This window comes from Manacus vitellinus, unplaced genomic scaffold (assembly GCF_001715985.3).
Source record: "Manacus vitellinus isolate BGI_N305 unplaced genomic scaffold, ASM171598v3 scaffold_8_pilon, whole genome shotgun sequence".
Taxonomy (NCBI): domain Eukaryota; kingdom Metazoa; phylum Chordata; class Aves; order Passeriformes; family Pipridae; genus Manacus; species Manacus vitellinus.
Genome location: NW_021940864.1, coordinates 26,461,346 through 26,533,007, shown reverse-complemented (window position 1 = coordinate 26,533,007; position 71,662 = coordinate 26,461,346). Strand labels below are relative to the sequence as shown.

Genomic DNA, 71,662 nt, shown 5'->3' with positions numbered 1-71,662 from the left:
GCCCAGGTTCAGTGATATTTTTATTGCATCTCACATACACTGCATGACAATTGAAAATGAAGGAAGCAAATGGCAGTTCAATAGAATTAAAACTGCCTTGTCAGCAAAAATGTTTATAAAACCCAAAACAAACCCTGTGGAGGAAGCAGTTTTAACTCTTTAGTTGAAGTGAGGACTCTCTTTCACTAAGAAAAACACTAAAGCATGCAACTGCAAAAACTGTACACTTTTCAGGTAATTCATTGCAATATGCTGACATACATTTCCATGAAATTCTGTAAAAATGTGATTATTAATAGAAAAGTAGAATGTTCTCTACTAACCAACTAACCTGATCTGTGACTTTTCTTTCTTTCCTTTCACCTTCCCAAATGCATGACCTGTGATGGGATGCTAGGACGAGTCTCACAATCTCCAGTCTGATGAATTTAAAGCCTGCCTCATCAGTCTAGGACAGGTTGGAAATGACCTGCAGGTAGAGGAAACTGATTTAATTCTGTTTTCAAACAGACCAACATAATAGCCAAAGAGATTGTGTGTTTAAGCTCCAGTCTATTGGTCATAATGCTTTGAAAAGATCCTATATCTGGGAAGACAACTGGATTAGATGGACTGTCATCATCACTTGGGGCTGTATTTTTCTATGCGGTTAAATGCAGTTTGTTTCTTTTACTTGGCTTGAGATGTTTTATTTGGACCCTGCTAGATACCCAGGGGAGCTCCTCTGCTTCTTGCACTCAGACTTTTCCCAATTTTTCTTTCCTAGGACTCAATACAAGTTCTCTTATGCTTTATCCAGATTGAGGATGATACAATTCTCTCCAAACCACTGCATTATATCACAGCACAGAGGAAACAGTTACCTTCTTACTATCATGCCATTTAATGTTTACTCAGCTTTCAGTCCAGAATGTCAAAGATATGTTACTGCCCGGAAAATAAGCAACCTCATTTTATACAAGGACTTCAGCTGACCTACTTCTAAGTCTTGTAAATCTCATCCTTTAAGCCAGTATGCATATCTCTGCTGTAGTCCAGGTCTTGACAACCAGCAGTCAGAAAGAAAATCCCTGTACTTATTTCCCATATGTCAGCAAACAGCTCTCATAATGCACCTACCCTGGCCTTGGAGTGAATTACATGACTGTTTTTTACTATACTTATAGCCACTACAGATTCCATGCAGAACCTTTCAAAGACATTTCATATCAGGGAGGCAGCTTGAGCATCTCCTGAGTTTGACTAGTCTAGTAACAAACTTTTCTCCTTGCCCTTCTCTTTGTCTTCCATGGTTGTGTTCTCTGTATTCTTGTCCCATTCATCTCCTCCCTTGTCTCTCCCCTGACCTTTCCTGATGTTACTTTTTGTGGTGAAAATGTCTGTTTCCTGTGTGTAATATGTTAGTTACTTCTTCCTCCTCTAAAACTGATGATGATTCTGGTGACCTGATCGGGCAACATCAATGAATACTGTTCATGCACTGGATCCAATATGCCAATGGTCTAAACTCGTCATCTCTCTGGAAATTGCCTGGGATTCTTCAAACCTTCCCTTCTATATTCCTTACATTGTTTTGGTCAATAGAGGAAGAATGGATTGATGGACCATGATGATTTCAGAGCTTGCTTAATTTCAATGGGTTATGATTTGGTATGAGTTTTAAGAAACAATGTCAACTGATTCTGCTTATAGCTATAATATTAACCACAGCAACACTAAAGCTTATTTAAATAGACAGAATACTAATATAATTACACAAGAGATACTATTTTCTTGTTTCTTTGTTTTTTTCTCTAACTTCAAATGGTTAAAAGGGAAGTTAAAACTAGACTCTTGAAAACCATATTCTGTGGTCTAATGCATTGCTCTTTGAACTAAGGAAACTTTAAAAGTTGAAATTAGGAGTTACTAAATTATTTTTTTTAAAACTTATCCTTTTCTATCTGCATGATGAAGAATGAGCTTGTTACTGTTTAATTTTCATAAACTTGCTTTGGGAGTTGCATTTTCTTTGCTTCAATTACTTATTCTAAAAATTTCCTCCCAAATTCACCCAAACAAAATGATCATCCTTAGTTAAATTGACATGTATTTGGCACGAAATTTTCAGAATTGTTCCCTCTCTTAGTTCAGTGGGTCTGCAAGTACACTGCTTCTTGGGCTATTGTTTCACCTTCCTGTGTGGTACCTAAATTTACAATGGTTTTAGAATGAGGTGGAAAATGAAGTGTTAAGTTAAAACAAGTTAAACAGGCACTGAGGGAGGGTAGGAGGGAGAGAAACTGGAGACAGTTAATTGAAAGGTACATACTCGGTAGTTAGGACAAAGGATACATTTTTCAAAAGTACAGTCCTTTTTACAAAAGAGGGGTGGGTATTTAAGATCCCAGATTTCATCAACTCTGACGTTGATGTTCCTAAGTCAGGAAAATGCTTTAAAGGGTCAGTAACCAGCGGTTCCGACTGGTTCGTGAGAAGTTCAGGCTGCTGGAGATTGATATTACGGTGACCATTTTTTGTTTTGGATTCTGTGAAAGGGTGAAGCTGAGTTTGCCCGAATCATGTCTCTGGTTGACCCCAATGGGCAAGGAACCGTCACTTTCCAGTCCTTCATTGACTTCATGACCAGAGAAACGGCAGACACAGACACAGCTGAGCAAGTGATAGCTTCCTTCAGAATCCTGGCTTCAGATAAGGTCAGTCACCATGCTGCTGGCTGTAAGGATTCAACAGCTTTCCTCTTTAGCCCTTCTTATATAAGCCTTTTAGTAATAGTGAAGCTTTGTTTGCAGTTTTTAAAACTTCAGAGAAAGCACTTGCCTTTTTGTCTTGCTTGGAACCAAGATTCTTACCTGAAACAGGTGCAGAATACAAGGCTTGGTCCATGTATTCTCATATCCCAGAGAGCAAACACAAAATCAGACATCTTAGACAAGACTTGGACAGTTGGTGTGTATAATGGATATATTGTACATCAGGCTATTTCCACACAACATCCTTGATTAGAGGGGAACTCCTTCTGCCTTTTATACTGTTGTCTGGATGTTTCAATGCGAAGTTTGGGCGTCTGGAACATAGCCTGGGTCAGTTGCACAAGACTTTACCTAATTTTGAGCATGTTGTGACCAAACAGCTCATTCAACAGGGCAATGCAATGTGGTGTACCCCTATCCCAGGAGGAGCCAGAAGCAGGAGGCCCTAGTTACAGGGTTTGTGGGAGAAGCTCCTGAATTTGGCATACTTTCCTGCCCACTGCCAGATCCACTGGTGAGTGGTGTATGAAGAGGAAAGGGTGTATAATGGCAACACAAGAGCTTCTGGAGGAGTCAGGGCCATAAACAGTGCTGCCAGGAAACCAATCCTGTGCTGTGCAGAAAGGAGAGATCACAGCAGCACAGGTCTATTTGCCCAAGCTCGCTCTATTGATTTTCTCATTCTGCCTGTTTGTATTGATTTTGTGATCTCAGTTAATGTGGACCACATTTTGAATTCCAGACACGTGCTCAGTAGCAATTCATGTGGAAGATGGTCTCAGGAAAGGTCTCAGGAAAAAATGGTTTTCATTACATTGCTATTTTAAGCAACGTCAAGTCTGTTAACAGAGGGTATCCCTCATATCATAAATGCAAACCATTAAGAACAATAATGCATCTTTCACTACACATATATTAGAATCTTGAAACTAACAGGAACCATCTGTGTCTGTCCTGTCACTGCAGAAGGGGCAGTAGTGCACTTCTGAGATCCTGACTATGTTGGGATGAACTGTATCAATAGCAGCCTACCCGTGGCTGCACAGTGCTTGGTAGCTAATGTGCACAGTCACATACCCCGAGACTGCATTTTGACCTAATCAGTTTGTTGGTAGACTTGTCCACTTCAACTCATAATTAGGAATGGAATTTACCAGGGAAAATATCTGGTCTCAGAAAAATAGGCAGGATGTCCAAATTTATTAGTCACAGCTACAGAAAAAAAAAATATTGTGTCTTTGAAGAATACATACTGACTTTGTCAATGCTTTTCCCCCCTCCCAGCCTTATATCCTGGCAGATGAGTTGCGCCGAGAACTGCCTCCTGAGCAGGCTCAGTACTGCATCAAGAGAATGCCTCCGTACACCGGCCCAGGCTCTGTTCCTGGGGCTCTGGATTACACCTCTTTTTCATCAGCACTGTACGGAGAGAGCGACCTCTGATTCTGTAATTGGCCTCATTCATGGTAGACACTAAAAATACCCACCTTATTGCCCAGATTGCTTCTCAAAAGCTTTGACAAGCTGATTTAAAAACAAGTTTTACAAACACAGTAGGGTACCGTCAGTGTAAAGTGCTAGTAACTAACTGGTGTATACTGAAGTGTGCAGCACGCTAGATATCTGCCTTGTTGGTTTTAGGTTGTCTGTCCTATACGATGCTAGAAAATATATTAAAATATATTTAAAAAAATCTCAAGATAATAACTTTGAAAATATCCATTCAGAAAATAGAATGTAAAACATAAGAACATTGAAACTCACAAAATATTTATCCATTTTCAAAATGTTTCAATGCCATATGCGCTTCTTTTACAATGTTCCTACAAGTATGTTAGAAGTCACGCTTTTTTCTTTTGTAGAGCAATACTATTTTCCTCTCATGATTTCTGATTTTGTATGCTTCTACCGGTGGAATTTAATAAAATATTAAAATGCAGTTTTTCAGGGAAGAAATATAACAACCAAGTAAACTACTTAATTGCAAAAATAATCCAGAATGCTATGCTTTTGTCACAAAGGATTGTAATATAGGGGGGAAAAGCTGATTAAATTGCAGATTTAGAGTTCTGTAAGCAGTACTTTTCTTTTAGGCCTTTAACTTTTACAGCTGAGGGAGTACAACTTTTATAATCGGAAATAAGAAGGAAGCTAATTTCATGTGAACTGTTCTGTTTTGAAACCCTCATTCTTGTCTGTGTTGAACAGTATTTGTTTCTCAGTATAAGAATGCATTATTATATGTATTAGTGGGCAACATTCATCTCTATCCTGCATATTGCAAACTCCCATCTGAGCAAATGTAGTGTGGTTGTCTGGCAGCTTTAACTGTTCAGTGCAAAAAATTCAGTTTGTCTTCTACTGCATCACAGGCAGTTCTGTCTGCATTCTGCTCCTGTGTGCTAGTTGTTTACTGTTCTTTTTCCATCTTGAGAAATCATAGAGAAGTAAAAGCAGTAACTTTTTTACTTGAATCCTACTGACACTGAGGAAATGCAATGTAATCAAAAAAAACCGTTTACAAATGGTGAAGTGAGCTGTGCAGCCCAGTGCTATTAAAGCAATGATGTGCCTATTAAATAAAGTCTGCTTTTCAAAACCTTATGAGACTCTGTCATTGTCAATTATCCAGTGGTTCCCTCTAAGAACTGGAAACATTTCTGAACATCAAAGGAGTTTTCAGATGCTAAAAGTTCAAAAAAGTATGTTGTGCATTTCAATACATTGTGTTTCCATGAACAACAATTGCTATGTGCTGCAGGGGCAGGTATGGTTTCATGAAGAAAGATGGATCTCAGAATGAGTGGGAGAGTTTCCATTTAGGTCACCTGAGCACAAATGTCCATAGCTTGTTAGACTCCAAGCTTAGATTGATTTCCATGAGACTTAGGCACTAATGCTTTTGAAGATGTTGGCCTTAACTTTCCTGTATCTCTCTTTTTCCTCATGCAAAAAAGCAGATGTTAAGTATTCAATGGTGATTTCACTGGCCTTTGTTTGGAAATCTAAGGATGGCAAACATTAAAAATCTGTGTGTCATTTCAGTGCTAAAGTAGGCACCTGCAGGTAAGGTGCATGGAGTGAGAGCAATTTCAAAACAATCCCAGAGGAGACAGGCAATGATCAAATACCTCTTCCTCCTCCACCTTGTGTTCAAAGGCCAGCAGAGGACTTCCTAGGGCTAGGATCATATCTCCTACAGTGCATGTGCAGCCTTGCACACAGCCATAAGTTGCTACTGCCATGGCCGATACTGACATGATGCAGGGCCGTTTCTTTCTGTGATGACAGAGCCTGTACAAACTAAGTCAGGAAACTCTGCCTTAAAGCAATGCCATTTCCAGCTAAATGGCTGCTGAACAGACTGAATCCTAGTAAAAAATAACTCTATATATCTCTCATTGTCACAGTTTAATGCAACTGGAAGAATAAAACACTGAGCTTCCAAATGTGGCACAAAAGCAAAATCTCAGTGCTACAGGCAGGATTATGCTAAAAATTGACAGAGAGACAGTTTATATCTAACACTTCCAACATGTGTTGTTCATGTTCTCTACCTGCTAGTTTTTATATTGTGATATTGTTCCTATTTTTGATAGTATGGAAGGGACTTCTAAACTTCTTCTTTAGCTAAATGTTCTGTTGATCAAAGCATATGAGAGATAATGTTATCAGCAGCAAGAGAAAAAGACTTTTGCAAAGCAATTTTTTCAATCCTATATCAAGTTTCTAGTTTCTAGAGTCAAAAGAACCAGTATCAGAGAGCTGCAGGGATTAATTATCCATCCATACTTGTCTAAAAATGTTATACCATATTAATATGCCTTTCATGTAAAATGAAGAAGTGTCATAAAGTGATTTCCTCCATCAATATAAGTAAACTGTGCTATTTTACCCTACAAAGGGTAAACCTCAAGGTTCTTTAAAATATTCTGTGGTCACTTTCCGGGGCTATGGGTTTTAGAGAGAGATTTCCTTTTCCTCTAAGGCTCCATTTTCAGGAGATGGCATTTGTATATTTCTTCAGGATCACTCTTCACACTAGGAATCAATGCAATGGTGTTTTCTATTTACTCAATTCTGGCAGCAAACTAGTTTTACTACAGAAAAGTCCAGTAACTGAGTTCAGGGTAATGGGTATGCCAATCACAGGGGCCAAATCAAGGCTCAAAGGGTGAAGGTACATCATTATTTTGAGGATCATGTGAATGAAGGTTACAGAATAACTTACAATTCAAAAAGTCAGTAACATTTTAAGTTGCCTTAATGACTGTAATACAGATAATGTCTTCTGTGACTTTACATGGACAAAACAGTTCTTTGAAAACCTTCCTGCCAAGATAATCTTGATTTTATAGTTATAATTTTCAGATAGTGATTTTAGAAAGGTGCTGATGCATTTAGAAATCTGGTGTCAGCTCTATGTTTCCTTTATACTTCCTTTCTTTGTACATAGTTTCCAATGTTGCTTTTCTTACTCACTGACCACAAAAGGTTTGGAGCAGAACCGCTCCTAGCAGCTTGTATTTTCATCAGAGAACATCCTGTTGTTCAGTTTCCCAGTTCTTGAATAATTCTTTTATTCAGGTTATTCATGGATTTGGATGGTAAGCAGTTTTCTTTCTCAACTTAAATAGCTTGTGGTTGAGAGAATTCTGGAAGGAAGTAATTGTTCAATTATTGCTAGTGTAAGAACAGGCCATTAGGAGCATGTTTCCAGCACTGTAATGGCATCAATATTTTTTGGTGGGCTTCTACAAACAGTTCCAGTAATATTTAAATGAGAAAATAGTACCTGTTCATTGCCCGTGTCCCTCTTCCCCAAGTTTTATGGTTAACAACCTGTGCACTTATTTGCCTGTGCATCAGTCTATCTTCTGCTTATGTTCAGAGGGCATTTTATTTGAGGAGCCACCAGCAGTGTTAAGTCTGCATTATAGATAGTTGTTTGCTAGTACGTTCTGGTGAGATTTCTACTTGTTTCAGACCAAATATTTTTATCTAAGAAAACTGACTGTTCTAAGCTGGATTTTATTTCATATTAGTCTCTTTTTAAAATATGTAATTCCTTTCTAATTTTAAGCCAAGTTGTGGGCTGCCACCACAAAGGACAAGTCTATCTCCACTTTTTCCATGATCCTCTTTATTTATAAATAGAACAGTTCCCATGTCTAGTTACCATGCTGGCTGGGAATACATATCTAGGGTGCTTAGAATGGTAGATTATCCCCTTGAGCAGCAGCCTATATTTACATTACCTTAAAGTGATTGGGTAACTGTGGAATTAGGGGCCTAGCCACCCACTTTCACTGAAATGCCTTTATTATTCTCAACAAAAGAACATTTATGTGCAGACAACAAAGCTTGAGCCAGTATGTGGAGTGCTACTAATTTCCCTCATTAATCAAGTGTTATATTAAACAATAAGCCCAGTCTTTTCCATATATGAGCTTGACCAGGATTTCGTATACTAATCTTAAAAAGAAATTCCTCTGCCAATTTGCTAGGTTTTGGGAAATGTCATTAGCATTTATAATACTGCTTTGCACAAATTTGATTATCAGCATATTGCTTTAATTACTTGGAAATCAAATATATTGGATGAATGTCCTAAGAGGATAAAAGTCCTGAGGCTATTTTAACACCCCACTATCCCTCGATTACTTGCACCTGGCTGTTCTGTTTCAAAACCTGGCTGCTTTATTTGGCCTTAACTCATGGAAACTTTCTTCCTTTCAGGACACCTGTTAATACTCCAAGTGAAAAATGCCCTTGAGCGTTGTCCTTGGGAGGAGTGGTTATCTTATGTGCTCTCCTGAGCTGGAGCCTTCCAGCTGCATAATGGATACTTGTGTCAGAAGCCCAGGTATAGAAAGAGCTCTCTTGGCTCAAACACTGAAGGTCCCATTTCAGGTTTTAGCTAGCCTGCTGATAAGACTAAAAGAATATTTACATAAGTTGCCAGCAAGTTTGGCCTTGATTTGAATGGAACTGTCAAGACAGGCACACCAAATTAATCTAATTAAAAAGAAAATAAAAGCTCCACAGAAAAGCATAGAGTGGCTGTATCGAACACCTTGTTCAGACTTATATCCTGGCCCTGACCGTTATCAACAGGAGGAATAATGGAAAAATGGAAAAATGGAAAAGCGAGACAGCGTGTGGCCATGTGTGCCCAAAAAGTCTCTTAGCTGCCAGTAATTTGTGGATCATGAACTTGTGGAACACTGCACACTGATGCCAAAATTTAGTCTGTTTTTCTGAAAATATTTCCTCTGAGAGCTTTTTGTATTCCTCTCAGTGGGACCTACTGCATCTGTAAATTCTCCAGCAGGATATTGGATATGCTTGAAAAAAACATTTACTGGTCTTTCTGTTATCTTTTGCAAACTGCTCTTCAAAGTCTTTTTGATTTCCCTGATTATCTGTTTATACTTAACCTGCCAGAATTAATAATCTTATTTTCTTCATATGGACATGGTGCCAACTTTCTGAAGGATGCTTGCAAAATGCAGGCAATCCAAGAGAGAAGAAATCCTATGTCCCGTGAAATAAACCCCAGTCCCAGTTTTAACAAACTCTTTAGCAAAGCTATTTAAATGAAAATCAGACACCCAGTCATGTTTGTTGGGTGCCCAGATGAGTGTGATGAACATGTACAAGAGACACAACGCTGTCAGACACTACATCCCTGAGGTCCTATCTACTGCCACTGTCATTAAACCAAAGACACAGAATTTAATATTGTGTGGCATACTGAATAACAGTCTTGCTGTTATTTGTGCATTACCTAGGGACAACACTCCATGACAGCTCTAACTGTTGTTATTTGCTAATGGAAGGTGATAAGGCTTGATTTGCCACAGCAAGCTGGCAAGCACCCATATTGTCCAGCAAACACTTTTGCCACTTGGAAAGAATAACTGTCTCATTATCTGAAGTGACTTGTGGAAGAAGGGGCTGAAATGTAAGTATTTTGATCGTTAAATAAAAATGTACAAGTATCATTACATTCCTTAGCCACTGTATTATATTTAATTTTTTTCCCCATTTTTCACTTGACTATAGTTGCATATGCACTTGTAAGAAGCTGAAATTATGCTTGTGGCAAATAGACCAATGTAAACGTTATATATAAAAAAAGACAACATTTTTTTAACACTTTTCATTGTTTTTCTTAACAATCAAACTTTTCTATCAATCAAATAAAACATTTCTATCAGCCATCTAAACTTAAGAAGACTGCCCAACAGCACTCCAAATTATATATTTTGGTTATGGTTGTGCAAAACCCTTCCTTTCATAAAAACTGAATAACTGGCTTTTTCATATTATTTGAGCATGAAAAACTAAAAACATTCATTTATGATTGATCCCATCTGACTGCCCTAACACTCTGCCTCTTCTGAGCGCTTGGGAAGATTTTCTATAAGACTCATTGCTTCTTCAAGCCAGACCATGAACACAGGTGGCTCAAGTGGCTTTATTTGCAAAGAACAACTGGAATGACTATAGTGAAATAAATATTCTACTGAAGTCCTTTTGGAATAGCTCCTTATGGCAATACCCTGTTCAGGGTCCCTACTCCCTTTTATGGTGGTGGCCTTTGACCAAAGTGTTGCTCTGCAGACAGGATTGCCTTTAGCAGTGACCATTCCTTTGGCTTTTCTGAGGAGGCACCTCCCTTCCTGCCAGTGTTAGTGTCTCTTTGCAGATTCCTTTGCCTTCTAACTCAGTCACCAGCCCTTGTTTGCCACTGCCCTTTTCCTGCTTTTAACAACCGTCCTTTCAAGCTTAAATGTTTCTGACTGGAGTTGTTAACTTAAATCTAGTTTAATGACCTCAAGGCTGTCTTGAATCGGATTTTAATGGGAGACACTTTATTTCTGCTTGATCAGAATGCAGTTGATTTGTACTAAGGCAATAAATGAAGTACTATTCCATTTGTTTTTATTTAGTATCTTTCAGCTTTACCTGCTACTCCAGGAGTCCTTATTAGACCCTTCAATAGACAGGAATGATAGTATGCCTCTCCAGCCACCAGCTACATATTGAAAGACATTTGTATACCACATGAAAGTTTAAGATATAAACCACAGATTATTCCACCAGCACCTTCTGGCATCAAAATCCAGGAGCTTCCAGTGAGTTTAGCTCTACACAATAAAGAGGGGAGGGACAGGAGACTTCAGCCTGATTAACCTATTCACCAGCTTGTACCCTCTTCGTACCCTCCTGGTGGCTTTGTCAGCTCCCAATGTCCCTGCCCTGCCTGCATGTAGAAATGCAAATAGGAGAGAAGAGGAGGATACTACACAGTATTTTCATGCGCCAGAATATACAGGGAAACTCAGATCTACTTTCTCTTGCAACCCTCTAATGGTACCTACAAGCTTAAGTCACTGATATGAGGGGTTGTACAGCGTATAAAGACTGCTCCTGATCCAAGAAACAGTTGGGAAATGTACCTGGAAAATGCTAATGGGATGTAGCAATGCTAATAGAGGACTTATCAGCAGATCTTAAATTGCTTAACATATTTCAGGCTTTACAAGTGTAAAGGCCCAAAACTAAGTCTCTTGACTAGACAAAAAAAGGAGATGTCAAAAAAACCCAAAGGGAATAATTGTAGGCTACAGAAGAAACTTTTCACTTCCAAGTTGAAAAGCTGATCAAAAATAAGACCTGACTGGTATCAATAATGAACAGGGTGGAAATATTAGGCCTTTAGGATGAAAAAGTACACTCTGGGCATATTTTTTTTAATGTAAATATATGTTACTGATAACTAAGGCAGGACTCTGCCCTAAGGCAGTGTTCCCTCTCAGTGTCTCTTGCTCACGCTCTTGCTAGTGCTTGCAGATGTAAGAGGATGCTTCTTCCTCACAATTTAATTCCTGAAGCTTGGGCAAGATTTAAAACCAACATCATCTCTGAGTGTTTCTTCATTTCTTCATTCACATTCACACACAACACTTTCAGCATTAATTTTTTTTCTGACTGGTAAGTTTATATCATTATGCCACTTGCATATTTCTTTCATTTAGTATGTTGATTTGAATAGTCATTGTTAATATTTCCAGCAAAAACAGTTCTCTTGAAAGATTCATATTTCTGGAAGTGGTTCCTTAAACTTCTTTCCTAGCTCATGTCTGGGACTTAAATCCTTGCTGCTGTTTCCTTGCTCCTGGCCTCACCAGCTTACTTCTCTCCTCTATTTCTGCTCTTCTGCCTAGAATGAATTGTTTGCCTGGGTGGAGATAGCATTGCTCAAACCCCACTGAAGAACAGGGAGATGGTGATTGCCTGTAGAAAGGGTAGGGAAAATATCACTGCTGTGTCTGTGGTCATATGCAGTTTCCACAAAGTGTTGAAAGCTAGCAGGTTAGACTTTAAAACAAACTGAATGAATGGTGCAGTTTTGAAGTCCTTTGAAGGAAAGAGAATTGCCTATAAAACATGCTTTTCTAGCAGATTGTTGATGACATACAGGATTGTGTTTGTATGTGTAAATTAGAGAAAGCTAAGAGGATCTTCCAAGGTATTTTACACAGAAGGATTCTCAATGCTCTTGCAAAAGAGTCTTACAAGGTTTGCTGTTCAATGAAAGAAAGCGATATAACGGAGGCTGCTCGCTCCCTGGGATGGAGTCATGCCTGACAGCCGGAGGCACTGCTGGAAGCTCTCCAGGGCCACTCACACATCATATGACCTGCACATGTCCCTCTTCTCTGCCCTGTTGTGCTGTGTCTGTGCTACCAGGATGCAGATGGCTGCACTACTTGGCTATGTCTGTACTTTTCATTGTTCACCTTTCCAAGTTGGCTAAACCTTCTACAGTCCTTCTTATTAGACACATTTTCATAGATCTCAAGCTGTGTTGAACACAAACTGATGTCCTTGCCAGGAGGAGTGTAATCCCATTTATAGTTCACAGGCAGCAAGAGTATGCCTAGGGCTTGTGCTCTGACAGTCCCCCTCAGCTGCTTGTGTCTGTATCTCTGAGCTCATCTAGCTACTGGTACAGCCCTAAGAACACCATCAGGCTCCAATTGCCCTCAGCAGCTACATATCAGACCTCCACCCCTGCACCTCCCATCCATTAGCATTTAGCTCAGGCTCTTATCCTCACTCCTTGCTTGAGCTATGTTGTATGAACATATTGTCTAATCTATAATCTCCTGCTGATGGATTGTTTAGCGATCACTGGAATGTGGGCTGAACCTGGTAGCATCGACAGACCTGCTCTTCTGTTTTGGCTAAGGCAGGATTGCCTCATTGCTTGTGAGGTTACTGCTCCCACCTGCCTTGCCATGACCCTCACACCTACTCTGTCACCAAGGCTTTTCAGCTCTCCTTCACTGAGACCTGCAGCCCTGACTGGTTTTTTGAGGCACTGTCTGTTGGATGCAGAACTTCATGCCTGCATGAAATGGCCTGCTCTAGGCCCTCAGCTTGTACATGTCTGGCAACATAAGCAAGAAGCTCTACCAGCAAGAAATAGAACAGGAGGTACCTTCAGAAACCTGTTTCCATAACCACTCTGGACTCATCCAGGGCAGGTGTTGTCCTGCCCTGGGCAGGGGCAGTGCAGCTCAGCTGATCTAATGGGGAGAAAGAAACCAAGATTCTTATGCACATCTACGACAAAACATTTTCTTATTCTCTGAGCTCAATGTTGAGCAGCAGACACCAACAGCACAACAGTGCCAACAGCTTCCAGTGCTGTGATATATGATTTTGAGCAGAAGTGAACAACATGGACAGTGATTGGCTCTCCAGGGAACACTGCCCTGGCACCTCTGAGCCCCTCCAAACTCTCAAAGGGGGGCCAATTTCAGCCTATGACAGGAGATTAAATTTGTTGGCATTCCTCTGAGCTGTGCATCTTAATCAGGCTATTTTGGCATTTGGAGCGTGCTTAGAATTGATCTTGAAACACTCAGCTTTCTTTTGGTTTCTCGTAACATTTTGATTCTGGAAGAAAAATGTTAAGATCATAATTTGGCTTAAATGGAAGAGATAATTTGTATTTGGATCATAAAAAAATCACCCTCTACAAAATTATTAAAAAGAAATAGTAATTCTTAAGCTTAGAGGAAATTCTGAAAATAAAATAAAAAACACATACTGTAACTTAGTCAGCCAAAATAGGGCAAGAATCCAGCTGCAGCAAAACAGCACAAGTGGTAAGTGACCAGAGTGTCCAAGAGCTGTGCTCTGAAATCAGATTAATCTGTTTTCTTCTTCAGACTTTGGCATGGAGTTGTGAACGCTTTGCTTATATATAATTCTCTGAAATACGACTGTTCTTTAGTAACATGAATAATCCCCCTGTTCTTGTTAAAATAAGGATTACTTATGTGAATAACCCATGGGAACTGCATCCTTAGGAATAAAGGCAGATAATATGGGAATGAAAGGCATATTTTTGTAATTAATATTATGGAGATATTTAAAACACAACCCCAAAAGCTGAAAGAGTGGGCTAAACCCCTGTGTTTGATCTTACACATGCATAAGGTGAATATGCTATTTAACTACATGGGTGTGCAAGTAGAGTAACAGACTGGTGAAGCAGATCCTTGGCATGGAAAAAAAAATAAAATACGAAGATGGCTTTGTTTGCTTCAAACGTTACTGGTTTTAAAAGATCTGTGAGTTTCGCTGTGTGTGTGGTAGGAGTTGGGGAAAGCGGTGTTTTGAAAATACCTTCAAATATACTTGAAATACCAGGACTTGATCTCACGTAGAGACTTTTAATTTTTTTTGCTAAGGATATTAATTTGGATTTAATCTTGTTGTAAGTAAGAAGATGTTAGCTTTACTGAACCACCACTTATAACCACCTTCAGCAATCCAGACTCTCACCATGATGACAGATGTTTGCATGAGTGAAACCATGTCTGCATCTGATGTTTAAGTAGGACTAATTCCCAACAATGTTAAGGTCAGGTTTCTCACACATGGGAATGCTGGCACCTTTGTGTTATCCCTTGCTTTGCTCCATTACTCCGCAACTCTAAGGTGCTCCTGGTATTGCTTTAAATGTATTAAACATATTTTGACAGCCTAATTTAGCAAAATAAGAACAATGCTCTGTACGACAAAGAAAAAGCACTTTTCAAGCTTCAGGGCATGCTCACTGCAAATCCTTGAACGTTTCCTGCAAATGCACCATGTATTAGAGCTTCTCAAAGAAACAGCTCAAAAATTTTGGTAACTGCAGGTGTGTGTCAGCCTCAGGGTAGGGATATGCTCCAGGTTCCCTGCACTGTGCAATACTGTCAGCATTGAAACTAAATCAAGAAAAGGGACGTGAGATTCTCTAACAGTGCAAAACAGTTTCAGGCTGAAGTTCTGTGTTGATACTTCTTTGTTGGACCGTCTGGTTTGACGAACGCTACCTTTAACCACTCATTCCTCTTCTCTTCAGCCTCTCGAGTGTATCTTGCTTCTGTGTCAGCTCTGCAGACCATTCTGCTGCAGATGAACTGGATCAGAGACCTGTTTCCACTGAAAACTGACCTTTACAGAAGAACTGTGGTCAAGGTCTAGCACCCACACAAGCAAAAGGATGGAAATGAGGATGGCACAGGGTGGAATCTGGGACTGACTTTTCATAGCACTGCACAGTCAAACTGGTTCACTCTGGTTGTGAAACTGCAAAGGAAATGGGACATCTGAAATGAACCTTTTCAAAAGCACCTTCAAATTTTCAGTGGTTTTTTTTTTTTCCCCACTGACCTACTTTGCAGCAGTTACACAAACAACTGCATCAGCACACGCAAGGACGTGCTGAGCTGTGGTACAAAGATCTGTCACCACAAAGCAACTGTGGAGACAGTGAACTCTTTAACCTGAATTGCTGCCAGAGGAAATTTTCATAGTATTATGTGGCACAACAAAAAGGCTGGAAACTGTCCAAAAGTCAAGCAAGGAAATACACACCCTAAAATCTCACAATGAATGGTTCTCAAATCATTGTCCATCTCTGTAATATATGCAAATTATGTTTAAAAGGGATGAAATCAAGAACTCTCTAGGAGTACCTAACTTTTGCTTCTGTTTAGTGTATTCAACTTCTGTTGTTAGGCTTTTAAAGACTGCATTTCCAGACTACCATATCTTACACTGGAATTTTGGGACACATTTTTGCAGTGGGAGCTCAAGCTGATCACTGCAATGGTTTGCTGAGAGGCAAGGTCTGCTCTCCAACAATGTCTCCTGTCATTCAAAACCAGAGCGTGGCCTCTACAACTGAAGTTGGACTACCGTCTAGTTAATTTGTGGGCTGCCTGTATTTTTTTGGAAGATGAATTAGGCATATACATTATTTAAACAAATTTTCAATAATTTGTACACTTAAATCACCATTGACCAAAGTGACAGTTGATTATAAAAGTTCCTAGATCACATTGTACTCAAAGACTTTGTAACCACCATTTCTGTGTCTCAAAAGAAAATTCAAGAGTAAATATTTAGCCTCCAGGAATCATCTACACTAGCGGCTTTTAATTCATTTTCAGTCCCCTAAAGACTTTCTGGGGAAAATGCAGAAGCCATTATTAAGTAGCAACCCATACTCTGAGCTGACAGAAGGCTTTACTGTTGCCCCAGAGAGCTGATGCCCAGGTGCCTGAAAGAGGGAAGCAACCTCCGTTCATTCTTGTTAACACAGAACCAGCAGTCCCTGCATCTTCACCTGCATCATTTACTTTGCTTGCTTAAGTTATTGCAATGCAATAATATTGCAAGCAAAACAGGAAAGGCTGGTTGATAACCCATTTTACAGACTCCTTTCTTTTCCCATTTTGATCACTGAGCTCTTTTAAATGACAATGCTGTTCATGTTTATTACTGGCACTTGCATTACTAACATGAAATGAGAGCAATGGTTATCCCCTTGAGCTATTCCGACTCTTGGCAAGCACACATTCGCTACACAGTGTCGTGATTGCAAGGCCGCTCTGCAACTCTGGCAGGCAGGTATTTCTTTTAAAAGGTGAGTCCTCATATAAGAAGTTGAAAGGATGCATCACCAGAAGTGAAATTCCTGTGTCAAAATGAGTCACATTTAATTTGTTTTGTTCGACTGTCAAGCAAACTGTGCTTTAATTTGCTTAATTCCTTTAGTGCAAACTTGTTTCCAGGTTTACATGCCAGTAACACGCATCCATACACCGCTGCCAAGTCCGACTTCCAGTTTAATGTAAGGCATATTTACATGTTTCCTCTCAACACTACATTTGCCTATAATTGCAGCACGTTTGCGTTCGAAAGAATTAATCCCCTACAACGCATTCCCGCCCTACTTCTCCCCAAGATGAGGAACAACTCATTTTGTTGATCCCTGCCTGGGTCCAAAATCATCTCCCCGGGGCCATCTAAAGCTGTGTCGGTGAGTTAGTTCGCAGACCAGACTCCGGTCTGTGTCTGTGTGTCTGTCTGTGTCTGTGTGTCTGTGTGGGTGTGACAGGCGGATCACGCTCCCCTCGGGCCAAGAGCAGCGCGCGCTTCCTGCCCGCGCTCGGGGCGGAGCTCGCGCGTCACGGGCTGCGCGCGGGCCCCGCGGCCGCGGGCGGTGACGTCTCGGCAGCGATGTGCGCCCACGGGCCGCCCCGTAACGTGCGCGAGCGCCGGCGCCCGCGGGGGGGAAATGGCGGCGGCGCGGCGTCGGTGTGAGGGTTCGGCGGGCGCGCCCTCCCTCCGGCTTCTGGGGGTGCTAAAGCGGCCTCGGTGCAGGCGGGCGGCCTTACGCAGTCGCTTGTAAACCTTGCAGAAGCGCTTTGTGCGGGTCGGTGTGCAGTGAGTGAGTGCTCTTGTTGGCGGAGCCTCCGGCGCTGAGCCGGCCCCTTGGAGCAGCTGCGCCCTGCCTGGAACGGGTCGGGAGGTACCGCAGGGATACCCGCACCGCCCTGTCCGCCGACACAGTTATGTCGGGAAAATAAAAACCGGAGCTCGGTAGTAGGGACTGGGTGTGTACCAGCTGCTCCGAGGCTCTAAGCCAAAAGTGTCGTTTCGCGGGTTGAACAGAAGTCCCGTAAGGATAAGTAAGGGAGGAAAAGTAAAGTTGTAGCTGCTGATTATCGTTGTTGGTATTTTGAAATGGACAGCTCCGTCAGTGGCAGCTGCTGCCTGAAGAGATCCCAAGCACTTTCCTTTTTAATATTTCGGAGGGAGTGCCTGCTGCTGAGCCTGTACTTCGCTCAGGATTGCATCCCTTGGCTTGTCGAACAGGCCTGCACCGGCACCGACTCCATACTCAGCTTTTGTGGTCTGAGGCTTTTCCAGGTTCCTCTGGCAAAGATGCTGGTGCTGACCTGCCCTGCCGTTTCTCCCGTGTCATTTGGGGTCAGGCCATGACTGTCCTCCTGCTGCAGAACAGAATGAGTTTGGCTGAAATGGGAGAGATGGGAAGGTATTTCAGCAGCACCTGGAGAAGTGGTGGCAGTTGAAGAGAAGTTCTGTGTAGATGGAAGCAAAAATTGTGTGCTGGGGATGTTTGTGGAGCCCCACTGAGCAGGCACAAGGCAGTAGGTAATGGTGTGTCCATCTGGCAGTGATACAAAGGACCTGCATTCAGGAGTGGGCCATCGGGAAGCTGAGCACAGTGCTTCTCCCTAGCCTTTCAGGGGCAGTGCTGATCTGGAAGACGGTTTGTTTCCTGGTGATTCCTGCCTGTAATGAATATCTGTTGTGAACAGTTTAATGTCAGAAGATGGACAGTTGTGGTTATAACACAGGAGCTTTGTAAGCATGGGTTTTGCGTGTTTGGCTAGAGATAGTGGACACTACAGAACTGTTATACTAAGAATTCGGTGACTTTAGTGGTAGTTGTTTGCCTTTCAAGCTAACTTTGTAAATACATTGGCTATAGAGGTATCTTGTCTGTCTGTTACTTTAAGACCTGAATGGTTCTGAAGGCAAGTGCCAACATAGAAGATGTTAGCAAGGTGCACACAGGTGCCCAAGGTGAAGTGGTAAAATCCAATGCTTCTTTCTTTGGATAGACTGGGTAACAAATAACTTAGCAATGGGGTGCTGCTGCCCACTGTTGCAGAGGACCTGTGTGCCATCCTTTGCTACAGTTCATGAAACTCTTACTGTTGCCTGAGGGCACCCAGTGGAAGAAGACTTAATTAATTAAACAGCAAATAATGCTGAGGTTATCATGAGCTGCCTGTGGCAGACTGATAGCAAGAGCATCCTTTCTAGCCGTTGTGCAGTGATTTTTTTTTTTGAATGATGGGCAAACTTGTGCTTGGAGCTGGTATGGGGCAACACTGGTTTGTTGAATTAGAATGTGCAAATGTGGAATGGCCCTGTTGCCCTTTAAGACAGGAGCTGGTCAGCCTAGGAAATAGGGGGTACTAAGTGCCTATCCCTCCATGTGGTTCTTCAATTTGTGTTCTTGCACATTAACGTGATGAAAAGGCTTCAGCACTGTCACAGCTAGGCCAATCCTCTATAAAAGTTTTGGAAGAAACTTGTAGTCATTTATTCCCTTCCAAGTACTTGTATACCAGACTGTTTTATACTAAGAATAAATTTGTAATAGAAGTGCATAAATAATAAAAAAACAACACCTTTGACAATCATTTCAGGCATCTGAAGAATGTATTTTTGAGGAATTTGCAACCTTTGAAGTCCTGTTTCTTGTGGAGAACATGCATTTATCCCTTTAATTTTTCATATATGGCCTGTATGTCATTGGGTCAGGATAAGGAGATGAACAAACATCATCTACTGTGCTCCTGGACTGTTTAATTGCTACGTTTTGAAAAATGGAAGATTACATACAGTTGTGTGAAGTTTATAATTGTTAGTGAATGACTGTAGGGGTGAAAAGCTTTACCAAAGAGACACCTTATGCGCTATGCAAATTTACTTGGAAAGATCTACAAGGAGTAAAAGTTCTTGTAGCTCAGATAATTTTCTTTTGCAGATGAGTAATTCCCTTGTTCATGTGATCTCAAGCCAGAGCACTTACCTTGGGAAAGTGAAGCAGGGTTCTGTATCCCACTGACTTTCAGGCCAGTGCTGTTGGGACATTTTTGCTCATTTGGTATGGTCTGCTATTTGGTATGGTTCCAGCTCTAGAGCACTCTGTGTTATATTTTAAGTTTCAGAAGAGTGTAAAATCAAGGTAATTGGTCCTAGGTCTTGTTACTTTTAATAGTTTTTTGCCTGAGCAGAGGTAGAATCAGGGTTTGTAAACAAAAACAACAACAACAAAAAAGGCTGACCTGATTTTTCCCAATTTAGGAATTTCTCCAGACCTTTTTTTCATTTATTTTGTAACAAACTCTTGCACGTTGTTTGCTGGAGAGAGGAATTATGTGAGTTGAATGCTGAATTAAGGTGATGGTGCGCTTTTTTGCAGACCTGACTCCCAGCTTCCTCCCACCCTCCTCCCTGCCTCCTCCCTGCTTTTCTTCCAAGGGCAGAGTTCAGCACTTCCTAGCATGGCTTTATGAATCAATCTTCTTTGAATTCTGGGGTGTTTTTGGACCTGTCTGTAGACTTAGTTTCCGACTTTGAAAATTGTATCATAAGTGTGCCAGAGCACGACTCAAATAGTGCAAGCTCCTGATGGAAGAAGAGTCAAGTGTTATCTATAGCAAGGACAGGTAATTTGAATTTTGGTGGACTTGGAGCTATACCATCCATCTGTAAAACATAGGCTCTGCATATCTCTGGCGCTGATGGCCACCTTCATGATTCCTGCCCTATTTCTTCAGCTTTTTGAGATGCTGATGAAGAAGCACGGGTTTGGGTAACTTCAGAATAATGCTTTTGCAGCGATGAAGCAGAGATATGTGCTCCTGTGAGCAGAAAACCATGCACCAAAGCAGGATCTGTTCAGCAAGGCAAGCTGTAGAGAAAGCAAAATGGACTAGATGAGGTGCAGGATTACAACCAAAGGGTAGATCTTTCCTTCCCTGTGTCTACGAGAAGATAGTTAGGAAGCATGTAGGTAAAAGGAATAGAAGCCTCTAGAAAGCAGGACTTGCTCTGGGAAGGCTCTGATAGCCCATCTCAGCTGCAGCTCTTGAGGCCAAAGAGTTGACTTAGAAGGCTCATTAAAACAACAGCAAGCTCTAATGTATGTGTGTGTCTCATCGGGCTGTAGCTCTTGCAGAGCACGAGTTACGCGCCATGGGAGCCTGCATTGCAGACCTACTTTCAGATACGATTTTTTGTGTCTTGCTTCTAAAAGCCTTTAGCTCAAGGACCAATTTTATTTTCATGAATAATTTGATGGTTTAACGTGAGTAGGTTTAAGCTCTTGTGTAAGAACCTGCTGAGCCTGCCTGTGTGGTGTTAAAACTTTCAACTTGAAATGAGGGTGGCTTGCTTTTTGGTATTTTAATCTCCCTTCAAATGCTTCATACTTGTTAGAGAGCAAATTTTGTTTGGCTTCTCTTCATGCTGAGACTTTATCTGATTTAGAGCTGTTTTCCAGAGTATTGGTATAAATGTAACCTTGTAATGCTTTCCTCTTAGCCTCAGCTTCTCTTCATCACATTGTTTTTTAACCGTACTGTTGCCAAAACAGAAGTTGCATTGCAAGAATGCAAAAGGAAAAAAGTCAAATGAGTTAGCAGTTGCCAGTGATTTTTAAGTACTACTGTGTGTAGTAGTAAGTTGTACTTAAGTTGTAATGAGACATAAGGATATTTTTGTGACTCAGAAATCATTAGTTTTTTACAAGGGTTTTGATGATAGTTTATAACCAGAAAGCAATACAGGTCTTTACTTAGAGTAAGCCCAAGCTGAATGAAGGAGACAGATAAAGAATAGCACATCATTCATCTACATGTTTGTGAAAGGTAAGTGGGGTCCTACTCTTGTAGTTTGGGTTTTTGATAAAGAGGCTGTTTGATTATTTTGTGATATGTACAGCCTTATCAATGCCTGTAAGTATCTGAAGGGAAGGTGCCAAGAGGGTGGAGCCAGGTTATTCTGGATGGTGCTGAGCAGTAAGACAAAAGGCAACAGGCAGAAACTGATGAATGGGAAGTTCCATCTGAATATGAGGAAGAACTTCCATACTGTGTGAGTAAGTGTGCACTGGAACAGGTTGCCCAGAGAGGTTGTGGGAGCCTCCCTCACTGGCGATAGTCAAGAACTGTCTGGATGCAGTCCTGTGCCACGTGCTCTAGGATTACTTGTTTGAGCAAGGAGGTTGCACCAGATGACCCACTGTGGTCCCTTCCAACCTGACCCACTAAGTGATTCTGTATGTGTGTCTTTATTCTGAAATGATTCTGTGTACTAAAGAGGAAAAGTGGAATTACTTGGTCGTGGTCTTGGTTTTTTTTTTTTGTAGTTAGTTGGGTTTTTTTGTTTTATTGTTTGGTTTTGGTTGGTTGGTTGGGATTTTTTTATGCCTCTGATTATAGTTCTGACTTTTTCTCTAATGTTTGGAATGGTCTTTGTTTGGGATCTTGAAGCATTATAGTACTGTATCTTCATTCCTAATGATAGCGCTGAAATTCCTACAGTTTTCTGTTTCAGTCATGGTTAGATTTACCCTGTCAAGTATCTTGTAATTAGCATGTGATTTGCCTGCTTTGTTTCCTTCTGGCGTTTTTGTGGAGGAGAAAAATGTCTTGCTGTGTTTGTGCAAAAGAAAGTAAAGCCTGGCTGTTATCTGTTGGTGTATCTTGGCGTTTGCCATGTTGTTATTTGGGACTTGAGTAAATTTGGGACTCAGTTGAATTGTTTTTGCTTGTTCAGTTTATTTCTCTTTTTCTATCATTATGATATAGACAATTAAAGTAGGTGTGATTCTTTTTTAATGAAGTTTAGTAATTTCTGGTTTGCACTTGCATAGCACTTACAGTCTGGTGTCTGTACCAAAGGGCAGCTCTGTGTTGCTGCTCAAATGTTGCTCTGGTGGAAGTTTATATAGAGAGTTTGACATATGCCCTTGTGAGCTTTTGATAATAATTTTATCTGTGGTTGATTGTGTGCAGGTGACTATACTTAAGTAAAGGACCAGTTGGGTTTAATTCTATTTAGATAGATGCAGCTGTTACCTGACATCAGGTTATTGGAACTGTAGGTGAAGTAAACCAATTACTTCTGATTTCAGTGGAGGATTAGTTATTTTATTCCATTTCTCGAATGGGAAGAGCTCAGGTTGCACAAGTGTATAGATAGAGCATTTCAGAACTACTTAAATATTTGGTTAATTTTCTTACAACAGATCCCCAGAAAAGTGTGGAAGATGAAATTGAATCCATTCTGCAGGAGCGAATAATGGTTTTGGATGGAGGCATGGGGACCATGATTCAGCAACGTGCCCTGTCAGAAGAGGATTTCCGAGGGCATGAATTTAAAGATCATTCCAGGCCTTTAAAAGGCAATAATGACCTTCTTAGTATAACTCAACCTGATATAATCTGTGACATACACAAGGTAGGTGGTTCTGATTTCTGTCTCTTGACAAGAGAAGGAGGGAGAATTTGGCCTCTGCGCTCCCCTTTTCCATACCACAGGCTGCTGGCTCTCCTGCGTCTGTTGGGAATAGGGAAGAGAGTGCTAGGTAACCATGCGAAAAAGAATGAGCAGATTTGACTGTTCTGGTTGTGTGAGCATAGCATTCGTGTCTTGGTTCCTGATGTCACCCAGGCAGTGCTGTTTTTAAATCCCTTTTTGACTTATGTCCCTAATGTATTTCTATTAATTGTAGATTCTGTTTTATTTCATTTTTATTTCCTTTTCTTCTCCTCAGCCAGCACTAGAAATGCATCTAACTAGGACATATCGGAATTCTAGATGCATTTCTATAATTGCGTGCTAAAGAGCTGTTAAATGTGGCAGCCTGAAGGCCTCTCCATAGTTAATGAATGTATGGGCTTCCTAATGAGCATTCCTGCTTCCGTATTCTTGGGTTTTACCTAGAATACTAATGTGTGGCCCAGAGGATAAAACAGTCTAAACTGCTGATGATTAGGAGTTTGCAAACAGATTTCATTATTTTCCTGTCTTCAATTAGACTTTAAAAAGCAACTTCCTAAGTCTTGTATTTATTGAGCTGCAGGTATTTGTAGGTCTTACTGTAATAATTGAAATGCTCGAATGCATCTATTTATTATTCGGTTGAAGGTTCACATCTGTTCTGGGTTTTTCCAATTATTTATTAACAAGATCTGTAATTCACTGATGAGAGTCGCATTTGGCTTATGTTTGTTAAACTTAGTAGGTAATCTGTATGTTTTTGTTTACATCCTAACTGTCAGTCTTTGGATTTTAAGAATGATGAGCTGGAAAGAATCAGCCTTTGACCTATAAAAATTTCAGGAGGAAGTATTTGTAGACTGAGTTCTGTCCCTACACTACCAACTGAGCTGTAGTGGTCAGGAACCTTGGACTTTATATTAGTTTGTGGTTTTAATAGGATAAACTGCTTTAACAACTGAATTTTGCAGGTTTAGTGGAGTAGTAGTGATGTGACTTGAGAATATATGTATTCAGTCAAACCAGATAGCCTGCTGTTATCTCCCCGATGGCCAGTTACAGGTGCTTTAGGACGAGTGCCTGTAACAGCACTGCAGCAGCTATTGGGTCAGGTGCTTTCTGAGCAGTGGGTGATGGCTTCATATTTTACAGCTACCAGTGGTTATTTCTTCTGAGAACTGGACAGAAGGAGCTTGAAATAATAGATGAAAATATTTCTACAGAGTAGCTATGATTCTGCTATATGTATGGTGGGTGGATTTTTTTTTAAAATTTAATTAATGACTCAGTGAGTCAGATCTCAGAGGTATCAGTAACTTGAAAAGTAAGTGTTAGCTGTACCTTGTCTGGCAAAGACAGATTCAGAGGTAAGAGATGTGATATATTTTCAAAGGCAAAAATTATCTTCCTGATTTGAGCATATTTCCTTCTACGGTGGTAGACAGTAAAGTCAAAGAGCTTTTGCTAAAATGACAGATCTGAACTAAACAAAATCTAGTAAAAAGATGGACACATTTAACGTGTTTAGTTGTTTTTCAGAAACTTAATTACTTGATTATTAGTGGACATATAAGAGCTTGTATATTTTCATATAGTTATTTGTAGGTACTTTCGTACGTTTTCAGGAGGAGCTGTGAGAAAGCATATTTGTTTGCAGAAAAATATGTTTTAAAGCAAGTTTAATTATTTTCTGGTGTCAGTTGGATGAAGACTTTATTTGCAGTGTTGAACTCACTGAGTTCATCTTACTCTTATAGGAAAGTCTGAGTGGTTTATGTTTAATGGCTGCATCAGTATTTTTTACTTACTAGCACTTCAAGTGTTTTAATTTCCTTGAATATGCAAGGATCATGTAAGCATTCAAAGGGATCAGAAAGAGAAGTTAGGGAGGGGAGAGGGCAACTGATAGAGGTTATAAAAATGCAGGAAAGAATCTGCAAAAATATTTCAGTTTGCATTGATTTCAGTTTATTTCAGTGGGAATTAGACAATCAAAGTGGAGCAGAAGATTTAAATGTTTTGTGAATCTTGGCCATTAGTTAAACTTTAAATAAGATCTGCACAAAACTTAATTCTTCTAAGCTTGTATTCTGTTGTTGTTTAATTGGAATTCTGAGACTGCCCCCAGCAGCCCTTGATTGCTAGTGGGAATTGGACTGTGTGCAGAATTCTAGAATGTGCTCCAGGTGCTGCACTTCGTGGCAGAGGTGACTCTATAAATGTCACTTGTTAATAGAAAAGTGTGGCTGACACTGAAACTCTGAAAATTGTTTCCGTGGAACATTTCCATAGCTTTGACCCTGTGCTTTTGAATAAGGCCTTTAGAGTTTGATCTGCCTTGAATTAGGAGATGATTTGTGACTTTATCAACTGAATGGGACAAAGGAATTGGGCTACTTTCATTCTGTGTCTCATGTCTGGAGGTCTTGGAGCTTTTTTCTTTCATATCTTGCAGGAATACTTGCTGTCAGGCGCTGACATCATTGAAACTAACACTTTCAGCAGCACCCGAGTTGCACAGGCTGACTATGGCCTTGAGTATTTGGTAAGAATGCTGAACTATTTACATATTAAGATATTAAAAAAGTTTTTTTTCCTATCAGCAGCCAAGATTAGCATAGCCCCGGAGTTCATTGCTACTGTGTTTATTGGCTGCATGCTGCCTCTTGAGTCATGTGATGGGGTTGTAGCTCATTTCCACTGCTGTGGACAATTGTACTTGCTGTTTCACAGATATAGTGTGCTTCTCGTTGACAAAGGCAATAGTAATTAGTCCTAGATTTTGTTTGAGCATTCACAGAATCAGTTCTCTGAACAGGGATGTTTTGCTTCAGTCCTTCCGACATACCACGATGGAACTGCTTTTTTCTTGGAAGCACATCTTGTGCGTTGTTTGTGTTGGTGTGTGTAGAAGTCCTTTCTGGCTTACATTTGCCATACCTATTCTTTGTTGTTTTGAGAATTTGAAGAAATATGTGAAAGAAAATACTTGGAAATATGCTGCTTGAATAAAAAGTGAATTTAAAAGTAGGTTAATTTTATCATCAGAGTCCTGTTCTTCAGCTTCTGTTGACTTCAGCAGGATTTAATCAGTACCTTACAGATTGAAATTTTATGATTAACAGTTGTTGGTTGGGGCATGTGTGGGATGACACCTGCCATGTAACTGTGTTGCTGAGATGTATAGAGCTGTTCCTTTTGAAACACTGTAATAGTGCTTATATATATTTGTGTGACCTGGGGAACCATCAGATTGTACCATGAGCTACTGAATGAAGTGTTGTGTTTCTTTGAGAATGACTTAGGCTGTGCCCAACTAAATGTTGCTCAGTAATTTTCTGGAATTGTTCCAGGCATATCGGTTAAACAGAGTCTCTGCACAGGTAGCCAGAAAAGCAGCAGACACTGTAACTGCTCAGACAGGTAAGCAGTATTTATTTTAATTTCTTACTCATTTGTGGTTTTGACTGTTTCCCTTCAATCTTTGAAATGTTGCTAACAAGAGGATAGCTGGATGTTTTACATGATGGGACATAACATGAGACTCTGCAAGTTAGGCACAGTAGCTGCAATTTTATATCTCTATTCATATCACCCTAATTTCATCATGTTTGAAGGATCTGGTCCTTAATGGGTTGTGCAGGATAGCTGTCCTGTGCCTGTTTTAGACTGTGGGTGATACACATCTTCAGATGTGTTTTAGAGAAAATAAACTCAGCAGGAACCGTTAGAAGTTCCTTAGATTTGTATGGCACCAGTCTTTGTACTACAAAACTAGGATAGCTGATTGTAGATGAACATGGATTACCTGCTAATCCTAGTGTATGGCTGGTGGTTTAACTTTATTCAGCAGCTACTGGAACGATCTTAGTATGTGACTGTCATCTGTAAATGTTCAATCTTTTATCTTCCAGGCATTATGTGAGGGGGGTTTTAGCTCATTTATTGCTGTAGGCAATGCTGTCTTTCAAAGACTAGTAATTTCTGCTTGTATTCTACAATCAAACTGTATTTCAAGCTAACAGTGCTGCTGCTGTCCAGATAACACCTTACTGATGTGATTTATGGTATGCAATAAGAATGTAAGATTTGAAATATGCTTTCAGAAAGTAGGGGTTTTTATGGCACATGCTGGAATATTCAAATAAGGTTGTCTAGTGAAAAATACCAGGACAGTTCTGTGCTGTGCATTTAAAGTAATTCAATGTAGTTTCCTGTGTCAGAGACAGATGATTCTTAGAAGAAAAATTCATTGAGCCAATTGCCCTTTTCATAGATGTTCTTCTGTCTGAATGATATGCATGTCTTGGTGTCCTTGGAGATATTTTATATTAACTGTCATTGTAAAGCCAGAGGTAAATTGTTTAGTTTCCTTATTTTTCCTTTTTTCTTTTTTTTTTCCCTTTTTTCCTCCTCCCTTGTCTTTGTTTAGGAATTAGGAGATATGTTGCTGGAGCCATGGGTCCAACAAACAGGACACTCTCCGTGTCACCATCTGTGGAGAGACCAGATTACAGGAACATAAGTATTTATAACCATTGAATTATTGAACTTAGGCGGTGGTCTTGTAAGAGATACCTTCAGATGAAACTAACATCCTTCCTGTTTTACAGCTTTTGATGAACTGGTGGAAGCCTATAAGGAACAAGCCAAAGGACTTTTGGATGGAGGAGTTGATATCTTGTTAGTGGAAACCATATTTGATACCGCCAATGCTAAGGTGAGACTTCTGGAAAAAACCCACCTCAGTAATATAAGTAAGGAAATTTTTTAAGAGCTATCAGCTAGTGCTTACTAAATACATGAAAAGACTCTTCAGTTGATAGCAAATGGGTAGAATATGAGGAGATGGCTTTTAATCAGCCTTTTCCAGAATGCTTCCTTTGCCTTTTAATATGTGCCATTTGTATCGTTCTGGCTGTCCGTGCCAGCTGTCTGCTTATTCCCAGAAGCTCTGCTGTATTGCAGACCATCTCCAGTGGCATCTCATGTTTGTATTTTTCAATATAAGCTTGTCTGCCGAAAGGATGCTTGTGATGCACACTGGAGAGGGAATGTCCAGTGTATCTGGTTGCAGATGTGCAAAGGCTTGTAAGACAGTTCTATTAAAAGGTGTTTTTTGGGGGGAACTCTGACATCAGGTTTAAAAAAGAACAATTGGAATAGAGGCTTAGAAGGGAAGAGAAGGAAGAAAATGTTGAAATATGCCACATTTCATGTGATTTTGACACCTCCTTCTTTATCTAATAACTACTCAGTGCAGGTGGTGGAGTTAGAGTCCTTAAAACTGTCTTGCAATTTTACATGGAAAAGTCTGGCTGGATGTGCACATGGCATTTCTTTAGACTTTTGCCACAGGCTTATTAATGTATTCAGTGGCATGACTTATCGTTTGCAGATTTGGCCAGTCATGATGGAGGTTTGGCTAGGAACCTGTAGACTTAATGTTATGCTGAGCTCCTGTTCACATGTAGCTTTCTTATCCTAAGGAGGCAGGACATTTTCGGGACCTTCCGAGGAGTCGCTTACAGTCCTTACTGTAAAAATTTGTGGAGATTAGAACCCTTTGGAACTGGGTATCTGAACAGACTAAAGGGCAGTGAGTGTGTAATGAGGATAGTACATAGAACCATGTTTGGGGCGAGGGTTGTGCTGCAGATGTGAGGGAGAAGTACTTGCTGATATGATTTGGTTTCAGAATAGTCTTGGTCTTATTTGGTTACCCTGTGATACTTCCTTTCTACTTGGTACCAAGATGTGTTTTGGAACATCTAGAAAATGTTAGGGATAAGGGTAAAACTTCTTGAGTGTAGTAAGTTCTGGCAGGCCATATAAGGCAGCAAGTTGCATAAACAGCCATAAAAAGTAATAATTAAAGAAAAAGGCAGCAAACCCACAGAAACAAAAATCCTTCCAAACAACAAACTGAAGAATTCCCAAAGCAAAATTAATATTTTGCAACATTTTCTTCTGTAGGCAGCTCTTTTTGCACTCCAGATGTTGTTTGAAGAAGAATATGCTCCCCGACCCATATTTGTAAGTATATTTTAATATTTTACAAGTGCTTAAGCTTGATTTGTGAACAAGCTGAGATGGCAGTTGATTAAAGTGCTTTGAAATGAAGGAAATTAGTATATTGAAAATGTACTTTTTTCACATGATTGTGAAAATAAAACCTCTTACATGAAGAGCTTTGTGAAATCAGCCTTGGGTAGCTCTGTCCAGCTGATCAAGCTGAAGACGGAAGAATGACTTCAGTCCAGTTAATTCTTTGTATTTCTGCAGGAAAGGTCTGACGATGATTTTTTTTCAGGCTTTCTGTCTTAGGGACAATAAGAACCAGTGCTTGAAGGATGAAATGAAGCAAAGTCTGCCATATTTTCAAGTAGCATGAGGTTTCATTTTTCTGTTTGGGTTGTGTCTTATCCCTTTGAGTGGAGCACAGGTCCCTCTGCTTTGACTTATAGCAGTTCAGCCATTTAAGTTCTTCATTTTGTTGTGCATTTAATTCTCCTTTCTCTGTGTTCAATTGATATTTAGGTTTCTGGAACCATTGTGGATAAGAGTGGGCGTACCCTCTCAGGCCAGACAGGAGAGGCATTTGTCATTAGTGTTTCCCACAGTAAGCCACTTTGGTAAGGGAATGTATCATTTCTTCTTTTAGTAAGTTATCTGTAAATTGTGATTCTTTTCTATTTTAACGCCCTACTTGCAGCTAAATGGAAGCTATACAAACTCTGATCATATTTACTCATATGCATTGCTAACATGTTCTACTGTCATTCCCTCAGCAGAAATTGTTTCTAAAGTCAGCTGAATTTTTAATTAATTGCTTTAAATAATCTGGGGGTTTGTGTTTACAGTGAAATCAAAATTAAGTCAAAATCTGAAACTGTAGTTTGCTATCTCCTACTATTTTTGGGTTGTCCGAGGAGCCAATCCCTGGTACAGGCAGGGCTTACATCTCTTTCTTAGAGGGAAGCAGTGCCAACTGGGAATGTTTCTGGGTGTCTTGAATGAGAAAATTGTTAAGATATCATTACGGTGTTCTTTTTACTGAACTCGTACAAAAATGTGGTCTGAGTATTTTTCTCAAGGATGTGCATAGTTATTTTGAGAGCTCCTGATGCCTCCATTTACTTGCATTCTTTTCTGTTCAGACAGAAAAGTTGAAATAAGCATGAGATTAAGTTCTGTGCAAATGGATAATGTGGCAGATTTGGTTATTGTACAAGGTTTTGCATGCCCATTTGAATAGTGTTCCCTGTTTCCCTATTCTTTTGTGTTTCTATATCCTGTTCTACCGTCTTCTTGCCTCCTCTTCCCTCTTTACCATTTTTACTCTCAAGTTGGTTCTTCACACAAAAACTTACGCAGGAAATAGATTTTTTTCCTAAGATATTCTGTCTAGGATCACTAAGTCACTGTTAGTAGTGCACACCATGCACATTGTGATGAGCCATTGTTTGTTTTTACAACAAAATTCCAGCTAAACTGCGCAATCTGTCATCTCAGTGATACAAAAGCAGAAGACTGCATTCACAGCTTTCCTGACTGCCCTTGAGGCTCCACTTTCCCAGACCAGACGGTGTTCCAGAAGTAACATATGGAGGCTCTTGGAACAGTGTAGTAGTTGACTCCTCTCAGCATCACAGCCTGGTGATCCATATTTGGCATGAGTCTGTCTCAGATAATCTTTCTCTAACTCTTGCTTCTCAAGAGAAGGGCACTGGAGAAGAAATCAAGAATTTATTAAAGCATACTTCATAAAAACTATCTTATGGGACTGAATGCTTAGGGCCTGTTTCTCATTTATGTAAAGGCTGCTATACAACACTGTGGCAGAAGGGTTTCAGTGGGAACAGATTGCATTCAATGTTGCTTGTATGGCCAGATTGGTACAGAGTGGCTTTAGGGTTGTGAAAAAGCTGATTAATAGTAGTATCCTAGGAATCGTGTTATGTGTGTTCACATGTTTCTATTTAGGTTTTCTATGCCCTCTTTAGTGTTATTTGACATCCTTAAGTCAGTTTGTTTTGGAGTCCACCCTAAAAAGTGTGAGCATTATGTCTGGTTGATAGAGGTGGTAGCTGAGAAGCTCATGAACTGTGCTTACTAAGTGCTGAAAGATGTGTGGCAGGCGGCTTGCCATGAAAGATGCTCAGATGTGTTGAGATCCTATGGTTGTTTCTACTGTGGTAGTTTTAAGGAGACATAAACTGAGTTTCAGGCCCTAATGTGGGTTTTGTATTGGTCCCAAGGGCACTCTGCAGCCTTAGGAGTTGATGTGTGACTGCTGTGAAGAAATGAGCAAGGGAGGGAGGAGATGTTTGAGATGAATGTTTGATGGTTATTACACTAGGGTAGCAGTGATGGCATACCAGCAACCTGGCTCAGGGCTGCTGGCCCTTAAGGCATAGTTAATAGTTTGCTTTGCTCACATCTTCTTTCACGATGTTGTTGAGTGCTGTGGGGAGATGATACTGGCCACAGAAGCTACTTTTTGTTTCTGAATGAATTTGCATGTCTGTGCTACAGTTTTGAGACAGCTAATGCTTGGATTGTGTCATGGTCATGGACATACTTGTCAGCAACCTCTGTAATGTGTAATCATTCAGGCAGTTTGTAGTGTGGGAGAGTATGAGCTGAAAGCTTGTAAATTGAATGACTTAACAGTAAGAAATACATTGCATTTGTCTGCATTTGATAAGGATAGTCTTGCTAACCATTCTTACCTTACTTTGCTTTGAAAAGCTTGAGGGATGAGCTCCCACTTGGAATAAATTCCAGAGCCTCATTGCTGTAATGAATTGTGTATTCCTTGTTCATACTATTTGTATCCAGGGGATCTGTATGATGGATTCAAATATATGTAAACACCAAATTGGGAAATGAGAATAAAAGCATTATTGTCAAGTTTTTCTGGCCAATGTGAGATGTATTAGAGAAAGCACTTTGAAGGTAGGGCTGGCTGTTGAAAAGACGCAAACAAATATATATGTTTAAAAAAACAAACATATATAACAATTCCCCCAAAGAAAAACAACTCCCTCACTCCTAAGCTATTGGAAGAAGGGGTTTGTGTATTATTTGGTCTTGGTCTGTGACTCTGATATTCAAGGCCCTGGGTTTGGATGTTCCTGTGAGCCCCTCAGATCTTAAGGATTTGTCATTCTGTTCAACAGGTGAATCTGACTGCAAGCATTTATTGCTACAACTTGAGCACTTACCAAGGCCCTGCCTGCTCCTTGGAAATATGGGAAAAGTCAAAACTCATTTTGTGCTCCCAGTCCTGTTCAGAGCTTTATTGCTTTTGACCTCTGTGAAACTAAGTGGGTATACAGGCACTTAATTAACTTGGCCACCTCCACGGCAGCCTCCATGGCTCAGTTATTTGGCAGATGTGACTGTTAGCATTCCTGTTTTAGTGGGTTAGCTTGCATCCTGCCTGAGACTGTTATTCTGGGAAAGGAGAAAACTTTTCTATGTCTTCCAGCAGCACTATGGGCACTTTGGAGCATAAGGTGGTTTCTAGAATGGTATGGAAAGATCAGGAAACATATGTAAGAGATCTCTTACATAGTTTCTGAAAGAGAAATTTCTTTATTTAATACAAGTGGAGACATTTTGAGTGCAAGTCTCATTTATGTATGTGTCATTGAATGAAAGAAAATGTGGTTGTATCTCTTATACTGGTAAAATTGTTTAAGAAGCTTTTTCATTCAAAAATATTTCTGCCGTAGTGCTGTCCCGGTTACTAAGATACAGCAGATTCAGTTGCCCAGGCTTAGTGCTGCCATGAGGCATCTTGGGGGTGGCTCTTGGTCTCTTCCAAGGTTGACATAATTTATGTATAATTTCGAAAGAAAATGATGAGTTAGCAGCTGGAAGCAGGTCTTGCTTTTTCAACCTTTTTTCATACTTTTTCTTGTAGCACAAGACTTCTTTCCAATCTGTCGGTCTCATTCCACTTGTTCTCTCTCTCACCTAGAAAATACAGAGCCATCGTGTTGCTGCAGTTGCTGTCAAAATGCTGCCACTTTCCTCCTGGATTTTGAAATGAAATCTTGATTTACTGTTTCCAGTTCAATTCAGTCCAGCCCCTTTCCCTCTCATACTTTTCTTCCACCTGAGGCTTCTCCTTTTGCAGTCTTGCTGTATTGATGATGATGAATAAAGAAATTGGAGATCAGGTTGGTTTTGTTTTAGATGATTGTGGGAGTTAGCAGTTGCCAGCACTAACATTCATCTGTCTTGTGTGTAAAAGGTGTTTTTACTTCAACATAATTTTTTGAAAATTTATTTTCCAGTATTGGCTTAAATTGTGCTTTAGGGGCAGTTGAAATGCGTCCATTCATTGAAACAATTGGAAAATGTACCACAGCCTACATCATCTGTTACCCCAACGCAGGTGTGTTGGTGCACATGTTCCTATGCTTACAGGCACATGAAATGTAACTAACTTGTTCCATCTCATTAGCAATAATAGAGTTGAAGTAGCTTGAAAAGATGATTGTTTTTACTTTTAAAAAGAGAGTAAGAATATTTTAAACTGCTGAAAGTAACTTGTTAGTTCTATGACAGTGAACCCAGAATGCTTTCTTAAATAATTAATAACCTGTTGAGTAAGGATTGCAAGGGTGATGAGGCATTTTAGTCCTCCTATAATTGTAACTACTTTAAATGTACCTTTTATGGAATTTAATTCTGTTCTTGTGGGCTTTAAACAAATTGTAATACTAAAAAAATCATGTTTCAAGGTCTCCCCAATACTTTTGGTGGTTATGATGAAACTCCAGAAGTGACTGCCAAGCATATAAAGGTATGAAATACTTCTTGTGAGTTTGTCATATCTGACATACTAGTAGACAAGAACTTTTGCTTGTATTCTATGAATATTTGTTACAGTATTGTGGTTTGTTTTTTTTTCTTCAGGTGGCTATATATGTCAGTTGGATTTTTGTAGACAATTTGCTGATAGTGATTTGAGATATCACATTAGGACTAAACTACTTAGGAGACTGAAAACCCTACTTAATTTCATGTCGTACACTAAGCTTTCCTGCAGCTTGATCTGTAGGTGTTACTCATTGCACTCCTACGTTCTTGCTTTTACATTTGGGAATTGTTCAAAAAGCTGAGCGTTTTTTATGAACCTGCAGGATTTTACCAAGTTGTGTGTACAGGAACCACTGATATTGGTGGTATTCCAGTGCAGGGTGTCCTTCCACATGCCACTTGATCTGTGCAGACAGAACTGTGTGTCTGGAGCTGCAGTGTTTCAGTGAGAACACAGTATTTGCTGCATGTTAATGCCCTTTTATAATATAGTATGACTAGTTTTTGATACTCATCCAAGTTTTCATCTGGGGCTTCAGTATAAAATAGGCCAAATTCAAATGTAGTTTCTTAAAATTGGATGTTGAAATTGCTGGTTAGCCTTGGGATTCCACGTCTCAAAACAAATCCTAAAGAGAAGATATAGTGCTGATTGTTTTGTTTTTTTAATTTAGTGCTTTTCTTGTGATCTCCCTGAATTGCTTAACAGATGGAGAAAAATATTTAAATATATATATTAAAAGAGATACCTTTATTAACTTGGAACAAAATTCTCTTTCCTTCCCTTTTACAGACTTTTGCTTTGGATGGTTTGGTCAACATAGTTGGAGGTTGCTGTGGTACTACACCAGCACATATCAGGTACCTCATGTGCTACAGCTTATGGTGGACTGAGAAGTAAACTAAGTGCTGTTTCTGTGGAACAATATTCCATGGTTTGTCTTAGGGTTTCCTGAAAAGATGGATCACTTCAATGCCAATAGGAGCAATATATGGAGTGGGAACAACCTGGCTTTCATAGTTGTGTGTATCATGAAGAATGAGTAGAGGCATGGCTCAAACAAGGATTATACGTCTGTGGTTTTGTCATCTAAAATTGTGTTGGAATTACTTCTCCCTCTATACTGTTGGATAGAATAGACTTCCCATCTCTGCGTTCTTGTGCCATAGGTTCTTTCTCTTTCTGGCAATCTTAACCACAAGGTGAAGCTTAAGGTGCTAGAAGGAAGGAAGTTGTGTGGATGTGTTGTGGAAATGCCTGAACAGAAGATCTAGGAATACCATACAGCTGGTGTTAGTCCTGGCTAGTCAGAAGGAGCATTTCATATCTTTCTTATTGGAAATAAGTCAGTGGGAAAGCGTCCCTTTTTCACTTAAGATTGAAAAAGAAGGGGCCCTTGTGATTCATTTTTACCCTGATATAAACTGGGAAGAATTGGCATGTAAAGGTTTAGAGGACACTGTGTGGTCACTCTTGACTGGAGTGAAAAAAAAGTGAATGTGAGCAGCATGAGTCATTCTGGCATCTGAGAAACTTTTCTCAGTACAAAACAGTGTTTGTCCCTTGTTGAGTTGTTTTGCTGCTGTCATCAGCAATTGCTCAGCTCAGGAAATCATGAATATGGTAAAAGTTGATGTGGTTCTGATATCCTTCAAGTGGCCTGTTGTTATAGTATCTCTGTATTTGAAAAACCTTCAGCCTTGTACGTTCCCTGCAAGTAGCTATGATAGGATCTTCTGGGAGTATGTTTTTGCCTTTGGCCTCACAAAGTGAAAATAGCTAATTAGTCTTGTCTGCTACAGGACTAAATTGCAAATATAGGTATCTGTCTAGTATGTTCTGTTTGACTCTTGTCTGGAGCGATTTAATTTTAGTTGAAAACTTTTCTCTTTACTTTCTTCTTTCTGTAACTCAGGAAAATTGCTGAAGCTGTGAAATTCTGTAAGCCTCGTGTTCCACCTTCTCTCTCTCAAGGATACATGCTGCTGTCAGGTAAAACAGTGTAACAGTTTGAGTTTCATAACTAACACAAGTTTCCTTTATAAATTTATTAACCGTTTTCTGATGACCAGAACAACACTATGAATGTCCAGTTCTACCTGATTCCAGCAAACTTATGCTTGTGTAACCAGATCTAAATCTTACTGTTTTGACCAAAGGACTAATGGAACATTTTATTGAAATCTCGTATAACATAATCAAGCCAGCATATTTACTCTGCAAGTCTCAGTCACTTTGTAATGGTGAAGTATCTTTATCCTCACTTTGCAACATGGCAGGGTCAAGCACAGAGAGATCGGGTAATTTGACTGTAATTAATGGTAGAGCTGGGACAAGATGCTGGTACCCCTGCTGTGAGAGAGCTGCCCTGTGTTGCCTCAGATGTTGATTCAGTCATACTGGAACTGTGTTCCAGCAGTACATCTAGGTCTAGAACATCTTTTGTTTTAGCAAAGTCTAGATCTCTGTTTTCCATAGTCAGGGCCTTCTTTTAAGCCTTTGAGCCATGCACTGAAGTAAAACACTACCTTCATTTTGGTCTGTTATTTTAATCTCAAAGTCAAATCAGTTTAGTGCAAACAAAATAAATCATGGTTGGCCTGTTATGTCATGCATTAGCTTAGTTAGTTCTGCTGTAGTTTGTTTGCTTCTGCATTGCCTGCTACCCAAGGGTCCAACTTGCCTTGTTTCTCTGAACTTGGGTACATAGTTAAGAGCTGTCCTTGTTAGTCATTTCAATGGGCTGCTGCTTCTCTTATGGTGGTAGAGTCATGGTGTAACATAGTTGAAAGTTGAGAGGTGTGTATGTGCATACACACTGATGTCCAAAAATCATAGCTTCACATTTATATTGGACAAGTTGGCTGTTGTTTATTACGGGTCAGGTAAATTACTGACTGTTACTGAGGAAGGCATATATGTTGGAACTCATTTCTTTGCATTGCTTTGCTAGTTGCTCGTTAGAGCACTGACATGCTGAGAAATCACTATTCTTAAAAGAGACAGACCTCTATTTTACAGCTTAAAAAAGGGATTTTGTCTTTCTTACAGAGTTTTTTCTTTCCTGTTTTTAAAAATATGTTAAAAAATATCTTTTTAAGGTCTGGAGCCATTCAGGATTGGGCCATACACCAACTTTGTTAATATTGGCGAACGCTGCAATGTTGCAGGATCACGGAAGTTTGCTAAACTCATCATGGCAGGCAACTATGAAGTATACATTTTAACAATAATCTTTATAACTGATGCTCTTATTTTTCATTGCTCCATTGCACTGTGTTATTAGTTGTTTGTTTTACTGGCACAAAGTACTATTCTACACCAGTTACAAGATTAAGAAAACACAGAGAATTTGTTTTCTCACTGTTCTTTGTTTCTCTGCTTACCAGCTGCTTATAGAAGGGTTTTACAAGGACTTTTTTTTTTTGACAATTATTACAGGAAACATGACTTTCCATTTTTATTAAGTTATACAGCTGATGAGGTTTTAGAAAATGTCCTGGTCTGTACTGCATCTATGGTTTGATTTACAGAGAGGGGAATAAAGAAAGTGGGCGTAATCCCCTCTCAGCATATGAGGTACATTTTTTTTGGGACAGACTGCGGCGCTGTGCAGTCTTTGCTCTTTCCCTCCCTTCTCCAATCCTGGTCAGCATTGTGGTTGCATCTAATTGTTATATACTTTGCTGACTCCAGCATGCTACATGAGAGTTGATATAGAAAAAGATGCTTAGAAAATAATTGCTTTCTTGAAACCTCTGCAGGGCAGAAATGAAGAGACTGAATGGCTCATTCTTTACTGGTGTAAATTATTATTGTAATGCTGAAACAAATAGTAGAGTAACTTGGGAGCTGAGACTCTTCCTCAGAGTATGTTCTGATGTTACAGTTGATGCAATCAAACTGCCTTAGTTTGTTTTTTAGGGAGTCTGACTCTTAAGCTCATAGAAGTCATGGAGCAGGTTAGACCTGTTAAATAAAGAGAGCTTTAAACACAGGTTGTTAGGGACTCTGCTGAATGACAAAAAAGCTAAAGTGACCAGACATGAGTGTTCAGATAACTATGTAGGCTGGAGGAAAAGCTTTACTTTTCTTTCTTAGCAGTTGTGATTATTTTGCAGCTGGAAGAAATGTCACTCTCCAAAAGTTAAGTACCCTGCGTTATAAAAAAACAGAGCTTGTGATGCAAGACCCTTATTTCATACCATCACAGAGACTGTTTTCCTGTAATCTTGTGCTATCAGAAGTCCTTGTTACCATGCAAATCCTAAACCATTCAATTAAGCATATGACCAACAGTCTACAGGCAGTGAAACTACCAGCACTTTAGGTCTCTGGCGTCACGTTTTGTGAACAAACTAGTTATAAGTTGTCCCATATTAACAACTGTTGTGTATTGTTGTACATCAGAGGCCACTTCCTTATTTTTGTATGGGATGTCTTACAAACTTTTAAATTTTTGGCTGCATGCTTAGTTTGGGGAAGTGAAATCTTATCCTGAGAAAAAACTAGAATTTTCTGCTACTGACTTGTTTTGGTTTTTTACTTTGTTCTTTAGGAAGCCCTAGGTGTAGCCAAAATGCAAGTTGAGATGGGGGCCCAGATTCTTGACATCAATATGGATGATGGGATGCTGGATGGCCCTGCTGCAATGACCAGATTTTGTAACTTGATTTCTTCAGAACCTGATATTGCAAAGGTTGTAATTGAGTCACAATAAAGAACATTTTATTGAGTTGTAAATTGCCTCAGAAGATGTTAATACTGTTTTATTTAGTAACCAGTTTAGGTGCTTCATAAGTAAATGTAGTTGTTCCCCAAGAGGAAAAGGTGCTGTAATAGGGAAGGCCTTTGGGTGAAACAGAGGCTTTAATATTGTATGTTTTCAAATAAGTATATGCTAGTCCTTTTCACTGGTTAGAAAAGCTGAATGCAGGTTCATTTTGCAGCACTTATGAGCCATAATCTGTATATTTGCAGTGCATAACAGTATTGCTTTTCACAAAACTTAAAGATGCTATGAATATAGGATGGTTTTAAAAGGTAGTTCTGCAATGTGCATTCTCTAAAAATGAGTATCTCAATCAGAAACACAAGATAATACAGGGAGAAGTAGAGATCTCGATATGATATGTGATTGAGTTGCCATGGAAGCTCTTGGGTTAAACTTGCTCTGAGTTTTGCGTTTAAAGGAAAGTGAATCATGTGGAAACTTTTATTCATAAATGCCGATTAGTGTTATGGGATTTTTATGTCCAAATGGGCAAAGAGCACATGGAACTGTGTATGTATTGAATGTATTCTCCTGCCTTACTTCTCTGTTATTTACAGGTGCCGTTGTGCATTGACTCCTCGAATTTTTCAGTGATTGAAGCAGGTTTGAAGTGTTGCCAAGGGAAATGCATTGTAAATAGCATCAGCCTGAAGGAAGGTGAGGAAGACTTTTTGGAGAAAGCAAGGAAAATTAAATTATATGGAGCAGCTGTGGTTGTTATGGCTTTTGATGAAGTGGGGCAGGTGAGTGTTGCTTTAAAGGAGAGGTATTTTTTCAGGAGTGTGAGGCTTCCTTATTCTTGTACAAGACAAAGTTGTTTTGTTTCATTGACAAAGTTGATTCAAAAAGGTCTGTATAACCTTAGCAATACTTTTGAATCTGATTTCTAGCAATTTCTTATGATCTTCACATGTTTAAGGAATCCAGTAACTTTAAGTGTAGCTCTGCTAATACAAGAGCATGTCTCTTGCTATTCAGCCATGCTGAATTCTTCCTTCATAAAAGAGATTTTAAGTTCAGAAACTATGTTTTGCATGAAAGTGGAATCTGTGAATTAATTTAGATATGTCAAAACCCACGTATTAAGCTTTGCAGGATGACGAAACATTAAGCAGTGAGGTTGTTTTTTATGAGTTGAGTCAAAACTCCAGGCATAGGGGTGGTGATATTTTAATACAAAAGTCGTATATATAATCCTTTTCTAATGTTTGCAATGTTCAGATTCTAAGTCTTGAGTCACTGGAGCTGTAAATGGTTCCTGGAGAGTTTATTTTTTGTGTAGTCTGTAAGTTTCATGTCAGAATTCTTTTTCTTCACTAGGCAACAGAAACAGAAACCAAGATTGCAATCTGTTCCAGAGCTTATCATCTCCTTGTGGAAAAAGTGCACTTCAATCCAAATGATATAATATTTGATCCTAATATCTTGACCATAGGAACTGGAATGGAAGAACATAACCTTTATGCCATAAATTTCATCAATGCTACTAAAACCATAAAAGTGAGTTGTAAGCTTATTTTAAGTTGAAATTGGTTGCTAACATTACTTAAAAACCCAAACCCCCATAAAACAGAAAAACACCCACCTCTCAAAAACAACGGCAAAACACCGCTGCAAGATGTTGCACATTTTATCTTAGCAAGAATAAGCTTAGCTTATTCTTCTGAAGGGCAACCATTCCCAATACGGCTGTATTTCCAGCAGAACAACTTCAAGTAGTTCTGTATTTCAATCCACTTTCTCTTCTGTAAATATACTACCTTAATTAGTGAGGTAAGAATCACATTCATGTGCTAGCTAGAAGGACCTCTTTGAAGCTGCAGAAAGCTGCCTTTTTAAATAAAATTCCTGTTTCTGTGAAAGGGATTTTTGCAGTAACTTGACTTTTTATTTAGCTAAAATGTGTGGAAGAAAGTACAGCAGCGAAAAGCATCACCTAAATGGAGCCAGGGAAATGCACTATTGGGTTTCACAAGACACTTCGATAGGTCAGGAGATCCTCTGTCAGTAGCAGTCTGGGGCATGAGCAGGCTATTTTGTCACACTGGTCTCCTGGAAGGGGGGGCTGCTTAGCTGCTCAGCTGCAGTCTGCTTCTGAGACATGCAAGCAGGCAGGCTGGCTGCTACTGTTTCCAGAGGAGTGGGGAAAGGAAGAGCCAAAAGTAGGTCTGCATGGGGAAAATAGGGAAAGCTGCAGTGGGAGGACTGATGCGTTCAGAATAGCACCTATGTCTATGAAACCACGGTTGCTGCTTATGCGTAACTAGGCTGGATCTTTCCTTTACTTATATCTTTTTCTGCAGAGATTTGAATTGCTTTTTATGAATTCGAGTAACTGGAAGGATCTGGAACAGGGAAGACAAAGGGTGCATAGCCAATGCACTGAGCTCAGGAGCCAACTGTTTTATGAATTGAATGCTTTGCTTAGATTTCCTTTTTGGAAAGCACTTTTCTAAAAATCTGTGTGCACTTCCTATAGGAAACACTGCCAGGAGCCAGGATAAGTGGAGGTCTTTCCAATCTGTCTTTCTCCTTTCGTGGAATGGATGCCATTCGAGAAGCAATGCATGGAGTGTTCCTTTACCACGCAATTAAGGTATGATGTGCTTTTGGCTTCCATGTGTTTGCACTTGGCAGGTGTGCAGTTCCATGTCTGACAGCCCTTTCTGGGGGATTCTCTGTTTTTCTTCAGTATGGCATGGACATGGGAATTGTGAATGCTGGGAGTCTGCCGGTGTATGATGATATCCACAAGGAATTACTACAACTGTGTGAGAATCTAATCTGGAACAAAGATCCTGATGCAACAGAGAAACTTTTACACTATGCTCAGGTAACTTTCAGTTTTAAGCTTTGACTAGTAGTTAGTTTAGCACCTGGGCTTGAACACCTCCCTGCAGATGATAATATAAACTGCATATGTCAATATAACAGTGGGTGTTAGAATTTACTGACAATACTACAAGTGGTTCAGTTATTAATGTAGAATAAAAAGAAATGTGTGGTAGATTGAGACTCTCCAATTTCATAGGTGCCATGGAAGATCTGGTACAGAGTTCTTCATATGCTTCAGGAGACCAAGCTGCATAGGCATTCTTTAAAAAAAACCAAAACACACCAAAACCCAACAAAAAAATAAGAAGCAAAAAATCCCAAACGAACTTCCCCCAAACCAAGAAAGCCCTCACAAACCGACAGAAAAACCAAACCCAGAAGAGGCCAACCCCAACCAAGCTAGTCTTGGTGCTGGAACTTAATTGACAAGTGCACTGTGGGAGACAGAGTAAACCTTTCTCTCTGGTGGTAATAGTTTGTTTGGAGTAGAGGTAAAAGGTGAAGTAGTTACTTGTGGTTTGTAGCTGTGGCATAGATTTCCGGTTCATGTAATGTGTCAGGATGAGAATCAGCTATTTAGTGTTTTTGAGATGTTGTAATGACGGTGGTGATAAAAGACAAGATTATACAACTGAAGGTTTCAAGATTATCATTCGTAAGACAACTGGTGCAATCCTGTTCTGAATGGAAGATACAGCAAAAATCTCTCTCGGTTAGGTGGCTCTTAGGTTGAAGTGCACAAGAAAGTTTGCTTGTCTGTTTTGTAGCTCCTGGAGATATTATTTCTGTGCAGTTTTATTTGCTTTGTAGTTTGTCCTATGGTGGTGGTGCATGCTTTATAGTAACAGTGGCAGTGTTTTGCAAACCAGTACAGGGAGACACTCTCTGTCTGTTGTACTTAGGCTATTTTAGATGGTGCTCATAGTGTCTAAGCAATTCACCTGAGTGTGATCTTGTCTAAGTGGAGTGGCACCATTGGGGTATTCAAGGTTGCATAAAGAGGAAGAAAAAAAAGGAGAATTAGAAAGGGATTCCTTAAGCAGTGTTTCTGCAGAAGGCAGAATGTGAATTTAAATGGAGAAATGATTAATTTAAAAGTAGAAATGAAAGTGGATGATGACTTCCAGGTCTATAAGTTTGGGAAGCTGTTGTTGGAATCTCTGCTTTTATTTGTGGTGGTAGTTTTATTGTGAGAGTAAAATAGCGCAGTTGCAAAAAAGAGGAGCTTAATCCTTGCAGGTTTAGGGCATCAGTCTTCATTTGAAGATTGAAATAAAAAACATTTTCCTTAAAGTATACAGCTTCAGACATTCTCAAACTGAAACTTCGTTCCATTTATGACAATGAGAGTTGTGCTTCCAAAGGCAGGTTTTTTCATCCTCATTATTTGGTATGATCAACCTGTTTTTAAAGATTTGCATATAGTGCTTGTCACTGTGGTCCCTGCATGCTGACCCTACAGCTTCATGTTATTTTTAGGTTGGAATGGTTCCCTTGCTAAAGTGTCTGGCCAGAGGTTGAGGAGCACTTGGTACCGTTTCAATGAATCACAGAAGGGCTGAAGTGGAAAGGGACCTCTGGAGGTCATCTAGTACAACCCTCCTGCTCAAAGCAGGGCCAGCCACGGACATGTCCAGTCAAATTTTAATTTAACTTAGAATGAGGACTTTACAAGATCTCCAAGCAACATTTTCCTCCTTTCATTCCCTTTTTATAAACTAGATGTATGCGGGGAATAAAATCAGGCAACAGGAAGCTGTGAAGTTAGCTAACGTTCATATAAACATGAATGAAAACTTGTTCTGGTTTCTGTTCCCATGAGTGTGATATTGTTTCCATGGCTTTATCTTTAAAAACTTGCTGATGAGCACTCAAAAGTATATGAGGCTCGTAAGGCCTGAAAGATGTCAGATTATGTCCAGTAACTGAGCGAGGGAAAGCAATTACTTGCCTGAAGTGTGATGGCTGAATTAATGGATAAGGTGCTCTTCCATAAGCCTTTCTGAGGTGGGTGGTCATGAACTTTTTTGCACTGTGAAGCCCTTTTGGCCTCTGCATTCATAGCCAAGGGGAGCATGAGGGTGAGACAAAGAGAATATGTGGTGGTTTGGGACAGTCTGTGTGCATGACAAACAGTAGTTTTGTGGGCTGCCTGATTGAAAACATGTCTGTGATATGCAGTAACATAACCTATTCCAGCAGAAACTGAATTAGAGCCAAATTAATTAGAATTTTAAAATTAAGTGTAGTGTGCGGGCGAGGAATCAATTTAAATTATGTTCCCAGAAGTGAAACCCTTAGGATTAGTAATTTCATCATTTTTAGGAGCGTAAAAATTATCAAACTGCTCTCCTTTTCTTTTTAGTAACTTTTTATTTTACTTTATTTTGTTTACATTTTCACTGAGGTACGTACCCTTTGGGATGTAGTTCCCTCTAAGTGCCTATAGTACATCTCAGGTGTTTGCAGCGTGATTTGCATGTACATAAAAAACCTTTTGAATAGTCTAAAATTATTTTATGACTCAGTATTGAAATTACCTAAATTTTTCTAAAAGTAAAGTCCATAATTGTAGTTTTTGTGCTTACAAGCTCCTCTGGATGTCTCTCTTTTTCAGAATCACGCCCAAGGAGGAAAGAAAGTTGTACAGACTGATGAGTGGCGTAAAAGCTCTGTGGAGGAAAGGCTGGAATACGCTCTCATAAAGGTAAATCTGTGCAGAAAATCTGTCCTACCCATCAGCTCTGAGAGACATGATCTCAACTAAGACTTTAAGGGACATACTTGCCTTTAAAAGTTCTTCAGCTGCTGTTCTTTGACAAGCTATTAATTAATAATTAATAATATATTTAACTGCTCTGTTTAACTTCAATAACAGAAAAAACTATAGTGGTTTATCTTTAAACTTCACAAGTTAAAGTCTTTGATCTTTAGTATTTTATTCCACTGTGTTTGTAGAAACATACTGCTTTTACTTTGTGACATACTGCTTTTACTTCCTAGGGCTTTTTTTGGTCCTTTAGTGGTACTGCACTGAGTGGCATTTGTGCTGTGGAAGCAATCTTTGAGTGTTGTGTTCTTCTTATGGCATGGTTGAGAAAAATGAACAAATCTGTTAATAGTGGGAACTTGCTTTGAATAACTTTATATGCCTAAGAAGTGTAGTGTTTTGTTTCTTAAGAAAGCTTATTTCCAATACACATTTGAGGTATTCTTAAAGACTATCAGTATCTAAAGCATCTACTTGTACTTTCTGTGTGATTTCTTTTGTCTTTTTTTGGGAGAAGGCAACTAAATGGAAGTTGTACTTCTAGCAAGATAAAAGCTTCTCAATTTTTTTCCCAGGGCATTGAGAAGTATGTCACTGCAGACACAGAAGAAGCAAGATTAAATCAGGAAAAATATCCTAGACCTCTAAACGTAATTGAAGGACCTTTGATGAATGGCATGAAAATTGTTGGTGATCTTTTTGGTGCAGGGAAGATGTTTCTGCCTCAGGTAATGAGAAAATAATTTCATATATTTTACTGTTTTTCAAAAATTAGTATTGTAAAATGTAGCCAAAACATTCTATGCTGGCTGTTTTTTCAGATAAGAGGAATTGTAAAAATTCAGTTGCTGCTGAGAAACAGCGATTTTCATGTTTTATTTTGCAACCTGACTTCCTTTATGTAGGATTATGTGTTTGTTTCCTTTCTTCCTGAGTATTTTTGCTTTATTTGAAACACAGTTTTAAGTCTAAGCCCATGAAAAAGAGCAAGAGAGATAAAAGATCCAAATAAAAATTACTGCATTTAGCGCCTTCCAAGTCTGGACCTGTTTGTAGCTTTCAGTTCTGTTGCGAGTGGTCCAGGAGGCTCCACTGTGCAAGAAAGTGTCATGTAGATCCTTAGCCCAGCCTGCTGCCACAGAATAATCTGCAAAGCTGGAACCTGAGTCTGCAAATGAAGTTTCATTTATTGCTTGAATGGGTATAAGAGAAAGCTAGGGGGAAACTGAAGCTATTCCTATACCTTGTCTTTATTGTTTATTCTGCCCCCCCCTCCTTTATCTGTGCAGGTGATAAAGTCTGCTCGAGTTATGAAGAAAGCAGTTGGCCACCTTATTCCCTATATGGAAAAAGAAAGAGAGGAAAGGAGAGCCAAACGAGGCAGCATAGAGGAAGAGGCAAGATACAGTCTGTAACTCTGTCACAGCATGCTCTGACAAATATAGGAATTATTTATTACTAATTATTTTTACTGCCTGGAGAGTTGATGCAGTCTTATGCAAACTGACAATCTTGGCATAATTTGAAGTTGGTCTGAAATTCATGAAGTGCAGATCTTGTGTTATCACAAGTTTCCTGATCGGTGCCATAAGCCTTTGTAGGCCCTTTATACTGATGTAACTTAATTTCTTGTATTTTTGTAGGCATTTAGTTGTAGTGTTACTTATTCATGATACTTCTAACTTCATGGCAGATTTTGCCACTTGCTTCTACTACTTCTGCCCTTGCTGAACTCTGTAACTCCCTTTCCATGTTCAAAGCCTGTCACCTTGTTTCTCTTTATTCAGCCCTTCCCTACTTCATAGCCCTTATCATTCTTCCAGCTAAACAAACCAATTTCTTCCACCCTTTTTCTTCACAGATTGTGACTTCAAGAGATGTTGTTATGATAGAAGAGTATGCTCACTGCATGTGTAGCCATGACCAACTTGCAGGGGAAAAGTGTTATGAAAACAGGGTCTGACTATAGTTGTCTTCTCATGTGTGTTTTGCCACCAGTTTCTGAAAATTACTTTTTATCTAATATGTAAAATATATTTTAAAGTACCCAATGATTTTTGGATTGCTGTGGGCCTTTATTGCAGTTCCTGTTACGCAGCCGGTTGCTGATGCCTGAGAGTAGTTTTATCAACTACCTGTGAATATACTTGAAGTAACTGCTTCCAAGTTTGGTAAATGGAATATGTGATAGGAGCAACAGAAAAATGAAGATACAGGATGTACCTTGTTTGTCCATACTGACAAGACTGTATTCAGTAGAAAAGAGAGTTGAGATGAATTGGACAAAATCCCATTTATATTACTCGTGTCTGCTGTTTTTACTATATTTATAATGTGATAGGTGCTTATGGTTTTGGTTGTTAAATATTTTTCTTCTTCTCTTGTCTTTCTCTGACTATCAGATTTAGGTTTGATGTACATTTACATTTTCTTAGTCCTGTGGAACCTTACCTTGTCTTCATGAGTTCTCAGAGACAATAGCTTTAATCAGAACCTAGTTTTTAACACAGACAAAAAAGGAAGAACAGCAGAATTTTTTCTAAACTGTGATATTTGTCTATTTCCTTTGGGTTCCCTTTTATGGATTTTTGAATGGTTCCTAATTCTTCCCTTGAAATCTTCTTACATGACATCTTTCTACTTGCTGTGGATATGTTGTGTAATTGTCCAGCATAAATGTAACAAATACAGTAAATAATTTAGAAAGAAAAATGACCTGATAATCAAACCTGACTAATCTTAATGGAAGCAGGAGAATACCTGGTCTCTTTTCCCATGCTCTTTGTGGATGCCTTCTCTGCTGTATCTCAAGTGGATCTGTTCTTTGGCTGTCACGAGTTACCTTTCTATGTGTCATCTCTCTCCAGCTCATGCTGTTCCCTTTTATTTTAATTCAGATGGCAATGCTGGTATTTTGCACCTTCTGGTTTGTTCTGATGCTATCTAAAGTCATTGAAAATTGTTGCCCCATTGCTTCCCTGAACACTGGATTAGGATCTTCTCTGAATCATCTGGGACTTAATTCTCTGGTTATAAGAAGTGAAGTGGAATTTGGGAGGTTCTTAAAAAGATAGCAAACACTCTTGAAGAAAGTGTAGATGTTCTGGTGGCTGAGGAGAACAGGAGGGAAAAGACAGGACTTCTGTCCTCCTGCTTCTTCTACCTTCTGCTGGGAAAGGGATGTAATGCCTTCCTCTTACAAAAATATGTTGTCACTGTGTAGAGAATTGGGGAGTGAGATAAAAGCAGCTGCGTCTGTCTCCAAAGTTAGATGTTGACTTAAAGGAAAATGATTTGCAGACTCTGGTAACTGATCTGTCTGATGTTACCCAGGCTACTGTAACCTCCAGGACTGTTTTAGTCACAGACTGCCAGGAAGTGCAAAGCATTGATAGTTACATTTGAGGATAAATAGCTGTGGCTGCAGATCTCTATGAAGATTAAAAAAAAGAAACCCTTTGGATGTGTGCCCAGAACTTGAGGACCTCCTTGCTTAAGACAATTGAAATCACAGTGTGCCCTAAATAGGGTTTATTTAAAGTGGCATGTGCTCTGACCCATGCTGTTTGCTGCACAGCACAGATTTTTCTTCCTGTCATGTGCAAAGCCAATTTGTATTAAATTTTTTTTTATATCAATCACTAATTAAATCATCATTAGTTATTAGGTGTGATACAATGTGGGGCAGCACTTTTTGTTTTTTCTCCTGTCCTTGATTAATCTCTTTCCCCAAATTCCTCTTACATTCCAGCAGTATATTTTCAGCTGCAAAATTTTTGTTGATGTACTGAGATGGCTGACTTACAGACCTCCATCTTCCCTTCCCTGTTCCCAGTCTTCTGTAAAACAGAAGCACTGGGAAAATAATAGATTTTGGTAAACAGCAGCATTGGTGGGGATCCAGAGATTTTATTCAACAAATGTGTTAGGACCATGGGAAATACTAATATCATTCTTGGTAATATATAAAGATTTTTTTTAACCCATAATATTGCAACTACAGAAGGCAATGTAGGTTCATGAAAGAGAGAGCTACTCAGGATGTCCAGAAATATGACATGCTTCATAGAAGGATAATCATTCGGTTCTGCCATCTGCAAAGGAGATGAGATACTGTCTGGAAAAATATTTTGTAGTTCTGCATAGAATATGCTCTGTACAATTTAAGTAGTTGCTTACTGCCATCTGATTCTGCACCAACTCAGACGTACCAGTGTTATAGCCTGGAGCTGCTCCAAATGACAGCAGTGATTATACAATTAAAAATGTATTGCCGTGTCCTGTGTCCTGGTGGAGAACTGCTATGGGAAGTTTCACTGTTGCACTGTTGGTAGCACCCTTGGTCAGGCTGAGTGCCATCTAACCGAGGACCTTCTTGTGACAGAACAGCTTCCCTTCTTCAAGCAGATCCTTCTTCCAACCCGTTTGTTCAGCTTGGGTAATCTGAAGTAGTGTGATCACTGCACTGAAATGTCTCCCTTGCTATTTGTGTTGCATAAAAAATGGTCTCTTAGCTTTTGCTAATTCCTCTAATGTTGCTCTAATGCTAATTTCCTTCTAATGTTGCTGTTTCCTTGTTCTTCTCAACATTGCATTGAAAGATAGATCTTGATGCAGAGATAGGCATGTTATTATGAGTATTCATGCCCTTTTGTTCTAAATATTTAATCTATTTAATCTCTTTATTGGTGAGGTGTATATTTGGAGCAGAAGTACCTTAGGAGTTCAGTTATTGCACTGCACAAAACGCTATCCAGATCTGAAATAGTTTTATCAGCTATTTTGTTTTTTTAAACACAGATTTTTGAATAACATCCATGCAATTTGCAAGAATAATTCATGTGCAAGTTTCAATTACCTGGATCTTTTAAAATAATTTTTATAATTTACTGTATTATCTCCACTATGCTTTGCAATTACTACAAAAGGAATTTGGGACATGGATTGGGATTGCACTGTTGAAGAATCTGTACAAACATACTGAGGCTTCTGAGTAATTTAACTCTTGTGTTATTTCTTCAACTTGCAGGATCCTTATCAGGGTACAATAGTATTAGCAACTGTGAAAGGAGACGTACATGACATTGGCAAGAACATTGTGGGAGTTGTTCTGGGCTGCAACAACTTCAGGTAAAGAGACTAACTGTGAACACAACTGTATATGCATAGATAATTAATACCTTAGACTAGCTTTAGCTGTGGTGATAGCAGAGATGGGCATTTCTTGGGAATTGTCCTCTATTCCCCAAGTTGTGATTGGGAACACAGATCATGGCAGCTTTACTAATGAGTGGGGCAAGATGGAGTATTGCCTCCTCCTTTAATACTGTGTTTCCTAATAAATTGGCATCTGAGGTGAATGCAGTTTAACATCAGTGGGAACATAAATAAGAACATCAGTTTTTGTATTTGTTTTATTTCAGTTAAATGTAATAAGTATGATGTTTTATAAGTATAATGTCTGAAGAAATGAGATACAACAATTGCAGTGGGCAGTACTGTGTGTGGGTTGCGTTGAGAAAAAAGAAAGTCTTGTAAGATTAGAATGAAACTTCTAATGTGTTTTTCAAGCTGTTTGTTAACTACGAGATTTAAAAACTTGCTGGGGTATGTTTTGTTCAATAAGAGGTGAGTTTCTGAACTTCAAAAGTTAGAACTTCAAGAAAAGTCAGGTCTTTCATGGCCTGTCTATGCACAGCAGGGTTGGCAACAGTGCTGGAAGGAGTGGTCACGTTCCCATCAGTGCCCTTTGTCAAGGGTCTGTCAGGTGTTGCACAAAGCTGAATCACCTTTGGAACTCTGTCTTATCATTCATTCCTTTAGTTTTGCTTTGACTTTGAGTTGTCATTTGCTCTAAAAAGAGCCAAAATTATCCCTTTATTTTAAAGCACAAAGTGTTGAAGGCAGTAGCAGAGCTGTGTATATGCAATATATTCAGTTTAATTTCCTCTTGAAATTCTGTCGATTGGTTTCAGGCTTTCTTGAGCTTTATTTACACTTACTGAACTGAAGCCATAGAGTTTTCTGTCACCATGAGTAGTGTGAGTGAGGCTGAATGAAAACAGCAGGCTGGGGTGGCTTACTTGAAAAAATAAAAACCTTAGCAATGGCTAGGGTTAATAGGATTAAAATGGTAATAAGGGAAGTGCAGTGTCTCATTTCATAAAATGTAAACTTTAATAAGGCATAACTTTGATGTGAATCATCTTATATTCCTAATATAAGATATGATGTCCACAAAACCTTTTTATGTTATCCAAATAATGTCAGAAATGCCATTGCTGTTGACAGCCCTGGTAAGCAGCTAAGCACCAACCAGTCACTTCCACACAGCCAACCTCAGTGGGATGGGGAAAGAGGAAAGGAAGAATGAAAGCAAGAAAAATTGTGAAGGGAGAAGAATGTTTAACAAGTGAAGAGGAAGTGAAAGAAGAGAGAAAATAAAAACAAAACAAGTGATGCTAAGGCAATCCCCTTGCACCTCCCATGGGTACACTGGTGCCTAGCCAGTTCCCGAGTCAAAGATGGCTAACCCCTGCTAAACCCCTTACTCTCCTTTTTTATTCTGAGCTTGACATCATATGACATGAAATATTTCTATGGTTAGTTTGGGTCATCTGTCTGGTTGTGTCTACTCACAGTCTATTCCTTGGAGGGTTAGAGTAAGAAACAGAGAAGACCTTGATGCTGGGGTACTGTTCATCAGTAGTTAAATTTTAGAATGTTAGCAGTATTGTTTTGGTCACAGATCTAAAACACAGCACCATACCAGCTGCTGTGAAGAAAATTAACTCATCTCAGCCAGACTTAGTGCAACCACAAAAACTTATTTAACTAAAAAAAAAGCCTCTTACACTTGAATTTTCTTAACTACTATGCCATCTGGAACTCTGACTTATTGAAAATTTTGCCCGACCCAGAGATGTTTCCTATATTAAAATTCCCAAAAGTAGTCTTAAGAGAAACAAACAAAAATCTCAATTTTAACTTCAATTTTAGGTCAGCTATTTACGGTAAGGGAAATGTATTTGCCCTTTAGCAGATATTTTATTTATTATTTAAAGGATCGTGTGTCATCTCACTTCTTTTCACAGAGTTATTGATTTAGGAGTCATGACTCCATGTGATAAGATATTGAGAGCTGCTGTTGAGAACAAAGCAGGTATAGAGAGATTTCATTAGTACTTCTGAATTGTTTGATTTTTAAACCACACTTGCATTTTTTATTGCTGCTTATTGCATTCCTATGCTGTCTATGATTTGGTCAGACTATCTTCAGAGAAATCAGAACTGCTGCATTAACAATATTAATTATTTAGCATTTGGCACTTCTGTGAAACTTAGCCCGAGGAGTTGAAACCCTGTATCAAAAGGACAATTCCATGAGAGATTCTTTAGTATTTGTTTTACAGATGGATAAATGGAGCCTTGAAATGGTTTAGGTAACTCCTTGTTGGGTCTTAAAGCAGTGAAAGAACTTGGCATTTGGCTTGCCAGATCAGTGAGTGTGAAAGCAAGAATGAATTGTTGTAATAAATAACGAACTTTCTGAAACAAGTTGCAGTTGCTTTGAAACAGTCTACTGCATCTTGGAAAAGATAAATTGTGTGGAACATAGATGGTGAAGTTTGAAAGTGTTTCCAAGAGCAGAGCTTATAATTATTGTGTCTTATTTCGGTCCTCAGTGCTGAGCTTCTGAGGCTTGGAGCTTGCTTATCAAAAGTACCGTTTATTTATTGTTGAAACCAGAGCAGTAGATGTTCACCAGCTGTGAAGACTGGGAAATATCTTAAACTGGGGATTTGGAATCATTGTCATTCTTGGAAAGCTTTTACTTTTTAATTGGGTCAAACCTTCCTTATAGGCTCACGACTACCCTGCTTTTTATCTCATTTTTTTCTATCTGACACATGAAGTTATCTGGTGTATGAAATAAACCTTTCTGTAATAATTTCTGTGTCTTTCTAGAGTGGATTTGCTAAACCCCTTGTGTATGTGTGTTTGTAAATTTGCAATAGATATAATTGGCCTGTCTGGTCTCATCACCCCATCTTTGGATGAGATGATTTTTGTCGCTAAGGAAATGGAGAGATTGGCAATAAAGATTCCTTTGCTGATTGGAGGAGCAACTACTTCTAAGTAAGATATCTCAATTGGGAATATGGGCAATATCTGTGAAAATAGTGTTAAGTAGGGAAAAAGAAAATTTACAGCCATTTTTTTACCCCTTTCCCCATTTTTCTGTAACATACATACTGGTATGTATTTACTTATGATTGACAGTTACTTCTTGTTTTAGAAATCCTAGAATACAGAGGTAAAATGTAGTCAGGACATAACAAATAATGGACATCTTAAACATTTAATTTTTACAAGTGTGTATTTTGCAAGTGTATATTGTATGTGGAAGTACTGTATTTCCTCTAAAAGTTCATGCACATACGCGTGTGAATACAGTTCTGTTCTTCCAACAGCTTGAATGTTCTACTTTGATTCATCAAAGTATTCCAGAAATGCAGGATTTTGAGACTAGAAATGATCATGTTGACATCAGGGAGCTATTATCTTTAAGGAAGTTACTGTATTTTCCTGGATCGTTGTTTAGAAAGCTGATGACTAGGCTGAGTCTCCAGTCCTGTTCAAACAGGCCTATAGGGGATAAAGTCTAGCTGCTTGCTTTGAAATACTTAGCATGTTGCATTTGATAGGCTGAGCTTTTCTGTTGATATCTTGTTCTCTCAGGTCTGTTCAAATGAAATAATAGAGTTACTATGATTTCCTGAAGATCAGTGTTGACAGCTCACTGACACCTAGTCTTAACATTACCACAGATGTGTTTTGGGCACGTATAATGGCCTTGGGTCACGCTTTGCTGACTCGTTTAGGTTGCAGTGTGCTTGAGTAGGTGACAGCTCAGAAGACTGCAGAGGTCATTTTTTGTGTAGCTGGTAGTGGTGTTGCTTTTGTTATCAGAGCAGCACATATTGTAGCCAGACCTATTCTGTATTTCTGTCTTTAGCAAATTGTCTCATAATCTGACAGATGGTGGAGAGTAGGCTCACTACCAGTCTTTATTGTTCCTGTAATTATAATGCAAGGTTCACTGTATTCTTTTTCTCCTTCTCCCTGTGAGTCTCTTCCTACGACTTTGATACTGACAACAAACATGGAGGGTTTTTCCTTAAAAAAAAAAAAAAAAAAAAGCAGGAGTTGAGTGAAGGGAAGGCTTTATTCTAGGTGGAGGTCTTAGGAGAGCCCTTTCTTCAGATCATTTCAGTGTTTTCACACGAGGCATTGTGGTCTTGTAATCCATGTCAAATAACCACCATCAAACAATTTTGTAGAATTTATTCACAGAGATGAATGTAGCTAAGAGCGAGGTAGCACTAGTTTTATCCTTGAATATGGAAATTACTGAAGAGTATATACTTAATTTTGAATACATAAACAGTAATTTTATTTATGTCAACTGTATATAAATATACACTGTGTCTCACCTAAAAAATCTACTGCGCAGGCTTGAAGGGTTAATGACCTTTCCCAAATCTTCGCTCGTGAAGACTGGCCATCCATATAAATATACACTTATGCATGTGCCCAGACACAATACAGTGTCTATAAAATATATGTCAAGTAAAGGTATTCTATATGGAAGACTGGATTCGTAATATATATATTTAATTTTGCTTTCCCAGTCTTAAGCTTAACTTCATGTGTACATTCTCAGACGTTGTATATGTGTTAGAGGTTGCTAATGAAGAACCATCTACAATTTTTTTTCTCTGTGAAAAGTAGACGTTGTTATTTGGAATAAGGAGACCATAAATATTTTGAAGGGTGTAAGGTGAGGTTAGTTTGAAAGAGAGAGAGGATGGATTTTGTCTCCAGAATCTGTACAATAGAGTTTCTTCATAATTTACAGTAATGATGATGTTTGCGTTCTTACTGTGCTGCTTTGGTAAATTCAGATGCTGAGAAATAATAGTGACATTCTCTCTGTGGTAAAGTTTATTTTTTAAAAAAATATAAAAATTAGTATGTAGTGGTTGATACAGTGCCATTGTAGGACCATGTCCTCTTTGTTTCCTTTGTCTGTTTCTATCAGAACAGAAGATACAATATCTTTGTAAAACATATTGCTGCCAAGATCAGAAGTGTGTATCCTAGCAGCAAATTCAGAAGGTGCTGGACAGTGTTTACACAGCTGTGTTGCACAGTCATCAGTAAACCTCTGTGTTCAAGTGCTTTAAATATTTGACAGCACCTGAAGAAAAAGGAGATCTTATTTCAGCTGTGGAAGGTTGCTTCCTGGAATCAGATTTAGATCTTATTTAAAGAATGGTGTTTGACCTTAGCATGCAAGAAAGCAAACAGGGCTTTGACCTATAAGGTCTTTGTTCCTACACTTGCTTGCAGAGTTTTGGCAGGACTCTGAGCAGAGGTTCTCTCATCACTAGAAGCTGTTAGCAGCGTTCCTTTCTTTATCAGAGCAGCACATGTAGCAGACCTATTATGTTCTATATTTATGGCTTTAGCAAATTGTCTCATAATTTGACAGACAGTGGAGAAGTAGGATCACTACCTGTCTTTATTGCTCCTATAGTTATAATGCAAGGTTCACCGTATCTTCAAGATGCAAGTTTGTAATATTTATTGACCACTGGCAGAATTCCTTCTTCAGGGGAGTAGAGGACTTGAGCCTCCAATTTTGAAGTAGAGCCTTGCAGAAATGGAATAATCATCCCTGAATTAGGTTAATGCTAATCTATAGACCCAGCATGTGGGAGGGAAAAATGTAAGATGAGCAAAAAGGATTAAAAAAATTGTTAGTTCTTGGTAGGCTTAGTTTGGAACATTGTCACTGAAATTTTCTGAGACTCAAACTAATGAGTTGCTGATTTTCATTCAGCTGGTAAGACAGTGAGGGAATGTGAGTTGGCACGTTATTTATGGAGTGTTCTGATACTCTTTGAAAAAAAGTGTTTATGTACCTATTATTAAAATCTGTGTTTAATGATTCATGTGTAGCAGATGGACAAATGAATTTCTTTTGAAGTTCTAGTCTATGATTAAGTCAGGATTTATTTCACTGGGGGTTTTGTTTGGTTTTGTTGGGTTTTTTGGTTTTGTTGTTTTTTTGTGTCAGTTGTGAAATGCTCACTCTTTTTCTTTTTCATTGAAGAACACACACAGCTGTTAAAATTGCCCCACGATATAGCGCACCTGTAATTCATGTCCTGGATGCATCCAAGAGTGTTGTGGTTGTAAGTTCTAAATTATAGTTTTTCATCCATGCAAAAATACATGCCCTGTTTTTCTGTTGAGCTTCTCATTCTTCCTCTAAGGCTTAATGTTGTAGCAGAAAATTGAAGAAGCACGACAGAGACAAGTTTCTGAACTACTCTTGCTTCAGTTGTTTTTTTGCTACCACGTGGTTCTCTCACCTGACTTATGTCAGTTATTGTCACTAGGTACTTTTATTTAAATGCCACATTTCTTTAGTGAGGGTGACATTAATTCTGAGTCCTTGACTGTAGTTTTGAGATATTTTATAGTGAAGAGCAATAGAGTTAGATATGAACTGCTATTCTCTCTAATTTGGATATATTTCTGAAGTTAGTTAGATGGCAACATTAGTAAAGAGAAACGTGCTGCTGGAGTTTTTTGGGCTGGATTCTCTTTCAGAGAAATGGGTGGTCTTAGCTGGCAAATACTTACTTGTAAGAAGTAGGCCAAGCAGCGTGTTTTTTCTGTGACTATTAGTTTTTGAAGTTTTTGAGTATTTTCCTGTCACATCTTTTCAGAGCCAGACTTGGCTCTGCTAATACTACCTGTGAAGTAGGGCAGTGCTCTCAGTAGTACTCATATTCCAAATATGGATAGTTTGAATAGTTTGAATCTCATTTGCAGATTATTTGTAAGGCTTAATTTAGTGTTGCCAGTTGTAATTGGAAGTGAGTCCAAAAGAGACTGCTTAGTCTGAAATTCATACTCTGTCCTTATTACAGTATGTTACAGTATGTACTTACTGCTTTCTCTTTCCTGGTTTTTCAGTGCTCCCAGCTCTTAGACAATAGTGTAAAGGATGATTTCTTTGAAGAAATATTAGAGGAATATGAAGAAATTAGACAAGAACATTATGAGTCTCTCAAGGTACAAATGTAATTGATTTAGCGTCGTTTGAAGTGGTTGGCACTTGCCTCATTACTCTTGGTTTCAGCTCCTTATGAAGAACTTCAGGTGTATTTGTTCTCATTTAAAACTTGCAGTAGAATTGATTGAAAACTTCCAGAAATGCTTATGAAATCAAATTTTCTAACCTATAAGGGAAAATTCTGCATGAGTCTAACATGTTTGGCAAATCCTTGATTGTCATCAGTGGCTAATCAATGGTATCTAGGACACCTCCATGGAGCTGGCAGTCAACCTACAGGAGACTTGTGCTCTCCTAGAGCAGTAGCTGAAAATGGGAAGCTACAGCCAGGATAACGAAAATGGCACTGGTGGCTTTTGCTGGTACTGAGCCACACTGTATTTTAAAACATGCTTTCCTAATGTCTTAGTCTTGTGTAGGTGAGGGATCTGAGCAATAGGAGAATATCTTGCTGTACCTGTATTTTAGTGTATTTTGAAGTAATGAAGGAACCTCTGTTGTAGTTCAGAGGAACTAGAAATCTTGTAGACCAGGTTTATTAGAAGTATACAGGAAAAAATAATGGTATGGTTGTGGAGTAATCTTACTTTACACCTGTGAACTTGGAGTTGTTGGGACTGAAATTATTGGTTGTCACATTTATCCTGAAGAGTATTTTGAACTCTACCACGAAGTCAACAGTTACAGTTTATGTGTCTGAAAGATGGCTGGCTTTCTGAAATTAACCTTTACGTCTATACAGGAAAGAAGATACTTGTCTCTACAGCAAGCTAGAAGAAAAGGTTTCCATAATGACTGGTTATCAGGCCATAAACCGGGTCAGTTTATATGTTGTTGTTTGTTGTTGCTGTGCCTTTGTTTTATTTAATGTATTTATTTAAGATATATTTTTAATTAAATTATGCTTGATTAAACTTCAGAATATAGCAGTGTAACAGCTTGAGTAAATTGGGGTCTGTCTCAGCAAAGATCGTTTTGCATAAATTTGAGTAATTGTTTCTGCTTTATTTTTTCACAGCTCATTTAAAAATTAAATTTCAAAAAAATTGGAAAGAAAATCCTAAAACAATGAGTTATGCATAACATGATATAGTCAAAGAAAAATCTAACGACCACTTTGAAAAATAATGTCTGCCTGGCTCATTACATTGCAAAGCTTACTACACCATACTTGGTGTGCTATAGTTGTGACGTGGCACACAGGTTGTGACATGGCATTTCCATGAAATTCCTCCTTACACTTTTTCCTACCGTTCCCCCATCGTTTTTTGTACTGGGTTGCTTTGATTTTTTTCTCCTTTGAAATTAAAGATTAGAAGTGTAAACAGCATTCCACAAGAAGTTGCATCCTGCAGTGACATTAACACTGCTTTCTGTCATTTCATTTGCAAGACTCAACAAGATGCTAACTTTCAATAGGTCATCTTGATAAAGGTTGTGTTATAAAGTATTGAACAGCACAGAGAAAACAAGTGAAAAGCTTGTGGCTTTGCACACATATATCCATCTCGCGTTTTCACTTGTGTGGATGCATCTAAACAGGTGTGTGGTGGCTGCAGAAGTTCCTAGAAATTACATAAAAAATTACAGAAATATTCTGCAGTATCATGGCATGTAACATGTCTCTGTGTAGGGATTTGTAAATATGAAAGGTATATATGCTCATAAAATATGTTAGGTATTGGTAAGTTGTGTAGGTTTTTTTCGGTGTTCTGTCTTGGCCAACATTCTGGCCACTGAAGTAAGTTCCAAAGTATAACAGCTAATAAGTCTTGATTTATGTGAAAGAACAAAAGGCCTTAGTTTTTCTATTTCAACTTTATATGCCTTTTATGTTTTTTGTAACTGTGGAGTGTGGTATGACTTGGGAACAGTATGACAATGAGAATTCTAAGACAATTAATTTGGAAGAGGTCATTTGCAGTGGTGGAGTCTGGTGAGCATCAGTTATGCAGCACATATAAGAGCAATGTTAAATTATTTTCAGCATGTCAAATCGTACTTCTGATTCCTACAGTTAAACCAAAATTCATCGGCACAAAAGTCTTTGAAGATTATGACCTGAAGAGGCTGGTAGAATACATTGACTGGAAGCCCTTCTTTGATGTCTGGCAGCTTAGGGGAAAATATCCCAACCGGAGTTTTCCTAAGATTTTTAGTGATAAAACTGTGGGTGAGTATTGAAATTTATTTCATGTAAAGAATCCTAGCAAGCCTGCACACACCAGGTCTGAAACATGCTGGCTGAAACATTTTGTGCATTTGTTTTTTTTTCCCCCCTAAAATATATGTTGTTACAGCTATATAGACATAATCACACTGAAGTCTCCCTATTTGCTGTAGCTGACAGATCACTACAGTCATCAGAGAATTATGTGGAAAGTGAATCAATCTTCAACAATTCTTAAACCTATTTAGCCAGTTGTGAAAACATACTGTTTCTAAAGGGATTTTTTTTTTAAATTTTTTTTGGCTAGGTGAAGAAGCAAGGAGAGTTTATAACGATGCGCAAGATCTACTGAAAACATTGATTAATCAAAAGAAATTACAAGCCAGAGGTGTGGTCGGGTTCTGGCCAGCTCGAAGTGTTCAGGATGATATCCACTTATATGCTGTGGAAGAGGCAGTGGGATCTTCAGAACCAATAGCAAAATTTTATGGCTTGAGGCAACAGGTACAATGACAGCACATTTGTTAAGTGAATTTTTTTTCCACTGCATTGCAAGAATGTAATAGAAGTGCTCTATTAAAATCTGTAGAAAATGGGCATTGTAATCTGTCTGCAGCTGTTGTCTTGCCATTTCTTTCAGTAATAACAAGATCTTGTTTGTGGTGATCCAGGTATTTGTACTGTAGTATTTGTAGTGTTTTGCACTGTAATAGTTGTACAAAATGCTTTATAGGTTGGATATTTTCAGAAATGATGTGCATTTTCCATCTTAATTTTAATATTTAAGATATCCTAAAGCAATGTGCTGTATAACTTCATTACATGGATCTTGTGTTGCTAAATTAGAACCTAATGAACCTTAGTTCTCTAATATCCCTGGATTCTGCTTTAGATGAAAAATTCCGCTTGAATGTATTAAAGGTTAAAACCCAGTTAGAATTAAAAAATCCTGGAAAATAAAGCTCAGTGGAGATAAGTGTTTTTGATAGTCTTAATTTTTATGTAAAATTCACCACATGGAGGGGCAGTTTAAAATTAGTTGGCTGCTAATTCTGATTGAGCTAATCATTATTTTAAGTATTCATGCTTGAATCAAACTTACCTAGATTTGCATTTAATTTGATAGATTGAACTTTCAAGATATTCTGCTTCTCCTTTTTTTTCCTTGTCTTCTGATTTGGCTTCTTCATAGTTTACATATTCAGAGTCATCAAACATGGTCAGAAAAAAAATTTCAATGATTACCTAAATTTCTGGAGTACCGTATTCTGTAAGGACAATCATGTGCCAACATTGCAGGACTGTACTAAGAAATACATGACTAAAGTTCTTCTGTTCCAGTTCCCTGGAACAGATTATCTGTAGCATGGAGATGGATTGTGACAATCCATGGCAGATGTTTATATAAAATGCTCTCAACAAGCACACATGCAAGGCTGTTCCAGAGCCTTATGGCCTAGTTAAATATTTTGATATCCCATGTAAATCATGTTTACTACTGTTACTTTTCCTGGCCTTTTCCCAGGGTTCTCTCAAGAAGAATATCTGGTTTGATAATATTCTTGTAAAGGGTTTTATTATTGGAATACTGTTATTTTCCTTAGTCTTTTTTATCTTATATATCCCCAGTTATTCAGGCTTCTCTCAAAGGTTAAGGCCATGAAAGTCTGTGCTATTGTGCATACTGCTCTTCTGGACTCTCTATATTTTAGCTACATCTCTTCCAGTCTGATGTATATAGTAATTCAGCAGAGTCTTCACCAGAGCAAAGTAGAAGCGAATAATTGTCTTCTGTTTCTTATATAAAATTTTCCTTTCAGTACAGAGAGTTGAGTTCATGACATTGACACAGTTAGGATAAATCTAAAAGTTGGGGATCCATTTAATATTTTCCTTAACTCTAATAATTACAAAAGAACCTCAAAATTAACATAGATTTTATCTGTGTGGAAAAAGGATATTTCTTTGGTTTTATGGTATTTATGGTATTTTATGGTACTTTATGGTATTAACCTAGTGGGTTAACAGGCCATTTTTTTTTGTTTTTCAGGGTTGAAGGTGTTTTATTTGCTTTTAAGATGCAGTTGGGATTGAGTGGAAAGCATTGTTAAAATATTGTCATAGAATAGGAATCTTCAGCTAAGTGATAAAGTGATAGCCATGAAATAACTTTTCTCTCTCTAAGTTGGGTAGATTTACAAGATCTGTGCCACTTCTTAAATAGCAATCATGTTTCCACATGATATGATTCAAAATTTCTTTTTAGATGCTTAGTCACCTCTTTCTGTTACCTTTTTTCCATTTTTGGAAAAGGATCCAGTGAGCAGTATATTTCCTATTCCACAGAATCACAAAATCAGTTGGGTTGGAATAGACCCCTGAGATCATTGGGTCCAACCTGTGACCCAATACCACCATGTCAGCTAGACCATAGCACTCAGTGCCACATCCAGTCTTTTCTTAAACACCTCCAGGAATGATGACCCCACTGCCTCCTCTGGCAGCCCATTCCAATGTCTAATTGCCCTTTCTGTGAAGGCTTTCTTCCTAATGTCCAACCTAAACCTTCTCTGGCACAGCTTAAGACTGTGCCCTCTCATCTCATCAGTTGTTGCCTGGGAGAAGAGGCCAACTCCCACCTGGCTACAACCTCCCTTCAGGTGGTTGTAGAGAGCGATAAAGTCTCCTCTGAGCCTCCTCTTTTCCCAGCTAAACAACCTCAGCTCCCTCAGCTGCTCCTCATAGGGCTTGTGCTCCACAACCTTCACCAGCTTCCTTGCCCTTCTCTGGACTTGCTCCAGCACCTCAATGATCTTCTGGAAGTGAGTGGCCCAGAATTGGACACAGTACTTGAAGTGTGGCCTCACCAGTGCCAAGTACAGGGGAAGAATCCCTTCCCTAGTCCTGCTGGCCTCACTGTTCCTGCTAAGGCCAAAATGCCATTGGCCTTCTTGGCCACCTGGGCACACTGCTGGCTCACGTTCAGCTTCCTGTTGACCAGCACCCCCAGGTCCTTTCCCTCTGGGCCACTTTCCTTTGCATAAAACCCACTTGAACTTCATTTAGAATTCAACCTTTCAGTAGTGATAGATCAATTTTGTTTGTTTGTATGTGTGACTACTGTAAGGTCTGCATCATGGGCACAGTTTTGTCTGGATTACTGAGCACATAGTTTTTACCATGAGAAACCAGGAGTGTTTATAAACTCTCACAGCCATTCTATAGAGGGAATTGCTGAAGAATTTCCAGTTTGCTTATCAACCATCAGTTTTGCTAGCAAATGTGGAATCTGTGAGGGGTAGAGAGTAATTATTGTTCCTCTTACCCAGCTGGCACAAGAGTGTTCCTTATTTTGTAATAATTTGTATCACAGAAACTTCTGAGTTGGAAGGGACCCACAAGGATCATCAAGTCCAGCTCTGAAGTGAATGGCCAATACAAAGATTGAACCTACAGTATAAGCTGAAAAAACTTACTGGCTGTAAACAGAAATAAAATATCTCTATATGTGTGTTCAGCGCAGCATCTCTTCTATGGCATTTTGTTCTTCAGTGGTCTGAGCATGCTCTGAGAGAGGTGGTTTCCTTCTAATTTAACTACAGGAAAGTCACCGTGGCTCAAAGACTAGTTAGGTGTTTGTCAGAAATGCCTTAAGCCCTTTAGTGTTAAAAATACTGGTCTTTAGCTTAGTAGTGCACTAATAATGTATTTTTAAATGTTCTGATTTATTGCACTGATTTTGTTACCCTAGGCTGAAAAGGATTCTGCCTGCACAGATCCATATTACTGCCTCTCTGACTTCATAGCACCAATGGATTCTGGCATTCGTGACTACTTAGGCCTGTTTGCTGTGGCCTGCTTTGGTGTAGATGAGTTATGCAATGAATTTAGGAAACAGGATGATGAATACAACATCATAATGGTAAAGGCTCTCGGCGATCGGTTGGCAGAGGTATGAGGTTTCCTTGCAACTTTCAGCAAACTTACAGCCACTTCAGTGCAGTGCAAGCGGGGTTAGCTCTAGGTGTGTATTTCAAGCTACAGCACAGTTTCAGAAATCATAATTAGTTGCCATCTAAAGATATTTACTGAAGTGGGAATTCTTCCTGAAGGGCAACTGTTGCTGGCAAAATAGCAGTTCAGAAAAGTTGTTGCCCACTTTCAGCTAGAGGAAAGGACCTCTGCTAAAAAGAGCCGCAGTGCATACTTATATCTGATCCTAGCATGGATGCAAGAATGATGTAGCCTTCCATAGCTAGACCTGGATGAGACACAGATGGTCAAGACCTAGTGACTATAATGATATGTCGCTACCATAGGTTAATGAAGTTACTTTTTAGGTTACTTGTCCACATCTTTTGAGTATGTAGGATTTTAAAGCAGGACAATCAAAAAACTCTGATCTACCAATAAGAGAAGAAACTAAAATACTTGAGTTAGCAAAATAAGTTTTGCATGTGAATTTTAATTCTGTCAAATTTCTCACCAATGTTAAAAGCTCCCTTAAAAATTAAAATGGGAAGGGGAAGAAAGTCTCTAAGACACTGTTTGTATTAAATAGCTATTGCATCATTCTGTACAAACTAAAATACAAAAAAATCTTTTCATTCTATTCCAAGGCATTTGCTGAGGAGCTCCATGAAAGGGTTCGAAGGGAATTCTGGGCTTACAGTAGTACTGAGCAGCTCAATCTCTCTGACCTACGCAGAATTAAATATGAGGGAATTCGCCCTGCCCCTGGATATCCAAGCCAGCCTGACCATACAGAAAAACTCACCATGTGGAAACTTGCAAACATTGAGGAAACAACAGGTAACTCTGCTTTACTGAGATTCTTAAACTGTTTTTATGTGAATGAAAGATTGACATTCCAAAAATACAGTGAATTGGGTGGTGCAGAACTACATAAAATACTGATATGCTTCTAGGATTTGCTCTCTTCCCCTTTTCATTGCCATTTTTATTTGGCCTCATTCAAGGAAGAATTTTAAAAACACTGTCAGTGCTGTTGGTGAAGGAGTTGTGTCCCTAAGTAGCAGATTACATGCAAACAGGGTTCTGCTGCACAGAGAAAATTTCTAGCATCCTTATGGTTGCAAGAAGACATTCCAGATATAAACAGGAAAAAAAGCCAATTCAGCAGTGTGTATCCTGGTCCACAGGAACCTTGAAATGGTAATTCTTAAAAAGGAATGAATTCCATTTGTTTTCCTCTGATATTTTACATGTCAGATGTTTCACTGCTCCAAAAATACCTTCCTGTGTTTCAAAACCTCTTGCCAAAATCTCCCAGGTTTTTTCCTTCAAACTGTACAGTTACTTTACAGTAATCATAATGAAAGTCTGCAGTATATTTAAAGGTCTGTGGGTTTTTTTAATAGTTAACAAATGGAAAATGGTTTCTGTTTTAATTCATCTGAAACCTTCTTGGGTTTTTTGAGTTTGCTTGAAGCTGTCCAACACAAAAAAGGTTTTGAATTTGTGCTTATTCTCAATTGTTCTCAAGAATAAGAGGATTCTCATTCACTTTTCCAGGAATTGGTTTAACAGAATCACTAGCAATGGTACCTGCTTCTGCAGTTTCTGGCCTCTACTTTTCCAGTCCCAATTCCAAATATTTTGCTGTTGGAAAGATATGTAAAGATCAGGTAACTTACGCTGTTCATTGTAGTAGTGTTAGAACATTTAAAAACATCTAATTAGCAGATGTCTTAAAAAATTTGTAAATACTAAAAGCTAGAGTTCCAAAATCTCCATCATGTTTTGTGGTCTCTTTGCAGGTTGAAGATTATGCACTGAGAAAAAAATTGTCGGTTGCAGAAGTGGAGAAATGGCTTGGACCCATTTTGGGATATGATACTGAACAACTCTGATACTTGTGGGTGAACTTTTTCTTTGTGATGGTCCATTTGCCAGAAGGAACAAGAAAAGACTTCCCACTGAAAACAGCTTTCTTCCATCCATCCATCCATCCATCCCAATAGCTTGTCTGATTATTTTAAATTTTTGATCAAGGAACTTAATATTTCAAATCAAATCTGCTCTGTGCCCTTGGCTTGAGACCATGAATGCATTTTAGCTCTCTCACTTGTAGCAGCATCCTTTTATTTATTTTTATTTTTTTGCACAAAGTAGAGAAGCTATGTGTAGGGTGGAATGTGGAAAATGCAAAGCTCTCCTGTCCGCAGGAGAAGGAGAAATCAGAAGCAAGAATTTCTATCCCATTGGCTGTGGATATACGTAGAACAGAATTTGACTTGTGTTATTTTAATGTGTTTGGCAAGTCCAGGGACAGAAATATGATGTGATTTTTCTGTAAAGTCACAAAAGGTTTTATACTGACTGATGAGGAGCAACTGAAGTACAACAGATCTCCTTTTTTAAAATCTGTCTGCTCCGTGTTTAGGTCTTGTGATTGGGAACATAGGTTGTTCTCGATGGTGTTTAGAATAATACAGTGTGCTGGATCAATATCAGAGGTGCTGTATTGTGAAATGGGATGACTGAGGCCATGGAGTTGTCTGCTTCATGCTTCCCCTTCCTTTCAGCAAGTCACAATCTGTTTCTACTCCGCATAAAAGGTACTGGTGCTTCCTACCTTCGAGTTATGTTGTGAGGCTTAATTCATACATGAACAATCATTTGTATGGGAAAAATATGAGAAGCATACTTGTTACTGTAGACAGACAGAAAGCTTGGAGCTGACTTCAGTGTTTTACAAACTCTTTAACCTTCCAGATACCTGGATTTTAAAAGCAACTAGTAGTAATACTGTCATATGTAACAGTTAATATCAGAGACATATTCTTCAGATTCAACTCTCAGTGATCTAATTGTTCATAGCTTTTAATAATCTCTGAAAAGTGCCTCAAGTATTATTTAAATGCTAATTTAGTAAAATATTGTGAAAGAAACCCCTCATTTTTTCTGGTCTCTAATTGTAAATAAAAGACCAATCTTGTAAAGAGAATGTTCTTTTTAATAGTTTATTGCAATCTATGAATAGCTATATAATTTTTGTAATGTCTTCATCTGACTTTATGCTAAAAGAATCATCTTGTATCAACAGTTTAATAAAGGTTAAGCTGTCAGTGGTGTTATCTCATTAGAATCCTTTAAATGCCAACAATAAAATGTGCACAATAACCTAAACAGATAATGTCAAAATGAATATGCACATTGTACTATGAACCTGAAATTATAAGGGCTGCTTTTTTGGGGAGGGGGGGTAAAGTAGTTGCATAAGTGTGTTCTTAACTGAATGTTTTAGAATGGCTCATCCTTTAATGACTTACAAAACTAATTTCTATATGGATTCCCACCCTCCCCCCAATCCATGTCAAGGGACTTGAGACATGTCCTAGTTGATCAGCTGATTCTTGTTGTGGGGATGGTAGAACACTCATTTAGATTGCCAAAAATACAGTAAAACATTCTTAATATAAAGGAGACTTTGTTCCTGAAACACATAGCTTGCGAAAATTGAAATCCTCTTTGCTTTGTTTTTGGTCCTTGCACATTTGTAAATCAATTTAATGCTCTCCTCTCCAGCACTCTTCCATGTTCTTACATTTGGAAGCAGAGTGCCATATTAGTTTGTAAATTTGATTGTGTGAATGGGGTCAAAGTTTGACTTGCACAGTTTTGTTTGTTTATTGATTTATTTTCCTGAAATCAGTGGCAGACAGTGAGTACAGCTTTAGCAGCATCAGAGTGACAGAGCTGTAGATGTCCCGCTGTCTAACAGTGGTGGTGTTACCTTGCATACAAGCAGAGGGTTTCAAATGGTGTGCCCTTCACAGATGGCATCATACACTGAGAAAAATCTTCATCTTTGCCTACAAAACTTGTCATTGGGAGAATCTGTTTGGAAGAATTACTTATTGTTATTATGCAAATGTTTTTACCAAACACATTTTCTTTAAAACTTTGGTTTTTTAAATTGTCAATTGACACTTTGGATAAGACAAGTTTTCATTCTCTCCAGAACAAAGATAAATTGTGAAGGAAAAGGGTCTCCTAGTTGTACCAGGTAAGACTACTTGACAGTTTTAGAATGCATTAAATATTTTTTGCAGTACTTTTCTAAGTACTACTAAGAAGAATCCAAGATGTAAGAAATTATGAAAAATTTAGAATGCTTTGTAAACAACTTTGGTGTAGTTCTTGAGAGTAATTTACTTTGGTTACTGATTTTTTTCTTGTAAGTCAGGCCAGCAGCCCAGAGATTAAGTTTTGAGGCACATATTTTATGACTGTCAGGGAATACTATCCCTAAGCCTGCCCCTTCATTATCAGGTCTGTTTCAGTGCTGCTGTTACTCCTGGGAAGATTCTAGTGCAGTTTATTTTTAGGTGAGGGTGCTACCAAGGTCATGCCATTCCTCAGGAAAATTTCCCAAACCTTACATTTATTTTTTATGCAAATATTTGAGCATTTTTTGTGAATCTTCTGCTTTTTTGCTCATTAACATAAACCTCAGTACACCCTTTCAGTGAATTTTTGCTTCTGAAAACGAGTGATGTCCAGAAAATGAGGGAATAGGCCCTTTGAGGGCCTTGCCTTTTAGAAAGGGGTTTGTTTACTAGTAACTGTGGCTGGGGTTCATGAAATTGCCTTTGAAATATTGGGCTGATTTACCTGAGTGTGCCTTCGAAAAGTGGATTCAGTGTCTTAAAAGAGTTTGAAGAGCAAGAAAAGAAATAACTTAATTAATTAGTTTAGGAGGGTGGTTCCATACAGAAACAGCATGTGTTCTCAGTCACTGGAGAAATGAATTCCTGTGCCCTCAATTTATCATAGCCTTGTCATGGCAAAGCCTGTTCAGCCCCACTACAAAGTTGTTTGATTTGATTGTCAGGCTTCTGTAGGTGCCAGTGAAGGTGCACTGTGAACAGAACGCAAACATGTCGATCCTGCTTTCCCACAGCGTTTGTAAACTGTCCAGCTAAAGGCAGAACTGAAAAAACAATGGAGTTCTCCTCCATGTTTGTTCTAATAATACCACCATGTCTGAATATCCTGAGGTTTCTGACCATGCCACATGCCTGATATAAATAGCTGTACAAAGTAGAACTCAGCAGAGATTACCAAACTTGGTGTCTTGGGTTTGTGATTCATTTTCAGCCAGAATGGCAAAAGCAAGCTGTAATTATCCTTGCTGGCCTGAAGCTACCATGACAACTATGAAATGAAAGGCTTCCTTTTCTTCTCAGTGCCCTAGCCACCAATGTGTCCTGTGCCTACAGCTCCTGATAAGGCTAATGAGGAGCGATCTTGAGGCAAGGTGGTTGGCTCTGCCATTCCTTTCTACAGAAAGAGCATGAAGTGAGTGGAAGGAGCGTGGAAACTCAAGCTTACCCCATCTTAGCTCTTAGCTCATGGTCTTTTCTACCCCACCTCCCTATCAAATTGGCATCTTCTTCCTCCTTTTCCCTCCAGCAATGCCCCTTAGCTGCACGTCAGGCTCCTTTGTAGGTTCTGCCAAAATGGAATTGTAGAAGGTTTGAAATAAGTTTCTTCTAAAGTGTTGTTTCCTTAGAGTTTTTGTTTCTTTTTAAATTTTTATAGACTTTAGAAGTAGTTATGTAGTGAATGTAGATTTTAAAGTAGCTGTATTATATCCCTCACCCTTTAGCACAGTAGTTTACACATTTTCCCAACATTGTTACCCCATTCCATATCACTCCCTCAAAATTCCGTTAATTCTGTTAGCTTGTTTAGACTTCCCTCCCTTCATTCTGTTTGAGAACATCTGCACCCTTGCCTGGACAACAAGATATCACACAGGCAAAGCGACCTTCAAGCCCGGAACTTTGAAGGGCTTCCAAGGACTGTACGTGCTGTGATGAAGAGGAGATTGAGGAAGAGGGGGTCCCAGAGCCCCCTGCCTTAATTTCCAGAGGGGTGTGCCAGGGGGAGGTGCTGGGGGGTGGATAAATCTGGGATTGGATGGGTTAACACCTTAAATTGTAGAACCCCGTGGACATGGGAGGCACGTTATATGTATTCCTGTGGGCCTCAGGCCTGAAATTAAAGGACCTACCCTCTTTATCTTATCTTATACACTGAGTTGGCTCGGAGTCCTGTTTTCTGTGGTCTCTTAAGGCAACAGTCTGAACCAGTTAACTGTTCCAGAAAGAGGAATTTTTGCCTAGCAAGTGTTGGGAAATATTAATAATAAATGCTGTTCATAGCTCAGACTATAGGAGCCTTGTACTGTGTATGTTAATCATTCCTAAACAACTAAGAAGAAGGCCACGAGAGGCATTAAACAATTCCCTCTATGTTAACTACCTCTTTAGTTATGGAGTGGTTTTCACATAGATAGCAAAACCAAAATGTGTATTAATTTAATCCTTTATCAGTGTATTGTTTTAAGCCCACTTAATAATAAGCTAATAAAACTAATGTAATTTTCAACTGAGGTATGTTAATGGTATGAATTGCTAAGATGAAGTAGGGAATTTGTGCCTTGCTGTTATAACAAATGCTTTTAAAATTCTTTAGGTAGTTGAAAACTTAATCACTAAATAACTAACAGGTATGACAAACATGCATCTCTTAAAAAAACCCAGATATTCTCAATATTAGTATTGCGGTAAATGAAAATAAAAACCTTAACCTTATGTATACCATCAGAGTATAAGAAATGCAATTTAAGAAAAATTTTTAAGGAGCTTTCATTAATCTAATGCATGCTTGGGATTGATGAGTTATATTTGCAAGTTTAGGAGTGGTAGAAGGTGAAAGAAATAATAATTAGGTTGTAAACTTGTTCTAGGGTTAAGTAACAAGCTGTTGAGAAAAGGACATCCCATGCCATGACACCCCCTCCTTCTCTTTGGAGTTGTTGGATTCATTACTTAGATTATAGTTTCTGACAGAATTTTCAGTGACACTGGTGTTCCCTGACTCTGGCAAAATATTGTGATAAATGAAAATAAAACATCCTGTTGTTTCCATGATTATCAAAGATGTTCAAACTTTGCATCAGCTCTGTATCTGCACATAGGTGTCAGTGCAATTTTGACCTAAGAATTACTTCAGTCTAGTAGATAAAATAGCTCTAGGTGTGTAGGTGTAATGGATTTTTTTTTCCTTACTCAAGGTGTTTAAAAGATCAATTTTTCCTGTATATGGGAGTGCAACTTCCATTAGATATTTTGTTCTTGCTTTACTCTTTCATATACTTGGACCGTACTTGTTTCTCCTCCTCCAGCTTCACAATACAGATGTGGAGATGTGACTCAGAGTTCTCTACTGGCCTGTGAGTGCTGCATGTTGTTTGTTTTTTTTAATTAAAAATACCTATTATTTTGGGGTTTTGTTGAATTTCAGCAACATTCTTGCCAAATGGCCTCTTCCCAGGAAGTGGACAACTTTATTTCTTTTAATCTGGCCATCAATTGGAAATCTAGGTTGAGGTTCAGAAGTGGAGTGCAAATATGAGGTCTAAAAAGGTGTCAGTTCTCTGTGGTTGGTGGATTCCTTACACACTTCTGTTCCTGCTACGACCTTGTGAGAACAAATACGTCTGTATCTTTCTGTTGATTAGGGCAGGAGTGGGACGGCAAGTAAGGGAGATAAAAAGCTGCGCCGTTCGGCCAAAAGACTTATTTAGCAAACTGTTCTTTTGAGATGCATCAGTACAACATGTACTGCTGCCTGGTCAGGGCGCGTGTTCAACTGCTGTCTCAATCTTGTCTGTACTCAGCTGCTTTTATTTCAGGAAATGGCTACTTGTGAGATCTCATGCTTTGCTAATTACTGCATAAGGTCCTCTTTGCTTAATCGGGCATTTATAATTAATGGCTTCACACTATCTGCCGTTATAATTCTGGCTTTCATAAACCTTTCTGTAACCAAATAGATGGCTTTAGAATACTATTATAGAGCAAATAAACACATTGTTTTTCTAAGGCCCATAAGATCAGATTTTATTATCAACACCTGATCTAACAAATTTACTTATGTGGTCAAGGGTTTGCAGACCAATCTCAGTAGTCAAGAAGTTTGCTACTTACAAAAACGTGACCTCGTTTATGTGCTTTATTTAGGAAATAAATGCAAGCACTTGCCTTTTTTTTACTTTTACTTTTTTCTAAATATTGTTCCTCACATCTCAGAGCAGCTAAAGGAATAAAAGTTTTGGTTCAGTTTTTATAATACCACATATATGGTGAGAAGTACTAAAGCAAGACATTTAAAACTTAACATGATGTAAGAGTGTACAGGGTACTTACCAACTATCATCTTGTCTCTTCAGATAAACATTAGGTGAAAATGCTGTAAGACAGGAGTCAGCAGTCAGCTAAGGGTACCTGAAGATTTTAGCCTTTCAGATGTTGTATCAGCAGCATTTCATGGCATTTTAGGCATTATACTGCATTCTTTGCCTCCTTTTTTGTCAGTGTATCCCACAACTGAATCCTTCTACTGCATCCAAATTCCTGGTTATTCCACAAGAAGGATTTGACATGGATTTTGTTGAAGATTTTTATGTGCATTTCCAGGATTATTTGTCTGAAGGACTTTAAAACACCCCACTGTATATGAACATTTCAAGTTCTTGAACTGTAAAATATTTGTTTTTCCTTAAAAAGTCTCCAGGTGGTGATGCATTTTTTTATCACTCAGTGAACGGAATCAAATAGCCTGCATTTCCTCACAGCTCCAAGTATGCTGGAGGAGGGAGTGAGTATCAGTGAAAGAAGTTTTTGTGGTACTCTTTTATTCTCACTTCTTGACTAGCTCATCTGTCTGCTGTCATATTCATTGCTTGAGAGCTGAAGTGAGGTGAAACATCTCTTAGCAGGTATTCTAGTGCCTGATCCAGCTGCTATTAAAGTGTATGGAGACCTTACTACTTCTGCGAGACACAAGTGGGATCAG

General features: G+C 38.8%; 2 protein-coding genes across 5 annotated transcripts in view; both read left to right on the top strand.

The window, feature by feature from the left end:
- ACTN2 (actinin alpha 2) overlaps positions 1-5,357 on the top strand; it is a 68,111-nt gene extending 62,754 nt beyond the window's left edge. The window contains exons 19-21 of the mRNA XM_008920139.3: positions 1,585-1,650; positions 2,538-2,696; positions 4,038-5,357. Of these exons, the coding sequence (XP_008918387.1) occupies positions 1,585-1,650; positions 2,538-2,696; positions 4,038-4,196 (384 nt within the window). The 3' untranslated portion in view covers positions 4,197-5,357. The remainder of the gene's footprint in view (positions 1-1,584; positions 1,651-2,537; positions 2,697-4,037) is intronic.
- A 15,565-nt stretch (positions 5,358-20,922) lies between these two features.
- Positions 20,923-65,914, top strand: MTR (5-methyltetrahydrofolate-homocysteine methyltransferase). 4 transcript variants are annotated; one of them, XM_008920158.2, is made up of 33 exons: positions 20,923-21,589; positions 22,972-23,183; positions 25,681-25,770; positions 26,579-26,648; positions 27,658-27,750; positions 27,839-27,945; positions 29,202-29,261; positions 29,766-29,860; positions 33,536-33,636; positions 33,986-34,047; positions 34,858-34,925; positions 35,981-36,057; positions 37,167-37,279; positions 38,624-38,764; positions 39,397-39,582; positions 40,160-40,339; positions 41,319-41,435; positions 41,532-41,672; positions 44,292-44,381; positions 45,020-45,172; positions 45,734-45,841; positions 49,474-49,574; positions 51,539-51,606; positions 52,463-52,583; positions 55,627-55,708; positions 56,499-56,597; positions 57,341-57,416; positions 58,616-58,771; positions 59,076-59,272; positions 62,520-62,720; positions 63,388-63,580; positions 64,304-64,416; positions 64,549-65,914. In XM_008920158.2, exons 1-33 carry the CDS (start codon positions 21,577-21,579, stop codon positions 64,639-64,641), a joined length of 3,777 nt encoding a protein of 1,258 aa, XP_008918406.1. In that variant the 5' UTR covers positions 20,923-21,576; the 3' UTR covers positions 64,642-65,914. The 4 variants fall into 4 exon arrangements, with proteins under 4 accessions (XP_008918406.1, XP_029820904.1, XP_017940700.1 ...); XM_029965044.1 differs by lacking the exons at positions 20,923-21,589; positions 33,536-33,636 and having other exon boundaries at positions 22,175-23,183; XM_018085211.1 differs by lacking the exons at positions 20,923-21,589; positions 22,972-23,183; positions 25,681-25,770; ... (3 more) ...; positions 29,202-29,261; positions 29,766-29,860 and adding an exon at positions 33,220-33,418.
- Positions 65,915-71,662: the final 5,748 nt, after the last annotated feature.

Bases quoted from the DNA above. Each gene is read 5' to 3' on its own strand.
- MTR (XM_008920158.2), top strand. The intron at 23,184-25,680 runs GTAGGTGGTTCT...CATATCTTGCAG, and splicing joins TAATCTGTGACATACACAAG to GAATACTTGCTGTCAGGCGC. The intron at 38,765-39,396 runs GTTGTAATTGAG...TGTTATTTACAG, and splicing joins CAGAACCTGATATTGCAAAG to GTGCCGTTGTGCATTGACTC.